General features: G+C 54.3%; 1 protein-coding gene across 1 annotated transcript; it reads left to right on the top strand.

The window, feature by feature from the left end:
• Positions 1-16556: 16556 nt before the first annotated feature.
• On the top strand, positions 16557-66990 carry PRRX2 (paired related homeobox 2). The gene is made up of 4 exons (XM_043916618.1): positions 16557-17047; positions 64064-64251; positions 65079-65257; positions 66514-66990. The coding sequence occupies exons 1-4, from the start codon at positions 16786-16788 to the stop codon at positions 66647-66649; spliced, it is 765 nt and encodes a 254-aa protein (XP_043772553.1). The 5' UTR covers positions 16557-16785; the 3' UTR covers positions 66650-66990.
• The last annotated feature ends 3117 nt before the right edge of the window (positions 66991-70107 follow it).

The raw sequence follows: 70107 nt of genomic DNA, 5'->3' as shown, positions 1-70107 counted from the left end.
CTCACATCCATACATGACCACTGGAAAAACCATAGCCTTGACTAGATAGACCCTTGTTGACAAAGTAATGTCTCTGCTTTTTAATATGTTGTCTAGGTTGGTCACAAATTTCCTTCCAGCTGAGATGTTAGTGGTGACTATTTCTAGGGGCTTGGATCAGGGAAATTTTGATCTTTGTGCTTCTGTGTATTTTCCACCTTCTTACCAAGGATTGTGTCTTACCTGAGACTCAAAATGCTAAACCAGCCAGAGGCAGGATCCAGCCCTGAACACTCTCACTCTGGGGGTTGAAGGGAAGACCATTGAGCACCAGAGCAAGGTCTGTCCACAAAAACTTCTCTCCTCCTGGGACTTCCCTGGTGGTCCAGGAACTAGGACTCTGTGCAGGGGGCCTGGGTCCGGTTCTTAGTCGGGGAACTAGACCCCACTTGAGCTAACAGTTCATGTATTGGAACTGAAGACTGGGGACCCCGCGTCCTGTGACTGGGACCCAGTGCAGCCAAATAAATAAATTAATTAAAAACATTTTTTCTCCCGACTTCACCTAGGGACATCCTTCCCAGCACACAGGTCACCTCCCCTGACTGCCCCCCCCCCCCCCCCCCCCGCCAAATGCCCTCCCCATCCTCTGGTGCCGTAGGGCCCGGATTGACTGCATGAGTGACACTTTGGTGACCTCAGCAGCCTCTGGTGGGGGGCATCCTGGGCCCATGAATCAGATTAGAAGCTCCACATGGCTTCCCTTGTGGCTCAGCTGGTAAAGAACCCTTCTGCAATGCAGGAGACCTGAGTTCAATCCCTGGCTTGGGACGATCCCCTGGAGAAGGGAAAGGCTATCCACTCCAGTATTCTTGGGAAGCATTCTTGGGCTTCCCTGGTGGCTCAGCTGGTAAAGAATCCGCAGTGTGGGTTCTGGGTTCAGTCCCTGGGTTGGGAAGATCCCCTGGAGAAGGGAACGACTACCCACTCCAGTGTTCTGGCCTGGAGAATTCCATGGACTGTATAGTCCATGGGGTCGCAAAGAGTCAGATGTGACTGAGCGACTTTCACTTCACTTCACTTCACCTCACATGGATGTCTCATCGACTGGTCAGAACACCCCAGGAAGGAAGCGGCAGCAGTATTCCTGTGTCATAGTCCGTGAGACCAAGGCCCGCAGAGAGGACTGACCAGCTCCAGGGCAGCCGGCCAGCAAGCGGCTCCCCAGGACCCGAGCCCGAGCCTGGCCCTTGGCATCTCCCTGGAAACCCACCCCTTGCCCAGCCATGGTCCCCCACATTCCCTCCTGCTCCCCTCCCCCCCCACTCCTGCTCACCCTTTTACACACTCACACATGCTCACACACAGGCGCCCTCACACACCCACACGTGCTTGTGACGCTGCATTCACACTCACAAGACATTCTCACATGCAAACACTCACTTGCTGAGACACAATCATGCACACGCATTCACACACACACACTCAGGGCAGAGGCTGCGGGAGGGCCAATGTCACGGCCCCAGCGCTGCACCCCACCCTCCCAGTGGCCCCTGTTGGCAGCCAGTTCTGTCTGTTATAAGGCCCTGGAGGGGGGAATTGGTAAAACTCCCCCCTTTCCCCTTTTATTTCTCTCTCTCTCTTTTGATTTGGCAGAGTTTGCTTAAAGTAAGATACTTGGTATTAGTTAGCCACTCAGTCGTGTCCAGCTCTGCCACCCCATGGACTGTAGCCCGCCAGGCTCCTCTGTTCACGGGATTCTCCAGACAAGAATACTGGAGTGGGTTGCCCTTTCCTTCTCCAGGGTATTTTCCGGACCCAGGGATCGAACCCGGATCGCCTGCATACAGGCAGATTCTCCACTGTCTGAGCCACCACTTGGAGAACGCAGCAGCTGCCACAAGGACTAGTCTCCCTCCTCTCCTCGGTGGGGCTGCCAGCTGCAGGCCTGGTGGTCCTGGCAGTGAGGCGCAGAGGGGCGGGCTGGGCGGACCCCCTCTGGTGCGGCCGTGGGGCCACCGCCACCACCCTGGGCTTTCTCCTGTGTGCGCCCCCCAAACTCTTCTCTGTCTCCTTTCCCCTCACCGACACCTGACCCCACCCTGACCCCCACGCAGCCCTCAGAAGCGGCCCAGCCTGCTTAGCTGCAGTCCCCACACTGAAGGGCCTGGCCCTCTGTGGGGTCAGGGGGCAGCTGAGGGACCAGGGGACCGGGAGCAGGAGTGGCCGGAAGGATCTGGGCTGGGCCAGGGAAAGACTGTCCTGTCCCCTCCCTCGTTCTGTGTCTCTCCTAGGAAGCACCCAGAATTTTCAAGACCCCGCCAACCCCCAGGGACATCTCTGCCGCCATCTTTTCCCCGCTTTTTCCCCACCGCCTGCCGCCCTCCAGGAAATCCGGCCCTGCTGGCTAGAGCCCCTGCTCCCAGGGCAGCCTCCTCCCTGGTGTGTCCCTGCCCCATCCCGCATCCAGACACTGCCAGGTGGTCCTGACGTGGGGCCTGTGAGAGCCAGTTATGGGCTGGGCTAGCCCCTGACGAAGCCCCGAGATGGGCAGTCCAGAGCCGCAGAGGGGATGTTGAGGGACCTCTCCCCTTTCTCTGCCATCCTTGTGATCCTTGTGTGCCCACGTCAGAGGCCTCACCAGACCCCCAGCCTCTTCCAGAAGAGGTGAGTCCTTAGGGATAGAAGGAGAACAGAGAAAGAAGGTACTTACAGCCTGTCTTAGCTCAGGCTGCCGTACAAAGTACCATGGGTTAGGTGGCTCCAACGACAGGCATTTATTTCTCATAGTTCTGGAGGCTGAGAAGTTCAAGATCAAGATGCTCGCAAGGTAGGTTTCATTTCGAGGCCTCTTCTTCTGGCTTGTAGGCAGCTGCCATCCTCTGTGTGCCCACATGACTGCACCTTCCTTCCATAAGGGCACTAATCCTATTGCGGGGGTTCCACCCTCATGACCTCATCTAACGCCTTCCAATGGTCATACCTCCTAACGCCATCACATTGGAGGTTAGGGCATCCATGTATGAATTTGCAGAGTGGGGAATACAAACATTCAGTCCACACAGAGCCCCTCAGGACCCCCACCTCGAGATGGGAGGAGGGTCTGGGGCCTGGGCTCCGGCCTGGCTTGTTCTCAACTTAACTGCCTCATGGGCACAAGAAAATGGTGGTTTCAAGGCTCACCTAGGTTCCTTCCTGCTCCAGAAGTCAGGGGTCCTACTGAGAAGGACACTGAACTTCACATGCGGGAACCATCCCAGGCCTCCTCTGGGCACACCCTCTCCACCTAAATGCTAGTCCGTCTGCATCTGCCTCTCCATCCCTGGCAGGCAGGTATGTGTAATCTTGGCCCAGGCCTTGCCCTCGATGAGCCTTGGTCTATCTCCTTGCCAAAATGGGTCGGAGAGGGTGCCCAGGAGGTCTGAACCTGCCCCATGCCTCGCTGGCCTGTGAGCCCAGAGTCTTGATTCCCCCAGACTCCCCATCTGACCCACACTGTCACCAGCTTGGCCTCAGTTCCTGGCAGGCTGGCCCAGAGGCGGAGCTCAGGGCAAGGACCACTCAGACCCCTCCACCCCTTGCAGCTCAGCTGAATGCGAGGCTCTGCCAAGCGAAGGCTCAGAGCCCTTGGGAGGGAGGCAGAGGGGGCACAGAGGAGGGCCCTTTGTGCTCCGGGGAAGCCCCCCACCCCACCCGGCTCCACCACCACGGGCCCTGCTTGGCAAAGCTGACGGCAGGAAGAGTCCCGTCGGCCATCCGTCAGGGAGACAGAGAGGGCCCGTGCTAGGAGGGGAGCCGGGAAATTTGATCATTAAGAAACCCTCCTGGCTGTCTGGGGGAATTTAATTAAATTGCTAGAGAGGGCTGGGAAAGAGCCACATCTGGAACCAATATGTGGGCTTTGATTTTTTTTTTCCCCCCTCCTCTCTTCTCTCTCTTTCTCTCATTCCCTGCCTCCCTCTCCCCATCTCTGGAAAGGGGAACACAGAAAAGCCTTGGAGTATTGGTTCCTCTGGGACACAGTTCCTGGCAGACGAAGATGGAGGGAAACCAAAGACAGTGAAACCGTGGAGGAGGCACAGAGACAGGAGAACTGGCTGAACACTGCGGCGGAGGCGGGGACGGGAGAGCCAGGGCAGAAGAGGCCTGGGGGCGGGGGGAGTCGTTCCCTGGGATTTGGCCTCAGGGGAGTCAGCAGTGACCAGAGGTCAAGGTCTACTTCGCAGGCCAAGAGAGTAGGTTCCAGAAAATCCCAGAAATCCACACACTCAGCCAAGGGTCCCTCCACTAGCCAGCATTTGTCAAGGCCCTGCCTGGCTTGAAATGCATTGTGGGTGAATCCTCCGGAGGTGTAGGTACAGATGAGAGAGAAGTGACTTGCCCAGGGTCCCAGAGCACACGGGTGGGGGTACAGGGGTTTGATTCCAGGCTTTTCTGGATTCTGCCCAGACGTGCTGCGGGGGTCACAGTGATTGCGATTCCTCTGCTGGGCAGCTGGTACTGGGCACAGGCTTAGGCTTTCCTGGGCAGGAGCTGACTGAGAGAGGAGGTGAGGTCAGAGGCCTTGGGGTCTATCTCTTACCCCTGTGCAGCAGGACTCTCCGGACCCCAGGCTGCAGCCCCAAGCCAGGCCACTGTGCGTGTTCACGTGCAGGGGAGTGGGTGGTCAGCTTCCCGGCCTTGACCCCAGTGACTGACCCATCTGACACTAACCTAGTCAGCCAGATGCCTGCATGTTAGAAACCCTGCCCCTGGACTCCAAGCTTGCCACCCCCACGCCCCTCAGGCCCCCGAGTCCCCTGCCAGGGCTGGGTCTCTACCCTGGGCAGACAACCTCTGGGCTAATTCTCTTCCTCCCCTAAAACCCAATACCTCGCCACCAGCCTGCACAGCCTGGGGTCCTTTCCTGGATCCCACCTTCCCACCCCCGCGCAGGATGGCCGAAGTTCAGCCCTGAGTTCAGTATCCATCTTCACGTTTCATCCGCAGGTTGTGAGCCCAGAGGGCAACCTGGTCCCCGCCATAGTCCCAGGTCCAGCCCAGAGCAGGCGCAGGGAGGGGGTGGCTCCTGTGTGTGTGGAATGGATGCCTCATGACCTTGGTGCATGCAGGGCAGTTGAAAAAGGTCATTCAAGCTCTTGGCTGGGAGGGGAAAGCGAGGCACAGCGAGAACAAAAAGGATGCTTGGAGCAGGTAAGGCTGGAGGGGTGGGGCTCCTTGGCATGTGCTGGGACTCCTGCCTGGCTGCCCCTAGACTCTGTCCCTGTCCCCTGCGAAGTGAAAAGTGGTAGTCACTCAGTCATGCCTGACTCTTTGCAACCCCATGGACTGTAGTCTGCCGGGCTCCTCTGTCCATGGGACTCTCCGGGCAGGCTTCAAGAGTCAGTTTAACACAGCTTCCTTGGGGAAGCCCTCCCCCCCGTGGAGCTCTAATCTGTTTACTTCTCTGCTGAGATTGGCTTATTGACATCTCTGCAGGACCAAGCTCTCTGGGTCACCACGCTATCCCCCGTGCTCCAGCCGACTCCCAGTACTGGAAGGCAATCAATAAAAACGTGTCGATAGAGTACTAAGCCCTGCATTCGGGTACACCAGCTTGTGAGCTGCGGCTGGGTGGGAGTGGTGGGGTGGGGTGGGGGACGTGCCAGGTCCTGCCCTCGGGCTCTGCTCTAGTTCTGTAGTTTTTGTTATTTAGTTGCTAAGTCACGTCCGATTCTTTGCGACCCGTGGACTATAGCCTGCCAGGCTCCTCTGTCCGTGGGATTTCCCAGGCAAGAATACTGGAGTGGGTTGCCACTTCCTTCTCCAGGGGATCTTCCTGACCCAGGAATCGAACCTGTGACTCCTGCATTGGCAGGTGGATTCTTTACTGCTGAGCCTCCAGGCAAGCCTGCTCTAGGTCTGGGGGAGTAATGGCGGTGGTGATGTGGCCGCTGTAATAAGTGGAGCGTGCTCTGGGGGGGCAGGCCCGGGGCACAGGCTAGGGATGACCAGCAGAGGCTTTCTGCAGCCTCGTGGTGAGCTGAGGGGTACAGATAATTCTTTTTATCCTACCATTGGACTGATAAATAAAGGAAGATTTAGGGAAACTGGGCGGGGGGGGGGGGGGCGGGGAGAGATTGGAGAGTGCCCAAGTTGGGACTGGAACTCAGCACTGTCTGGGGTGGTTTATGTCAGTTCATCCCTGCATAACCATCGAGTCATGGAGGGCAGGGAAAGAAGGTCTCCAGGTATGCTGAGCGGTGGGAGGCAGCTGGGCTGGGGTGGGATGGGAAGGTGGAGGACCAGAGGCCAAAGGGCTGCAGTGAGATCTGGGTGATCAGACGGGGTGGGGGTGGGGGCCACACGGGGCATCGGGCCAGCTGCCCTAAGGGAAGGAGCGGGAAGACCAGTGGCAAGCCCTAGCAACCAGCCTACTGGGCCGTCCACACCGCCCCGGGATCCGAAACAAACCAGGAGGGAGGCTTGGGGCCCCACTTGGAGGCCCTGACAGGGTGATGATGTACAGAGTTTTAAATAAATGGATGTCTTTGGGGCGCATTGTCTGGAGAGAGAAAAAATGGCCATGCTCTTCCCTACTCCCGCCTCCCATCCCTCCCCCCACCCCGGCCAAAGGGAAAAAAAGGAGAAAAAGAGGGGAAAAAATCCATCGCTACAGCTAAAAAGGAAATTGCATTAATACAGATTGTTTTATTTAAAAAACCTTGACCTCCACTTCAAAAAAAAGTCATTAGACATTCTCCTTCTCAAAGGCCGCCGAGTGATTACTGGGAGGCCGGTCCATTTCTCAATGACTTACTGTTCCTGGCTGCTCGAGGGAAATGTGTGAGGAATCGGGAGTAATTTAAGGCTCCCTGCAGAAAGGTGTGTAAATCTTTGCATGTCTAAAGAAACTTTACCAGACCGCTAAGTCAGAGGAAAAGAAAACTGGAAGAGCCCCCCACCCCCCCACCTCCTTTTTTTTTTTTTTTTTCCGTTTTTTGCCTTTGGAACTCTGATCTCTTTGATCGTAAAAATGGTCATATTTCACCCCCAAAATATCAGCAATCAGCGAACTGAGGAAGTGGGGGCCCATGGGGAGTTTAACCAGCGATTAGGCCCTTGGTTTAATTATTTAACGCCTGCCTGGATCGTACAGGCTGTGAACACACTCTCCTGGCGAGGGTTCAAGATCGAGTTATAAATAATAATAACTATTAGATCCCCAATTAAGCCAGTGAGCTGAATGCCCCAGCCCTGTCTTTCAGCCCCACCTTGTCCTCCGCCACCACGGCCCCCGCCCCCATGCTGAGTGCGGCCTCGAGTAGCTCCACTCGGCTCACCGCAGAGTAATCACAGCAAGATGTTGGCAGGCCCGCGAGGGAGCCAGGGCAGGGCCCGAGGGCTCCGGAAGCCTTTGTGGAGGCTGGGGGTGCCCTGGGCCTAGCTAGGCCCATGCCCCTCACCCTGCATCCTTCCCTGGATTCCTGGGGAAGCCAGGGATGGAGGGGGTGGGATGGATCACCGGCTGGAGGGGGTGCCTTTCCCCTCCAAGACTCAGATTGTCCACCTATAACAGAAAGGACTTCTCCAGCAGGGCTCAACCTGGGAGTCACGTGGGTCCCCAGAGCCTGAAGCCTACAGTTTGGAAGACGTCTTTGTTGGAACAGAGTGCCTGGCGCACCTGAGTTGAGTCTGTGATGCTCTGACTGCCGAGATTAAACAGGAGCCTCTCTTGAGTGTCCGTCCCATCGCGGCTTCGTGCTCCTCCAAAAGGCCTCAGTATTCAGCCCGTGCACGCGCGCCCAGTGACTTCAGTCATGTCTGACTCTTTGCAGCCCTACGGATCCACCAGTCCACGGGGATTCTCCAGGCAAGAATACCGGAGTAGGTTGCCACGGCCTCCTCCAGGGGACCTTCCCCACCCCGGGATCGAGCCTGCGTTTCTTATGCCTCCTGCACTGGTAGGTGGGTTCTTTACCACTAGCACCACCCAGGAAGCCCTCTGTACACAATAGGTGCTCAGTAAACCGCTGTGGCATGAGTTGCTCAGGACCATTTCCCATTGGTCCTGTGAAGCCTGTGAGCCCTGCCCCGAGGGCAGGTAGGTAAGAGGGGTTGTCGCAGGTCCAGAGTGTAAGTAACCTGGGCACCACGCCGTGCCCACCGGGAGCCCTGCATGCAGCAGTTCTTAATAGGAGCCTGTCATTTGGCCCGAGACCCAGATCCAGGCCTGTCCCAGCCCTGGGCGGGTCTTCGGGTCCCCAGAACTGCCTGAATGCCATTGTAGCGTGGCTTAGACCTAGGGCATCCTGCCAGCCAGGTGTGTCCTGGGCAGTAGAGATTCTGACCACCAGCCATCCGACCCACCATTCTCTTTCGGAATAAGCCTGCGTGGAGCCCTACTGTGCGCTGGGTCAGGGCCTGCATCACTTCTCCTTTCTCCACCTGTGCAGGCTCTGCAGACACGGCGGTGTAAAGGATAGAGCAGGCAGTTTACAGATGGGACGCCAAGGCTCAGAGAGGAAAGCACGCAGCCCAGAGTCACAGAGCAGGCCAGCCTCGTGCCCAGCCAAGTCTTCCCATTTAGGACAGGTTCTCTTTGCTCTTTTGACTTTATCAAAGCCTTCTTTCTTTTTTTAAGTCTTTATTGAATTTGTTATAATATTGCTTCTGTTTTATGTTTTGGTTTTTTGGCCACGAGGCACGTGGGCTCTTAGTTCCCCAACCAGGGATCAAACCTGCGCCCCCTGTATTGGAAAATGAAGTTTTAACCACTGGACCACCAGAAAAGTTCCCCAAAGCCTGTTGCTACACCCATCAGTGCCGTTTATTGACTATTTTCCACTTGCCAGGCTCATGCTGGGCTTTTTGCTCAACTCTTACGCAGATCACTTCATTTGATTCTCACAACAGCCCTGTGAGATAGGTCCCATTGTTACCTCCATCTTACAGGTGAGGAAACTAAAAGGCCAAGAGGTTGGGTGACCCGGTGAATGTCATGCAGCTGGAAAATGTCGAAGGCAGGGGCCACTGCATCAGAAACACTTAAACACAGGAAAATGAAAAAGTCATGTGAAAGGAGAGGAAAAGAGAAGTTAATACACTGACTTGCCTCCTGGACAGAGAATTACTGTGATTATGTCTCAACACTATCTGGGATTCCTGGAAGCCAGGGCAAAAAGGGAAACACAATGGGTTGTGCAGATCTCATTACTTGGTCTTTATTTTTTAAGGCGGGACCATAATGCTTCAAGAGAAACAAATGACTTCTTAGCCCTAAATCCTCATGGGACAACTTGTGATGGTTAGAAGCCTGACAAGCTTACCAGGAGATGGAACTCAAGCTGTCCAGTCTCCGTCCCCCTCCCCTCACAGTCGTTGGGAGGGTGCTACAAGGCGATGTGGTTCAGTACCTCTCCGGGCTTGCAGAAAGGCTCGGTGAATAACGAGCCCCCTCTATCTGGAGGACATCTCTTTCTTTGGACTTGAAGGTAGAGCAGAAACATTTTTCAAAGGGATATAGTATTTCACCCCTTGCCAAGAACTGAGAACCAGTCACTTCAGTAGGATTTCCTGGTGTGGAGGGTCCTTAGGAAGGAAACTGAGGCCAGGAAAAGGTTGGGCGGTGAGCTGAGGGAGGGCACCAGATGTTCTGCCCCGTTTAGGCTTGGCTCCGCTTCCCGCAGGGTGGACCGGGGTCTGGGGTGAGCAGGGAGCCCCGCTGTGATAGCAGCCTGACACAATATTTACAGAACCCTGTGATCTGTCACGGTCACGCCTGGTCACATCTGAGTCACATCGGCCTGCAGTGTTTACGATTCCCCAGACGTGCAGCAGTGAACACAGCTTGGCCCGCGAGCCTCTGTGTGCTATCCCTGCTAAACTGTCTCCTTCAGAAGAGGCTCTTGGGTTTGTGGCTGCAGGGGCTGATCAGGTGAACAGAAGAGCTGCAGGACGCCACGTCGTCCTTGGTCTCTGTTTCTCCATCTGTGAAATGGGCTTAGTCCTTTAGTGATTGACAGTCAAGTGTCCTACAGAGGTTGTTACAGTAAAAGAATGGCCCAATTATAGACACAGAACCATTCCATAAGAAAAATGAGTAGTGAATATAATCAGACATTTTGCAAATAAATACAAGTAGCTGTTAAAGTAATAACCTCTATGAGAAAAGAATCTGAAAAAGCGAAGACGTTCCTTTGCCAACAAAGGTCCATCTAGTCAAAGCTATGGTTTTTCCAGTAGTCATGTATGGATGTGAGAGTTGGACTATTAAGAAAGCTGAGCGCTGAAGAATGAATGCTTTTGAACTGTGATGTTGGAGAAGACTCTTGAGAATCCCTTGGATTGCCAGGAGATCAAATCAGTCAATCCTCAAGGAAATCAGTCTTGAATATTCATGGGAAGGACTGATGCTGAAGCTGAAGCTCCAATACTCTGGCTATCTGATGGGAAGAACTGACTCATTGGAGAAGACCCTTATGCTGGGAAAGATTGAGGGCAGGAGGAGAAGGGGACAACAGAAGATGAGATGGTTGGATGGCATCACTGACTCAATAGACATGAGTTTGAGCAAGCTGGGGGAATTGGTGATGGACAGGGAGGCCTAGCGTGCTGCAGTCTATGGGGTCGCAAAGAGTCAGACACGACTGAATGAACTGAACTGATATGTATAACTGAATCATATTGCTAAATACCTGATACTAACACAACAATGTAAATGAACTGTACTCCAATATAAAATAAAAATTAAATTAAAAAATTAAAAAATAAGCAGAGTAGCCATTAAATATTCCCATTCAGTGATTAATTCAAGCAGAGACATTACTCTGCTGACAAAGGTTTGTATTGTCAAGGCTATGGTCTTCCCAGTGGTCACGTACAGTTGTGAGAGCTGAACCTTAAAGAATGCAGAACACCAAAGAATTGATGCCTTCAAACTGTGGTGCTGGAGAAGACTCCTGAAACTCCCTTGGGCAGCAAGGAGATCAAACCAGCCAACCTTAAGGGAGATCAACCCTGAATATTCACTGGAAGGACTGATGCTGAAGCTGAAGCTCCAGTATTTTGGTCATCTGATGAGAACAGACAACTCATTGGAAAAGTTCCTTATGCTGGGAAAGATTAAGGGCAGAAGGAGAAGAGGGTGTCAGAGGATGAGATGGCTGGAAAGCATCACCGATGCAATGAACATGAACTTGGGCAAATTCTGGGAGATGGTGAGGGACAGACAGGGAGGCCTGGCGTGTTGCAGTCCATGGGGTCTCAAAGAGTCCGACATGACTGGGCGACTGAAAAACAACAACAACATGTATATTAAAAGAAGAAAATGCTTTTTAAAATTTAAAGTAAGTTATTACTATTATTTTATTTACTTATGGCTGTGCTCAGGCTTTCTCTAGTTGCAGCGAGCAGGGGTTACTCTCCAGCTGCGGTGCTCAGACTTCTCATTACGGTGCTTCTCTTGTTGCAGAGCCTGGGCTTCAGTAGTTGTGGCCCATGGGCTTAGTTGCCCCACAGCATGTGGAATCTTCTCGAACAAGGGATGGAACCCATGCCCCTTGAACTGGCAGACGGGTTCTTAATCACTGGACCACCAGGGAAGTCCAAGTTATTATTAATATTATCATCCTTCTTCCTGGTCTGTCGGTGGTATGACGAGAGGAGGAGTTGGGCAAGAACTCAGGCATTCACAACCGGATCCAGAGAAGATTCAAGGGCCTGTTTTCCATGCCCAGCAGAGGTCACGGGAGCAACAAGGAAACAAGTAGAGGCTGTTCAGTGGCTTCCTCAAGTTCCTGATCTGCAGCCTCAAGAAGCTGGAAGTAACACTGTTGCTGATGTGCAAAAGATCTAAGTGTGCTGAGAGTGTCCGGGTGTTTTCTTAACAGCTACAAAGCTGTCCCGGAAGAGCAGCCAGCCGGCCATCAGAGTCACCCATCCCAAGAGGAGGCTGTGCGGTAAAGAAAGAGAATAGACAGCTCTTGGGCACATTTTATTCACGTTAAATAAAACCATAAAGACTTGTCCCATCAGTAGAGAAAATAATTAAAGTAGCCCATGCTCTTCAGGGGTAGAAATTGATACAACCTTTTTGGAGGCTATGTAGCAATATTATCAAAAGTCTTAAAATCTTTGGCCAGTATCTGTGACTCAATGCCTTAGCCCTCTGCTGCTGTAACAAATGATCACAAACCTAGTGTTTTAAAACCATACAAAGGCATTATGTTAACCTTTTCAGAGAACAGATGTTGTTGTTGTTGTTCAGTGGCTACTCTTTGCATCGGACCCTTTATGACCTCATGGGCTGCACGCCCGGCTCCTCTGTCCTCCAGCATCTCCCAGAGTTTGCCCAAATCCACGTCCATGAAATCGGTGATGCCATCTAACTGTCACATCTTCTCCTTTTGCCTTCAATCTTTCTCAGAGACAGAAGTCCTGGGCTAAAATGGACGTCCTGCAGGGCTGCATTTCCTTCTGGAGGCTCCAGGGAAGAATCTATTTTCTTTTCCAAGGTCTAGAGGCTGTCTGTGTTCTTCAGTCAGTGGCTGCCTTCTTCCACCTTCAAAGCCAGCACTGCCCAGTCAAGTCTTTCACATTGCATCACTCCAGCAATGACTCTCCTGTCACTCTCTTCTACTTTATTTATTTTTAAAATTATTTTTATTTATTTTTTGGCCTTGCTGCGTGCCATGTGGGATCTTAGTTCCCTGACCAGGGAATGAACCCGCATCCCCTGCATTGGAAGCACAGAGTCTTAACCACTTGACTGCCAGGGAAGTCCCGCTCTTCTACTTTAAAGGACCTATTCAGATGATCTAAAACATTCTCCCTGTTTTAAGGTCACCTGATAGGAAAACTTAATTCCATCTGCTACCTTAGTTTTGCCTTGCCATATCCACAATTTCCAGGGATTATCATGTCAATGTCTTTGGGAGGTTGTTATCTGCCTACCACATCCAGATATCCTATTTCTAGGTATTTACGATCAAGAAAGTAACTATGGATGTATAATAATAGGGAATGATGTACAGCAATGGGGAATAATGTATCACTAGGTTTTCAGTAAAAATAATAGTGGACAAGACTAATGACATAATGTGCAAGCTATTAAAAACCACAACATAATTTGACTTTTATAATGTTTTTAACTATTCTCTCATTGATCAAGAATATAGATAAAAGCTAGAAAGATAAACTCTATTTTCAGCTCACTCCTTTTTCTTGTCTTATAGCTTCTTCTAGGTCTTCAATTCAATACTGAATAAATAGGAAGATTATCATCAATCTCATTAAACCAACTATATATATATATGTATATAAAACCTATTGTGTCTCAGAAATCTCTAGGAGTGGGATATATGTGCTTTTATTTTCTTAATTTTATTCGTGTATTCTAAAATCTCTGTAATAAACATGTCACTTCTGTAATAAGAGAAGTTAACTTTTTTTTTAAAGCATGCAAGCTTTCAAGACTGAGACAAATATGCATTTTTACTCATGCTCAGACTTGGAAGCCAGTCTCGAACAGAGGTACCAACTAAGGATCAGCTCCTCTCCGCAGAGCAGGGGCTCCCTCTGTTCCCTTCACTTCTTCTCCTCCCCCCCTGCTTAGAGCAGGGCCTGGTTCAACAACCACTCATTGAACAGAGACGTTCCAAACTGGAATCTTAGTCTCCCTTCATTGCCCACTCTGGGTTAGCATCACAGGATTTATCTAAATCACCGTGGAAGTCACTTATCTTTTAGCTGTATCCCTTTCAGGTAATGAGTTCCATCCTCCCCAGGTTAGCTGGCGTTTCCTGGGGTGCATTCCAGGCTCCCTCAGGCCTGGAGCTCTTGCTTAAGAGCTGAGCTATAGAATAGCAGTCAGTGCCACTTGCCCTACTCTGCCATCCTTGTACCACCCCAGCCACCGGCCCCAGGACTGGCTAGGGGAATCAGCAACCTGATAACAACAACATGAAGAATGCCAAATTCACAAGAATCTTTTCAAATTGGTCCCTTTATCATACAGATGACAGATCACATTCAGGGAGGACCAGCAAGTGACCTCTTCGAGGCCACACAGCTAGTAAATGGCAGTGCACAGATTCAAACTGGCGTCTCCTCAGCACTAAAGCTGGAGTTTGCCATCACTGCCTTCCATGACTTTTTGGAATAAATGTTTTTATTTTTTTTATCTTTTAAAAAATTATAATTTTTTTTTGGCTGCGCTGGGTCTTTTTTTGCTACACTTTTTCTCTAGTTGCAGCAAGCAGGGGCTGCTCTTCATTGCGGTGCGCTGGCTTCTCCTTGCAGAGGCTTCTCTTATTGCGGAACACAGGCTCTAGGGCATGTGGATTCAGCAGGGGTGATACATGAGCTTAGTGGCCACGTGGCATGTGGAATCTTCCAGGGCCAGGGATGGAACCTGTGTCCCCTGCATTGGCAAGCGGAATCTTAACCAGTGGACTTCCAGGGTAGTCCCCTAAAATTGGTAACTGTTAACGCTAATTGATTGCTCCCCAGGTATCAGGTGCCCCACATATATCAACCTACTGAATCCTCCTAAGAGTCCACTTTACAGATGCAGCAACTGAGAGGCCAGTATTAATAGGATGCCAAAGCTTACAGCTGAGAAGTGCAAGGTCTACATTTGAACCCGGATGATGTTCAGGCCCTTTCCAGCTCTGCAGGCTGACGCTGACAGTGTCCTGTGTTTTAGGCCACACGCCCAGGATTGCACTCTGGTGGAGTGCCCATAGAGCCCAAGCAGTAGGTGCATCATTAGACCCCTTCTACAAGGGAGGACTGCCCTAGTGGCTCAGACACGTAAAGCGTCTGCCTACAATGCGGGAGGCCTGGGTTCAATCCCTGGGTCGGGAAGATCCCCTGGAGAAGGAAATGGCAACCCACTCCGGTACTGTTGCTTGGAAAATCCCATGGATGGAGGAGCCTGGTAGGCTACAGTCTACAAGATCACAAAGAGTCGGACACGACAGCGATTTCACTTCAGTTCACAGGGGAGGAGGTGGGGCTCAGAGAAGGGAGGGACGTGTTTGAGGTCACACAGCAGTGCATGGTGGACTGGGCCTGGCGCCTGGTCTCCAACACTAATGCTGCTCTGAACGCTGGGCTGTGTTTTTCCCGGGATAAGCGCCCCCTACCCTTCGCTTGCTGGGTGCTCCAGCAGGGGGAGAGTTTCTTCCAGACAGTTCCTAGAGCCCAGTCACCGTCTCACCCTGCTCAGTCCCTCAGAAAGTCGTTCAACCACTCACACGTGGGCAGCGCTGGGGACCCCCGGAGCCCTTGGATCTCTTTCTCATTGGACACTCATTGGGCAACTTTCCAAAGAAGAAGAATTTGCTGTCCAGCGGTTAAGACTCTGCACTTTCAGTGCTGGGGGTGGGGATTCTATCCCTGGGAAGGGAACCAAGATCCCATGTGCTATGTGGCATGACCAATAAAATAAAATAAATTAAAAAAAAGAAGAACCTCATCTCTCATCATCTCCAGGTCCTCAACCTACCCTCGCACGTGCTCTTATGGATGACTGTGGCTAATGTGGGGGACACTTGACCTCATCTTGGAGGTGATGCCTTTCTGGGAAAAATCCAGGCTCATGCAAAACCTGGCTGCCCGTCTACAGGTTTTCAGGGGTGTGTGCAGGCTGGGTTTCCTTTGCGGCAGCCCAGAAAGGAGGTTCTGAAGGTCTTCTCCTGGTGGGCTTATTTTTCTTGCTCAAACGTTATGGCTCTGCAGTGGCGGAGTGGACAATGGAAGGCCAGGCCTCCAAGAGCAGTTTTGGGGAAAAACCAGCAGCATCTGGACGGCTTACAGTGTCGCTTCACCACCGGGGGCATCTTCTCTGTGCTTTCCTTGCAAAATAAAAACAAGAGCAGAGACCCAGGCAGGCCTCTCTCTCTCATTCTGTCACCCATCTGTCAGTCTGGCTGTCGTCTGGCTATCTATCCATCTTCCGTGTGTAAACTAGGAATTCTGGGGAGGGGAGGGAGGAACCTCCTTCCTCTTGCTTTGGTTTTCCTTGGGGAGGGCCTGGACTATCCCCGAAGTGGGCTGGGGGGGTGGGGTGCTACACCCCCAGAGGCTTGAATATGTACAGCCTCCTGGGGCAGAGAACCTGGCGCAAGGTGGCGTGAACCAGGCGGACCCAGGACTCTCATCCGTCTGGGCAGGGACGGCAGCATTAGGGTGCATGGGGGTAAAGGTGGGTTGGGAAGTTTCAGATCTTCCGTGGAATCCGTCTCCCCCAGAGTCGCTCCCCCAGTCTCCTGCGGAGGAATTTGTAAATGGAAGCGGGGCTGCTAATCCCTCCACCGTCACCTCCCCAGACACTTGTTGGGGGATTAAAAAAAAGAGAGAGACACACATAGCCAAACACTGAACTTTCCCATTCCTCCAAATGCGGGTGGGGACGCTGAAAGAAGGACACCCCTATCTTCTCCCCCCCTTTCCCGCCCCCAGCCTCCAGCCGGCCTGGCGCGGGACCCCCTCCCTCCCTCAGCCGGAGCGGTGGGGGCGGGCGAGGCGAGGAGAAGGGGGAGGAGGAGAGGCAGGGGGCGAGGTCTGCTTCAAGAAGGGGCGTGTGGCCGGAGGAGCTCGCGTCGGAGCAACTTGGGAGCGAGCGAGGCGGCAGAGAAGGGGAGGGAAGAAAGTTGGTTTCCCCCGACGTCAGCGCCGGGCGGGCCGCGGAGCCAGGAGGCGGCCGGGAGCCGGGCCGAGCGCGGGGCGGCCGGGGCGCGCTCGCTCCGACCCGCGCCTGCCACCCGCGCCTCGGACCCGCGCCCGCCACCGCCGCCGGCGACCCCGGGGCGGCCCGCGGGCATGGACAGCGCGGCCGGCCCCGCCTTCGCCCCGGATAAGCCGGCGCTAGGCCCGGGGCCGCCGCCGCCGCCGCCCGCGCTGGGGCCGGGCGACTGCGCCCAGGCGCGCAAGAACTTCACGGTCAGCCACCTCCTGGACCTGGAGGAGGTGGCGGCGGCCGGGCGGCTGGCGGCGCGCCCCGCGCCCAGGGCCGAGGCGCGGGAGGGCACGGCGCGCGAGCCGTCCGGGGGCAGCAGCGGCAGCGAGGCGGCGCCGCAGGACGGTGAGTGCGCGGGGCCGGGGCCGGGGCCGGGGCGCGCGGCCGGGCTGGGGGCCGGTGGTGCGGGGCCAGAGGCTCGTGGGCCCGAAGGGGCGAGCGCAGGACCGGCGACGGATGCGGGGGCGCTGGCTCCGCCGGACCCCGGCCCGGGAAGGAGGCGCCGCGGCGGGACCTCCGGGGGTGCGGGCGCTGGGCGCCGCCTCCCGAGCGGCTGGCGTGGTCCCAGCCGCCGCCGCCGCCGCCCTCGCTGAGGTTGTTTGTCGGCGATGGACGGGACGGGAGTTGTCGGCTGGGGGAGGCCAGATCCACCTCCTGTGGTTGGGAGCACAGGGCGCTGCGCTGCCTTGTGCCCTGCCCCGGGAGGCGCCCCTGGAGCCCCCCACTCCCAAACAGCCTGGGAGAAGTGGGTGCGATTATTGCTGGGGAAACTGAGGCTTCCGAGTGGGCGAAGAGACCTAGTCGCCCAGCTGGGTCTCCAACTCTGCCCCGTTCTCCTCTGGGACACCAACACAGCGACTGCTAGGCTTTTGTAAGAAGGGTGCCCTGGCCGGGGTATCGATGCTGCCCTCCCCCTCCAGTTTGCCCCCGCTGCTAGCAGCTCCCTAGGGGGAGCGGCCCAGCCCTGAAAAGCCAGCTAGGCCTCTCTTCCCCTGCCGAGGTTAAAGGTCATCAGGAAGGGGCTTTAAAAACAAACAACCCACCCAAGTGGCTTTTTTTTTTTTTCCCTCAAAAAGTCACAGAGGACTGCAGGGTCCTGAGCCCTTGGTAAGAAGGGGGGAGTGGCTGGAAGAGGAGAAGATGAAGATAAAGCAAAGATCCTGGCCCAGGAGGGTTTCCTGGAGGGAGTAGGGGGGCTGGAGTCGGCATAGCTCACCCCCAGGCCCTGGAAAGGAGTGTGGTCCTCTGAGACCACTGCCCGCTCTGGGGGGCAGGCAGACCTGCTGGAGACTCTGGGCCCTTTAAGAGTCACCCACTTGACTCCAGAAGCATTCCCACCTATCCCTGGGGTCCCCGACATCCTGCGCCAGCCTCCGGGGTCTCCAGGGAGGCCTGGGTGGCTGCGTACCCCAGTTTTCAGATGAAAGGAGATGCAGGAAAAGGTGAGGCGACAGCAGCCTTGTTGGAAGCCCTGTGCGGGAGCCTGGGTGTACCCGAGAGGGACGGCTGACACACACCTGACTGTCACGGTGCCGCTCAGAGGGCGCCCGCCTGGCGCCAGCCGCGTGCCATGACCTCCAAGGCCTTCCCAGTGGCGTCCGTCCACCTCTCGCCAGCCCCTCTGGCCTCTGTTCACCCACCCAGGGGATCAGGAAGCAGGCTGACCCCCTCCTGGGAGCTGGGGTATCCCTGGTGGAAAGACGGGCGGTGTCTGGTTTGGGCCAAGAGAAAAGTAGGGTACCCTTTTCTGGTGTCGGGTGGCTCCTGCCAGCCGGTGTTTGAGGTCATCGGGTCTCCCGCTGGCTCTGAGCCAGCTCCCCCGCAGGACAGATGGGAGGTCTCCGAGTTTCCCCTGAGGCATGGGGGACCCCTGGGGACTGGGGACAGAAGGAGGAGCAAATTGAAGAAAGGAAGGAAAGGAGAAGGGCGGAGTGCAGGTGGGATGGGGAGAGAAGGATGCAGGCCTGGGGTCGGTGGGGGGCGGTGGCGTTGGTCCTCAAGTCCTGGCTGCTGTGGGTGTGGGCTTCTGGCCTGGCCATGGCCATGGGGATGGACAGGAGATGTCCCTGCTTCTCCTGCTCACAGCCTAGAAGGGCTCCAAGTGGGGGGCTTTTCTGGGGGAGTCCCAGGATAGCTGGGGTCACAAGTGCTCAGCCTGGGCCCCTGGCAGCCCCCAAGCTGCCGGGCCTCCCCAGCAACCCCCCTGGGATCGTGTCTCCCCCACTGAGGGCCCGGGAGCCCTTTCTCTTCTGCACATGGGGAATTCCCAGGTACTGGGGACAGAGGACCCCCGGGTGTGGGGTCAGGTGGGACAGGGCTGAGGGTGGTGGTCAGTATGCCCCCAGAAGTGGGCATCTCCTTCCGTCACTGTGAGGGACTGGGGGCCACAGGCAGAGTCAGGGCCAGGCTCAAGGAGCCCCCTCCCCCCCCACCCCCAGACCTCAGCTCCATCGTCCCAGCCCTCAGCCCTTGGGGACATTTTCTCCAGGCCTCAACAGACAAACGGAAGCCCAACGTGGACACTACAGAGAGTTCCTGAAGCTCAAAAACCTAGCTTAAAGAATTCTCTGTTTGAGATTCCATCTTTCCTAGCTCACTTTTGGTGTTAAAACGCACTTTCTTTCATGAAACAAGGATAATGGCTGGAGATGGTTTTATTTTAATGTCCTTACTTGGCAAAATTAAAAGGAGGTAACCCTATACTCATTCCTCAGACTGAAAACAAATCTCTAGGCCATGAAACCCAAATGTTTTATGTTGAGTCAAGCAGCTCCCCAAGGCCAATTGGGCACATTCCAGCGGTGCCCGCTGCCAGGCGGCAGGGGGGCAGGGCTGGGGGCGCTCTGGGGCAGCCCCCAGGCCTGGGAGAGAGAATCCCTTGGCTTGCTCGGGGGCCCAGACCCCTGAGCAGGAAGGTGGATGGAGGAGAGGCTGGCATCCTGCCCTCCTCCCCTCCTTCCTCATTCTAGCAGGTGCCCCCTCCCACTGCGTCTGGATCCCCAACTCCTGAAGTCTCCAAAGGTGGAGGAGAAGGGACCTTTCGTCCCCATCCTGATGAGCCCAGCCTGTGTCACTGGGCCCCTTTAGTAAGCGGGCAGCCAAACCTCAGGGTGCTGGGACTCTGGTCCCCAGGCCAGCAGCCATGGGCTCTCGGCTGTGGCTTCATCCTCCAGTCCTGGACCCCGAGGGAGTCCTGGCCCCTCGCTGAGGATTTGGACACGCTTGGAAGTAGGTTTTTCTTGTGGCTTCTGGAGATGTTTCCAGATCCAAAGGCAGCAACTGACACCAGAGATATGCATGCATGCTCGGTCGCTTAGTTGGGTCCAGGCTCCTCTGTCCCTGGGATTCTCCAGGCAAGAATACTGGAGTGGGTTGCCATGCCCTCCTCCAGGGGATCTTCCCCACCCAGGGATTGAACCTGCATCTCCTGCATTGTCAGGCAAATTCTTCACCACTGTGCCACCTGGGAAGCCCATGAAGAAATGGGGTGACCCTTATTAGAAAAATAAAGGTTAATGCGGAAACCAATGAGATAGAAAATTGATGTATTTTCAACCTGTCGGGTTAGCAGTCTCAAAATTTTTTGAATAGATTTTTCAATCTTTCGTTTTCACAAAGTCATCAGTAGATCTAGCCTATTCTTGCCAGTGATTTCCCCGGACCAGGCTCCCCCTGGAACTGACCAGGAAGGTTGTGGCTTCGCCGGTGACTCAGAGCAAACTGGGGTCTCGGGTTCCTCCCAAGTCAAACGCTGAGGTCTGGGCCGGGGCGCCGAGCTATGCCAAGCACGTTAGGAAAATAAACTCTCGTTTGCTGCCTTCGCAGTGACTTATAACAAAAGAAACCACATTAATAACTGAGATTTTCCTTAAAACATTCCCTCCTGTGGGCAGGGTGGAAACAGGAATGCGGACGCACTGAAAAATAAACGAAACCCCTGGAGCCAGGCAGGGATGAAGCCCGCAACCCAGGGAGGCTGCCTGGCCCCAGTGGGGCTGTGACCTGTTTAGGAAAAGTGCCTGGACCCAGTGGGTTCCCTTCCCAGAGATTCAAGTGGGGGCTTTGGAGCCTGAGGGCACAGGCTGAGCTGGGGTGGGCTGGGGCCCCTGGGCCGGGGATTTGGGCTCCCCTCATGGACCTATTCTCTGAGTCACCTCTGTTGATGCGCGACAGGAAGCCAAGGACACGCCTGGCTTGGGTGGGCACCTCCCTTTCCCCCTTGCCAGTGGTGGCGGGCAAGGCCAAGTATCTGAGTGGGACGCCTGAAGGGACCCCTGAGTTTGAGAGATGGGCCAACTGGCCTTTAATTTTTGGATTTTTCTTGCGGTCAGATACATCTACCATGGTTTACCGTTTCAGTCGTTTCGAAGCGTCAAGTTCGATGGCGTGAAGTTCATTCACATCCTTGTACCACCATCCCCACCATCCAGCTCCAAAACTTCTTCCATCTTCCCCAGCTGAAACTTTGCCTCCCATTGAGCACTAACTCCCCATCCACCCGCCCCCAGCCCTTGGCAACCACTGTTTTCTGTCTCTATGCATTAGACCACCCTCGGGACCTCATCGGTGTGGAATCATGCAGTACCTGTCCTTCTGTTGCCTAGCTTATTTCACTTAGCATAATGTTCGCAAGATGTGTACATGACGTAGCAGGTGTTAGAATTTCTTTCCTTTTTAAAGTTAAATAGCATTCCACCATGTTGAAAATTGTCCACATTTTATTTCCCCATTCATCCATCGGTGGACACTCGGGTTGCTTCTGCCGTTGGGCTATTGTGAGTGATACTACTATGAACATGGGTGTGTGTCCCTGCTTTCAGTTCTATGGGGAGCCAGGAGTGGAATTCTATGTTGAGTGTTTTGAGAACCGCCGTACTGTTTTCCACATCTGACTTTTTAGCCAGCCTCCCTCTAACTGGCTCTGAAAGGTGGCAGCGGCAGCCTCTGAGGCCGTGGAGAAGGGGGATGGGGGTGGTACCAGGTGCCAGCCTGCGAGACGGGGCGGGGCCGGTAGGCGATAAAGACAAATGGATTTCTTCAGAACCGGCCTTTTAAAGACAGGCCTGCTTTTCTTCCTCCCCTTCCTTCCTTTCCCTCCATCCATTTCCTTCGGGGTCACGGGTGGGGAGACAGAGCGATCCGCCGTGAATGAGCCCGGGAAGAGGGCGGTCGGGACACCTGGGTCCGGCTCCTGGCTTTGGCTCGCCTCTCCGTGTGTGACCTCAGGGCCGCCCCATCCCTTCTCCAGGCCCCAACCTGAAGGATGGGAGGCAGCATCCGGGTGTCTGTGGGGCACCTCCTGTCTCTCCTCCGTGATTCGATCTGGGCTGAGAAATTGCCCTGGGATGGGCCCATCTCCCCAGGGAGGTGGTGTTTCTGAGGCCTGGGTCCTGGCTGAGCCTGGACCCCCCAGACAGGTGAGAGCCTCCCTCAGCACATGCCCAGGAGCAGGGAGACAGGAGAGCTGAGAGCTGAGAGCCCAGGGCATCCAGTCTGAGAACGGCTGGGCACGTGGTAGGAGGTGCCCAGCATCTGCATGCAGGATCTGCAGGATCTGCATCTCTGGCTTTTCGTCAGCAGGGAGGACTCTGGCTAGTTCGTGCACTGCCCCTGGTTCCAGGGTGGTCTTGCTGCTCTATTTAACAGATCATCTGAGTGGAGCTTGCGGGCCTGGCACGGGGGCGTGGGACCACCGGACACTCCCACAGGGGTCCTTCCCTGTGAACAGAAGCTCAGTAGGGCAGGAGCTTCCACTGTTCCCTTCCAGAAGACTCCAGAAAACTGACTTTGCAGCAGTAGTGGTAATGCCTGCTGGCCCCCTTGAGGCCCGGGAAGCTCCCTGGGGCTCAGTGTTGCTATCTGTGAAATGGGGATGATGGACAGTGATGTTCCTTATAGGGTGTGGGAGACCATGCCTGGAGCATAGTAGATGCTCGATAAAGGGCCTCCTTTACAGCTCATGGAGATGCTCACTGTGAGTCAAGATGGGCTAGTGGTTGCCATTCCTATTATAGGGGCGACCCAGAGAGGCACGGTGACCTGCCTGAGGTCTCCCAGCTGGGGAGGGCGGGGTGGGCTTTATTTTGTCCAGGCCTCTCTCTCCAGCACAGTGCAGTGTTTAGGCCGTAGGAGTGGGGCAGGGGAAGCCCTACCTGGTTGTTGGGGAGACTTGAGCTTTGTTTCAGGATTTACAGTGGTCAGGGAGGTCCTGAGGTCTGGCACGGAGTGGGGCGCTGGGCTGAACCTCAGCCGTGTTGGGTTTCTAAGTGGATAGAGACAGGAGGAAGGGTTCTCAATGTCTTGTCCTGGGCAGGGATGTGGGGCCAGCCTGGACAAGGCAAAACTTGGGAGGCCTTCCTGCTGTGCCAGACCCAGAGGGCAGGGGCTCATCTCAGGTGGGAGATTAGAACCTTGGGAGTGATTTAAGGAGCCAATGCTGCCCTGAACACATCCTACAAACGGAGCTTCGGTGTTGGAACCTGACCAGGGTAGTGCCCCGGGGCTAGAGGCCGTGGGAGTGGAGGGGAAGGCAGGTGCCTTTGATGGCACGTGGTGAGGGTGACTGGTTACTCACTGTTTGCTGGCCACGGGCACCCCTGTGCTTCACCCTTTATTGTCTTCCCACCAACCAGAAGTGGGTCCTTTTATTATCCCCATTTTATGGAGAGAGAAACTGAGGCTCAGAGAAGCTGAGTGGTTGCCAAGCTCACACAAATGAATACGTAATTCCGGCCCAGGCCTGTCCCCGAACCCCTGCCCTCTACTTCTCGCCGAAGCCACCCCTGGCGCCCCCAGAATGCTGGGTGCTCTGACCAGGGATGTCCACTCCCAGGCTGGTGTGGGCTGCGTTCAGGGGACCATGAGGCAGCGGGGGGAGGGGTCTTCTCCACATCCTCAGCAGTGTGGCCTGGGCCCCAGGGTGGGGGGTGGGGTGAGGTGGGTCAGGCCTGGCAGTGTGGGGACCATCTAGCTTGGCCGGGGGTTTTGGAAGGTATGAGAGTGAGTGGAAGTCCTGCCCAGAAGCATCCAGAATGGCCTCATGGACACGGGAGAGCTGTGGAGGGTCCCTGACTGAGGAACATCAATAGGACTTCTTCTGTAGTCTACCCCCAGCTCCCATATTCACCCATTCATTCACTCACTCACTGTATTCAGCAATTATTTTCTGATCACCAACTATGTGTCTCGCCTTGAGCTTCTACCAGCTGCCTAAACTTTCAGATCTCAAGCCCTAGTGAGAATTTCCAGGCACTTTGAAGAACTGGCATAGAGTGGGGCAGTTATAGAAGCTGCCAAGAGGGACTTCCCTGGCCATCCAGTGGTTAACACTCCATGCTTCCACGGTAGGGAGTACGAGTTGAATCTCTGGATGCGATGCCAGGTGGCATGGCCAAAAAATTAAAAATAAATTAAAAAAAATTTTTTAAGTGGCCAAGAAAAGCCATTTACTGACAACTGCCATCTTGTTGCCCCCATCCATTTATCCAAGCAAGAACCTCTCAGCATCTTCATCTCAGAGTCGAGAATGGTCCTCAAAACAGACTTAGTTTGGCTTAACCAAAAAGCTTGCAAGTTGCCCCTATTTTTCTCATTTTGCGGTAGGTCAGTGATAACTCTGGCTGGCATTTGGGAACCACATGGTGGCTTTCCCAGACTCACAGACACAGAGATACACACCACCCGCCCTAACACACATGACCACCACACCCAAACCCGCTCACTCACTCCCACACACATACACTGTCACACACACACACATACACACACTTGCACCCACACCCACCCTCACACCCCCATCCCGAAGGCTCCAGCCTGGCAAATGATCGGGTCCAGGCTCTTGACGGCCAGGGTGGCCGCAGGCCGCTGGTGGGCAGACCAGCAGCCAGATTGCAGCCAGATCGCGCCTGGACAGGGCCGGGGGTTAAGTGCCTCTTGCGAGGTGCTGAGTAGAAAGGCACCGTGGGAGCTTCCTGTTTAGACAGAGTCGGGGAAAGTGGTCTCAGCAGGCGCCCATGCTGAGCAGACGCAGGGGTGCCTGGTCGTTTCCAAGGGCAAGGCGGGCAGGGTGCTCCCCACCCAGAGGGAGCCGAGCTGCTGCTCGCGAGAGGCCGTGCCTCCCCAGGAGCGAGGGAATCTCCAGGTGTCCTGGGAATGGAGGTCGCTGAATATGTGACCCTGATGCTCAGGCTGGGCCCCCCACTCCTGCCAGCCAGACCCCTCACCCCGTGTCCCTTCCACATGTGGGAAGGCGCTTGCTCCCAGCTCGGCTCCGAGGGGCCCCCGTGATGACAGGACGCCGTCCACCTGGGGCCCTTTACGGCTAATGATCTCTTTTATTGCATCCTAAAAGTGAAGCCGGCTCTGGAAGACATTACCTTGGGTCCCTCTTGGTGATCCTTTCTGCTTTCTCGTGCTTGGGAGGTGCAGCCGGGACCTTCCAGTTGGGGGGCAGGGGCAGTGGGGACCTTGGAAGGATGCTGGGGCGATAGCTGCAGAGGAGTTGAGAAGCCGGCACCTGGTGGCCCGAGGATGGGTGGCGGGGGCTGCTGGGCGCGACTGTGGTCTTTGGAGAAGGTTCTGGGTTGGGAGGGGCAGGGAGGTCAGGGCAGTGAGAGCAGGACGCCCAGGGGCTACAAGACCTGGAAGCTTCCCAACGGCTTTCCCACCCAGAGCTGAGCGAGCTCCTCAAGGCGAGGGTGTGTCACCTCCTTGCGGCTGCCCAGGAGGCAGGAGGAGAAGGACAAAGAATCGGGGGCTGGGACCTGCCCGGCCCTACAACCCGGCACACTCCCTGACGCTGCGCGCCTCAGTGTCCCCAGTGAGGGGGTCGGACCTTCTGCTTGTCAACAGGTGGGCCTGGGAATCACTGCATTCGAATCACCCTGGGAGGGAGTGAAATGCATGTTCTCAGGTCCCAGCCCATGGAAGGAAACCCTCTGGAGCCCGGACCTGGCTCTGCGTTTGGCACAGTCCTAGTCATTGTGGGGGCTTCCCAGGTGGCTCGGTGGTAAAGAATCTGCCTGCCAATGCAGGAGAATCGGGTTCTATTCCTGGGTTGAGGAGGGCTTGGCAACCCACTCCAGGATTCTTGCTTGGGAAATCCCATGGACAGAGGAGCCTGGCGGGGCTACAGTCCAGGGGGTCGCAAAGAGTCAGACATGACTGAGCGATTAAACAACAGCTAGTCATTTTTATAGGCATCAAAGCATATGCACTGCTGTGCTCTCGGAAGCTCCTTCTAGGACTAACTCTGCCCCTCTGTCATCCTCCTCAGTTTGCCTGAGGGGATAATGGTCCTCTCGTGGGAGGATGGAGAGGTCCACTGGAGCCGCCAGGGAAGACTGGCATCATTTGGAAGCATCTAGAAGGGGCCAGTATGGGGGGGTGGTGTTTGCTGCTCCAAGGCCCAGCCCAGCCTCTGCATCCCCAGAGACCTGACTGCACTGGAAGCCACCCAACTGGGTCTAGGGGAGCACAGTCACTGTTGAGCATCTCCCCACACTCATCGGGTGCCCACTGGGTACCAGCCCAAGGCTCCCCAAGAGCTGGACTGAAGGGGGTGTTCCCATGGCAGAAGATCCTGTCTCTTTCCCTCGAGCATCCCGACTCCCTCTGGCTGCCAGGGTGACGGGGTGGGGGTGGGGGGAGTCAGAAGCCTCGTTGCTGAGCTGGGGGTCTCTATCACTCGTCACTGGAAAAGCCGCCTCCCATCGTCTGGCCGTCTGTCCTGCTCCTCCCTGTCCCCCCACCCTCTGCCCCTCACAATGCTGCAGGCTTTTCTCGCAGGGGTTCGCAGGGTAGGACATCCATGCCCCCAGGAGGGTGACCACCACCCCCGGCGGTTTTGTCGACTGGTCCCCGATCCCGCCTCCCCCCCTGCCTGTCCTTCCATGCCCCCCCTCCGCCCCCCACCATCAGCCTCCCCCTCCCAGCTGCCCCTCTTGCCGCGGGCGCAGCCGTTTACATGCCAGAGATGGCGTTATTAAAAATGACATTTAACCAGAGCTAGAATTACCATGCGGATGGCTGCAAACCTCGGAATCAAAGCAGGAGCCGCCGGGCGCGCCTGGCAGGGGCCTCGCGGCCTCCTCTTGCCGCCAGAGCTCCACGCGGGCCTCCCATATAAAACCCCCGCAGAACTCCGAGGTCTTGAAAGCCCGTGCACCTCCTTTCATTAGACTAACAAATAACACGTAACAGAAAACATCTGTGAACAGCAGCCCCTAATGCTCTCAAGATGGTGCCTCGGGCAGCCGGTCCAGCCAGCGGGCAGCCAGCCGTAGTCCGGGGCTCAGGCCCTAGCCACCCCCCACCCCAGGTAGGCGAGGACCCTCGGGAGTGCCTGGCACCCCTCCCCTTCCCTCCTGGGCTTCCCCACCAGCACCCCATGGTCCTGGGGGCCTCCTTCTCTGCCTCCCCATCCTCCTCCAACCCAAGCTTCAGCCCTCTCCTCTTGCAGATGAGAACCAGTAATCTAGGGATCTCTTTGCAAGGGGATAGTTGCTGCACAGGGCATCCCAGCCATCCCCTCAAGGGTCGAGGCTGGGGCTTGGCCAGCCGTGTCACCTTGGCAAATGTTATCTCTCTGAGTGTGTTTGTCAGGGGGAAGAGAATTGTGCTCCTTGTGGGGGTTTTAAGGGTTTAGGGAAGTGATGGAAGCAGAATAGCTGAGCACGTGAGAAGGTCAGAGGAGGCGTCTGCAATTCTCACAATGGTTGGGGAAATTGAGGCTCTGAGTGGTTGCGTGACCCTCCCAAGGGTTCACCATGGGCGGAGGAGCCGGGGTTTGGAGCCTCAGAGTCTGCACCCTTTTCACGACCCCATGAAGTGTGAACTGAGGATGTGGTAAGTGAGGGGGACATTCAGATGTGGATCTACCACAACCCCTGCCCTCAGGGAATGCCTGATCTGTGTAGATGGCAGAGGACGGACTCACCTTTGAGATAGTACAGGCTAGCCCTGCCCTCCCTGAGGTCAGCACCCCCTCCACAGCCCCACCTCTAACCCTGTGGGCTTGGAAGCCAGAGGCCCCTCAAGATGCAAGGTTCTCCCCACGTGGCTGGACACTTGGCCGCCTCCCCAGGACCCGAAGCACGGTTCTCACAGCTCAAACCGGGTGGGGGGGGTGTGCATCCCAGATGAGGGAGGAAAGGCCAGGAAAACATCCCAGAAATGGGAGAAAAGACAAATTGGCCCTTTGTTCCCTATTTTCCCCATGATGAGGCTACAGAAAACAGGTCTTTCCACCTTCCCCCAAAAGACTATATGTGAAACTCCATCCCTCCCAGTCCCCTTCCAAGCGATGCCTTGCTATTTGGTTCCCAGAACACTGGATGTAATCCATTAATTCACTCACTCATTCGACTGAACTGAACTGATTCATTTATTCATTACCTGCACACGTGTGTTGTTTGAGGCATCACTGGACAGGTGAATTGTCACTCAGTCGTGTCCAATTCTTTGCGACCCTATGTAGCTCAGCAAGCCAGGCTTCCCTGTCCATCACCAACTCCCAGAGCTTGCTCTAACTCACGTCCATTGAGTCAGTGATCCCATCTAACCATCTTATCCTCTGTCGTCCCCTTCTCCTCCTGCCTTCAATCTTTCTCAGCATCAGGGTCTTTTCCAGTGAGTCAGTTCTTCATGTCAGGTGGCCAAATTATTGGAATTTCAGCTTCAGCATCAGTCCTTCCAATGAATATTCAGGACTGATCTCCTTTAAGATGGACTGGTTGGACCTCCTTGCAGTCCAAGTGACTCTCAAGAGTCTTCTCAACACCATAGTTCAAAAGCATCAATTCTTTGATGCTCAGCCTTCTTTATGGCCAGCTCTCACGCCCGTACATGACTGCTGGAAGAACCACAGCTTTGACTCTGTGGACGTTTGTCAGCAAAGTGCTATCTCTGCTTTTTAACTCAGTGTCTGGGTTGGTCCTGCTTGTCCCTAGCCAGCGAGTGGAGCCCAGAGGCAGGAGCACCCTGATGCCCAGCCCTTTGCCTCTGTCTGGGCCCGAGCTCAGGACTTCACAAGCCGCCTCATGCTGGGCTCTCTCAGCAGCCTCATGAGACAGGTGTGGTATTGTCCCTGGTGGCTCAGACTGTAAAGAATTCACCTGCCATGCGGGAGACCTAGGTTCAGTCCCTGGTTGGGAAGATCCCCTGGAGAAGGGAACAGCTACCCACTCCAGTATTCTTGCCCGGAGAATCCCATGGACACAGGAGCCTGGTGGGCTACAGTCCACGGCGTCACAAAGAGTCTGAGCGACTTTCACTACAGATGAAGAAACTGAGGCTCAGGAAGGCCAAGTGACTTGCCCAAGGTCACCCAGGAAATATGCTGTGGTCCCCAGAGCCCAGGTTCGATGCCGACCACTCCATGCTGCACCCCCAGATGGCCCAAGGGCCACAGTGTCCTCTTTTTAAATGTTTAAGTATTTATTTCTGGCTGCGCTGGGTCTTCGCTGCTGCTCGGGCTTTTCTTGAGTTGCGGTGCTCGGGCTTCTCACTGTGATGACTTCTCTCGGTGCAGACCACAGACTCTAGGGCTCAGTAGTTGAGGTTTGCGGGCTCTAGAGCACAGACTCAATAGTTGTGGTGTTCGGGTCTTCATTGCTCTGCAGCATGTGGGATCTTCGCGGATCAGGGATCGAACCCATGTCTCCTGCATCGGCAGGTGAATTCTTTACCGCTGAGCCCCCAGGGAAGCCCCACAGTGTCCTCTTCCTGGAGTCAGCACAGCCCCTGCCAGGGAGGGACCGCGCCTCTGGTTCCCTTGGTTCTCACCCCAAAGCTCCACAGTGGCTGCTGCTGCTGCTGCTGCTAAGTCGCTTCAGTCGTGTCCGACTCTTAGCGACCCCATGGACTGCAGCCTACCAGGCTCCTCCGTCCGTGGGATTTTCCAGGCAAGAGTACCGGAGTGGGTTGCCATTGCCTTCTCCGCCACAGTGGCTGAGATAACTGCTTTTCTAGGGACACACCCCCTGTGCAGAGTCCGACCCATACTGCCAGGCCAGAGGGCTTCTGGGCTGTGTTGTGATGGGGGGTTGGGGGTGGCTTAGGAGGGCCCCCAGCCTTTGGGAATCTCGAGTTTCTGAGAGACATCATGTTCTAATTGGAAGGCCAGCCTCTCCTGCTGAGCCGGCTGCCCTGCCACCAAACCCCCAGGCGAGGAGAGTGTTAGAGCTCAAAGTGGGAAATCGCTGGAGACAAGAAGTAAAAATGAACTACTCTGGTTTCACAGGGAGGGGAAAAAGAAGAGGCCAAGATCTAATGCGGCTGAAAGTGGGGTTGCCGTTTAAAGAAATCTCTTGCCATTGCAGTGGATTCAAGTTGGGGGCAGATCAGAGCTCCATGGGGAGGGAATGGGGAAGGCTTCCCTCCAGCCTTCTTTCCACAAATATTTCTTGCCAGTCTGAGGGTTGGATCCTGGGGTCCCATCAGGAAACAAAGGGGTGTGATCCCTGCTGTAAAGGAGATGAGAACAGATATTGGGGTCACCTACCTGATCTGGAGGTTCAGGGAAGGCGTCCTGGAGGAAGTGGATTCTCAGAAGGGCTCGAAAGGATGAGTGATGTTAACCAGAAGAAGTTGGGAAGGGTGCTCCAGATGGAGGGAGCAGCAGATACAGAGGCTCAGAGGTGAGAAAGCAATTGGCTGTGAGGCTTCCCTGGCCATCCAGTGATGAGGACTCCATGTTTCCAGTTCAGGGTTCACAAGTTTGATCCCTGGTCGGGGAACCAAGATTCTGCATGCCGCTCAGCACACCAGAAGAGAGAGAGAAAAGGGCTGTTCCAGGAGCAGAGGAGTGGGAGGGAGCCCCAGGGAGAGGACCAATGAGCAAGGCCTGCTTCAAGATTGGCAGTTTCTATGTTAGGAGGAGTGGGAATGCTTTCTGTGCCCCTTGTGGGTATTGGGAGTGCGCAGAGCACCCTGGTGGGCCTCGCTGGGCGGGTGTCTCTTGTCATCTGGGAAGTGAATGGCTAACTTGGGAACACCTCTTGTGTCCTGGCTGCCCAGAGCCTCGTGGGCACCCTATCTCCAAAGGAGCAGACCACAAGCGCTGTCTGTCCCAGCACAGCTTCTCTCTGAGATCCAAGAACCCGCGTCAGGAAAGGGTGGGTCCAGGAGCCGTGCAGAACCTGGGGCAGGGTGTCCCCGTGCCCAGAGTGGGGCTCGCCACTCCATCAGTGGGGCAACTGCACTCGTCACAACACCAGGGCTTCAGGGATGGCAGTTTCCTTGACAAGCTGAGGAAGGTCAGCCCAGGCTGTCTGACTGCAAACCCCGCCTTCCAGGGGGAGTGGAGGGAGTGTGGGGTGCTTGTGGCTGAGTCCGGGGCTGGATGATTGGGGTTCGCTGAGTGGCCTTGGAGTGTGTCCACCTTCATCATCTCCGAGACCCCGACAGTCAGGACCATTTATTGTGCACCTGCTCTGTGCTCAGCCCTCTGTGTAAATCTTCTCATTAATTCCCCCCAGATCTTCCAGGAAGTAGGCAGTCTTATGGCCCCATTTCCCAGATGACGAAGCTGAGGCCCAGAAAGATGGGCTGTGTATGGAGGACATGGGGGCTCCAGGCCTTGGACTCTTGTCTTCAGGTGTTCCCCAAACTGCTGACCCGGAGCCCCTGGGCTGTGCTCACCCCGACCTCAGCCAGCCTTTCTTGGCTTGTTTAAAAGGGATGGATGAGAGTGGTGAGAGCGCCGGGCAGAGGGTTGCCAGACAGAAATCAGAGCTGCTCCTCTACCCAGGCAGGCAGGCCAGGATCCTGGGACAGGAACCGCCTGCCCCCATTGTTCCCATGCAGCTTGACAATGACCCAGGCATAGAGAAGTAGAGAGCTGGCCCCGATGTCCCAGTGAGTCCCCCACCTTCTCAGGGGCAGGACATGCTGCCTGGCTTAGCTGTGGGACTCCAGCTCCAACCTCACCCCCATTTCCTGGATGATCTTGGGAAAGTGCCTCATTTCTCTGAGCCTCAAATTCCTCATCTGCAAAATGTGCACAATGCCGGTACCTGGGGCCTGAGCCGTTCAGCGGAGTTGATGAAGTCAAGCAGGTAGGGGTTCACCTCTGGTCTCCAGGAGGCGTGCAGTAAACATCTATGTGTTTTCTTTCTCATACTCCTTGACATTGGGAAGAAGAAGCAGATGCCCAGTTTAGGACTGTCAATCCCCCTTTTAAAGATAGAAAAACCAAGGTGGGAGAAGTTTCCCAAGACCCCGCAGGAAGAGGAGTCGAGATCAGGAACAAAATTCTGGGTCCCAGGAGCCGACCCCAGTGGCCTTTGCTGGCTCTTTAACAATGCTTTCTAAAAGGGAGTCAAGTTATCCAATGCACACCCAGGACCACGAGCCCTCTGCCCCTGTCCAGCCCTGCCCAGTGACCTGGGGTCCCCTCACTGGGAGGATGGGGCTTTGCTGCAGACCCAGGCTGACATTCCCCCATGCAGAAAGAGCAGCTTGCTTTCTTTTCCACGGCATAAATTGTAACCATGTATAATTTCATGACAAATACCATCTATAAAACACAACACAACTATTTTTATAATGTGGCATTTGAGGTTAAAAATTCAAATTAGAGATTAATTGCAACTTCTAGAGGGTCGGTGGATAAGATGGCTTGGGGAGGAAAACTGAGATATTTAGATACGCTCCTTCGGGAATTACAGATGGGTTCTCACCACATGTCTAGAACATGCATGTGTGCGTGCACACACCCACACCCACCCACACACACACTTGCACTCAGCTGATCTCTGGCTTAACATGGTGTTTGCAATGCTGAGAAAGCTGATCTTGATGCTGGCTCCTTTTTCTGCCCAGGGCTGTGACGTCTAACCGTCCATCAGAAGCAGGTTATGTGATAATCAAGCAGCCCTGAGATTTGCGGGGGCGGATGGCAGGGGGGAAATGCACAGAGCTTGGGGCGCCAAGAAAAGAAGCAAACTAGCGGGTTAACCTCCATCGGGTGCCAGCTCTCAGCTTCTCCCTAAACCCTCCCCTTCCTCCACCCCCTAAAACCAAAACCAGATGGAAATCTAAGTGAAAAGCGGGTCTGTGGACAGGGCAGACAGCGTGGGATGGAGCCGTGATCAGAGGGGAGGGAGACAAGCCGGAAGAGCCCCATTCCATTGAGGCCATGGGCGGGGTGTGTCCCCTGTGGCACCCAGGGGCCAGATCGGAGTCCCCTGTGGAAGAATATGGGCCTCCAGAGAGTTCGGTTTGAGGACACTTCTTGGGGACTATGGGGATCGTGGCGAATGTTTTTGCTGCTTACTTCCAACTGGAACAGCAGACATTGGGAGAGGGGGCTGCCCTCTGCAACGCACACTTTCCTCTCCCGCCTTCTCTTGGGTTCTGGCAGGGGGCAGCAGCTCTAGGGGGTCAGCAGTAGCCCAGTGGTCTCCTAATGCACCCAAGGGCCCTAGGGAGAGGAGGGCCAGAGTGGGGCCAGCGAGTCAGACTGAGCCCAGTTGACTTCCTGGGCCCGGGCCTTCCCCCTTCTGAGCCTCAGTTTCTTCATCTGTCAAATGGGGATAAGGGCCAGTGAATGGTGAGGGTCCAGAGACAGGAAGCCTTGCACGTAGTCCTGGCACGTGGCCAGCTGCTGTTGTCACCGTTACTGCCATTGCTATTATTAGCAACTTGCAGGCGGTCCCAGAGAGTGAGGGTGTGGGGACCCAGCCACACCCCTGGCAGCTGCTGGTCCCCAGGGTCCCTCGTCTCCCCAGCATGCGCATGGGAACTGTCCAACCCAAACTAGCTCCATATAAGGTGACAGCTCCCTTGCTGCTCCACCCCCAGCCCCACCCTGGGGTGGACAGTGTGGGTGGGGCTTGTTTATTCCCCTCATCTTCTAGCAGGTTTGGGGTGAGATGGAGGGGGGAGCGTGCAGGCAGTGTGACCACCCTTCTGTCAGCAGCGGCTGTGTCCATCCTGGGGAACTCAGCACTCCCCCCGCCCCGTCTTGCTCACACAGGGGCCCGGGCAGGAGCAGCTCTGGGGAGGGGCTTCCGTCTCTGGCATGGAGACCTCCGAGTATGGCCTCTCTTGTTCCCCTTCTCCTCCGGCTGGGCCCGTGCCTGCCGCACCACCTATAATGTCACTTCTTTGGCCGAAGTCACTCCACCGGGAGCCTTTGCCGGGACGCCCTTCATAGCAGTAATACATCATCTCCCTAAAGAGGCCCGAGCTAACCCCAGAGTGTCCAAGCTCACCCCTCATCTTTAGAGAAGCTATCAGAGGCTCCCCGGCTCAGCATGTGTTTCTTGAGCCTATATTTTGTGCTGGCACCGCGCAGATTGCCCATCGCCCCTAGGAGCTTCTCGGTAACAGGAGACAGGCCGTTAGCTGATGCTGGCACAGTGCCTGCGTGCGTTTGCGTGTGTGCACGCGCGCGCGCGCTCAGTCACTTCAGTCATGTCCGACTTTACGACCACATGGACTCTAGCCCGCCAAGCTTCTCTGTCCATGGGCCTTCCCATCAAGAATACTGGAGTGGGTTGCTGTTTCCTTCTCCAGGGGATCTTCTTGACCCAGGGATCGAGCCCAAGTCTCCTGCGTCTCCAGCGTTGGCAGCCGGATGGATTCCACAGATCATTAATTGCTAGGTCGGTCATTCGACTAAGTTGAGAAGCACAGAGCATCTGGGGCTCAGAGACAGGAGTCACCATCCCAAGACTGCACGGCCAGCCCAGAGCCCTCTCATCCCCACGTCCCCACTGCCCAAGGCTGTGGCTAACCGGAGCCCCTCTGAACACGCTTCAAAGATCCACATCCCAATTAATCGGGAGAGGGACCCACGAGCAGCCCACGAGGCAGGAGAGGGGTTGGGAGCAGAGGAGAGAGTTCACAAGTCTAAACGCAGGTCCACAAGTCCCTCTGGTGCGGTACTCACTGCAGACTTGGGGGTGGGGATTCCCCTAGTGTGTGTGCGGGGCCCGGGCGGGGGGTGGCAATCTACTAGTTCTGCCAGGGTCCAGATCTACATGGGGCTTGGGCAGCATGCTAGTCGGGATTGGCACCTACAACGGACAGAAAGCTGGCCCAGAGTGGCTTTTGAAAAGCTAAGATAATGTGCAAAACTGAAACATCCAGGGTGGAACTTCGGGCACGACTCGATCCCGGGCTTAAACAATGGAGTAGCCAGAGTCTGTCTGAATCTTGCTGCCACATCGGGTCCCTGCCCACCTCTGAACCAATCACAGCGGCCGCAGAGGAGCTGCGTGCTGATTGGCCAGAGCTGGGCTGTGGGGGTGGGGCTTCAACCGAATCCCTTGGACGGGGAATGCAGGGAGCTTGCCTCCGGAGCAATGCTTCTGGATACAACAGAGCTGACATTCACAGGGAAGAGTTCACGAAACAGCGCTAGCCCTGCTTCATGGACTTCACATGTATTACCCACGAGAGTCTTGCTGGGCTCCCTTCCGTATCAGTGCCCCCCTCCCATTCCATCAATCACTCCGGGCCAAATACATTTCATCCACAGCCAAGGGTGAGGTGGACTTTGGGTGTCCAGCTGACATGCAGTCCTGCGCGGTCCACATGTCATTAACCATTTGTTAATTGCCCTTCTGCTCGTACTTTAGAGGCAATAAGAAATTGTATTTCAGGCGTCCCAAAGATCAGATTTTGAAAAGCACCTGGACCTCAGGCATTGTGGGCCTAAAGGCTAAACTGAGATGGGCTGTGACTCATTCATTCATTCATTCATCCATCCAGTGTTTCCTGAGCACCTGCCTTGTGGGCAACTCTATCAACACAGAGGACCCTGGAGAGGGACGGAGGGAAACAGACTGGTGTAGTCCAAGCGAGTTTAGGTCATGCTATTGAAGCATCTGGGGAGGCAGATGAGCCTTTCTGAGTAGTGAGAGGAGAATTCCTACAGGAAGTGGTGCCTAAGCTGAGAGGTGAGGACTAGATCGGGCTTCGTGGGGAAAGTATTCCAGCCAGAGCATACGGAAAGACAGGAGGTGACAGGTGAGGCTGGTGGGATGTTTGTGGTGGGACAGGGGCTCCTAAGTCTGAGTTCTAGACTCTGATCCTGTGCGTTGGCTCTTCTCCAGGTCAGGACTAGGGTGAGGGAGTGAGGTACAGAGGGTGCAAACTGTAAGGAGGTGCTGTTGGGCTCGTGTAAGCTCCAGGGGGTTGTGGGGAGGACGTATCTGAGATTGCACCTCCCTCCCTTTGGTTGCCTCCCGGGCAGGGCCAGCTCAGAAAGAGGTCCCCTGCTCATCAGGAGATTTGGAATTAGTCTTCACAATCAGCTACCCTTCCTCCACCCGGGGCTCCCTCCCCTCCTCTCTGAAAAAAAAAAAAACAAAACGAAAAAAAAACCTCCACCATACTGATTTTTTGAGTAGGGGGCCTTGGTGGGTCTGGTCAGGGGAGGGGAAAGGCTGGGCAGAATGCTAATGAAATCAGAGGTGCCCAGGTGGGGGCCCTGGTTAGGGAAGAATTAGACAAATACACCCAGCCTGCTGCAGACTCTTTTCCATATTTGATTGGTGCTGACTGAGGGACAGCCCCCTGCCGTGCAGCCCCCTGCAGAGGGGGATGGGGGGGGTAGAATGAGGGGAGCAGGTTGCTTCTTCAGTCCTGGGAGCCTGAGACGTGGGCTGCATTCAGCCTTCAGAGGTGCTTCATGGAAGGGAAGGGGCAAATAGGGGCTCCTGGTTTGGCCGGGAGCTTGGCCTATACAACCCATGCCTCTGGATAGGTGAGGCATACGGAGGGCTGAACAAGTGCTTGTCAGCCACAGAGACACTCGTGGGCCCCGTGTCTTGACCACTTTCCAGGCATCACCCCGTGGAATCTTCCCCACAATCATGAGTGGCATGCTATGCCACGTTGCTTCAGTAGTGTCTGACTCTGTAACCCCGTGGACTGTAGCCCACCAAGCTCCTCTGTCCATGGGGGATTCTCCAGGCAAGAATACTGGAGTGGGTTGCCATGCCCTCCTCCAGGGGATCTTCCCGACCCCAGGATTGAACCCGTGTCTCCTGCACTGCGGGTGGATTCTTTACCACTGAGCCACCGGGGAAGCCCAGTGACATGCTCTACAGACAGGGAAACAGCACAGAGTAGCGCAGTGACCTGCCAGGGCCACAGAATCAGCAGCCTGACTCCCTCCCCTACCCCTTCTCTTTTCCTAGTTTTTGGCAACGCTTTGCGGCATGCAGGATCTTAGTTCCCCAAGCAGGGATCGACCCCCCGCCCCCTGCAGTGGAAACGTTGTGTCTTAACCACTTGACCACTGAGAAAGTCCCTTCCAGCCTCCTTTGTTCACTGTACCTGAGTCCATGCAGTCATGATAAGAACCCACTGGGGATGGCTACTCCTATTTTATCCACATGAGATGTGGGGAGCATAAAGGTAGCAGGCCCAGGAGGTAAGAGCAAATAGACACACTCTAGCTCAGATCCCAGTTGGGCAAGCTCGGGCAGGAACACCAGTGCTCTATGCCCGTTTCTCTTTCTGTAAAGCAAGGTAGTGCCAGAACCTGCTGTGCACCGTTACTGAGGGTGGATGGAAAAGGCTTTGAGGGCTTCCCAGGCGGCACTAGTGGTAAAGAACCCGCCTGCCAATGCGGGAGACATAAGAGATGTAAGTTCTATCCCTGGGTTGGGAAGGGTCCCCTGGAGGAGGGCATGGCAACCCAATCCAGTATTCTTGCCTGGAGAATCCCATGGACAGAGGAGCCTGGTGGGCTACAGTCCGTGGGGTTGCAAAGAGCCTGACATGACTGAGCGACTAACACGTGAGGACTGGAAGGGTCTCATGATGTGAAAGGAGGTTGTCTGACCTAGGCTCCGTGGTGTGGTCGCTGAGAATGAGCTGTCCATCTCAGCATCTGTCCCTCTGTCTGGAGCTTCCTCCCCACTCCCTAAACATGTGCAATAGCACATCCATCTCACCTTTCCTCCAAGAAGCACATCAATGGACAAGGTCTATTTGATGCTGAAGGAGAAAGGCCAGGAAGGCTTCCTAGGCTCACATTTCTTCTGCTCTTTCTACTTCTCTTCAGTTTCTGGTGGCTGAAGACGGTAAAGAATCAGCCTGCAATGCAGGAGACCCAGGTTCGACCCCTCAGTCGGGAAGATGCCCTGGAGAAGGGAATGGCAACCTACTCCAGTATTCTTGCCAGGAGAATTCCATGGACAGAGGAGCCTGGCGGGCACGGTCCATGGGATCACAAAGAGTCAGACAGGACTGAGCAACTAACCCTTCAGTTATACTACGTCCAAAGAGGCACCTGGGAGCTCATAGCCTGGTAGGGCGTGAGACAGAGGACCAAATGCAGAAGCCAGTGTGAGGAGTCTGAAGCAGGCATGCACAAGAGGTTCTGGGGAGGAGGGCTTTTCAAGTGGGGTCCTGTAGGATGAGTAGGAGTCCACTGTCAGCCAATTCTCGCCATGCCACCTGTGTGACTTTGAGCCTAGCACCCCTATCTCGTTCATAGAATGGAATGGAAACCCCCTACTCTGCTGAGACTTCCCATACATTGTGAATAAGGAGGATCTCAGAGAAAAGAGCTAAAGTATACATGAGGCCAGGAATGCTCCATATTGTTGGTTCTTGAGAGGCCCCTGGCTTAGGGATATTGGTCCCATGGCACAAGGAGACACTCCTGTACCACTTTGCACACTCCCATCTCCTCTCTAAAGCCCTCCTCTTTGAAGTTTTCCTGCCATTTCCACCCCCAGCTCTTCTCTGAGCCCCCAAAGCACTCACTTCCTGAGTCAAGCTGCCGGCTCTCGTCTGAATCCTGACACTGCTCCAGCTCACTGATGACTTAGGCAAGTCCCCCTTTTCCCTGAGCCTTGGATCCTCATCTGTAAAAGAGGAGTAAATGCTTGTCTCCCAGGGTGGTGCATTTGGCCTGGTGCCCTGCATACAGGAATCGCTCCACAAATGTACACAGGATCCGTCATTATTTCCCGTTTTCCTTCCCTGTACCTGGTACTGTGCTTGGCTACCTGAGATATCACCTATGACAAGCCTGGAGGGAGATCTCCATTTGGCACATGAAAAAACTCATTTTGGGTAAGTGGCCTGCAGCTGGGACTTGACTCTAGGCCAGTCTAATAGCTAATGATCATGCACTTGGCGTTGTCAGCGTTTCTCAACCCTGACCACAACTGCATGACCTGGAGAACTGTCAGTGAGTTCGATGTCCAGACCCCACCCAAAACCTGTTGAGTCAGACTCTCCAGTCTGGAGGGGTGGGGCTTGGCATTCTTTTTTTTTTCAGTTCAGTTCAGTTCAGTTGCTCAGTCATGTCTGACTCTTTCTGACCCCATGGCCTGCAGTTTGCCAGGCATCCCTGTCCATCACCAGCTCCCGGAGCTTGCTCAAATTCTTGTCCATCGAGTCGATGATGCCATCCAACCATCTTATCCTCTGTCATCCCCTTCTCCTCCTGCCCTCAATCTTTTCCAGCATCAGGATCTTTTCCAATGAGTCAGTTCTTTGTGTCAGGTGGCCAAAGTATTGGAGCTTCAGCTTCAGCATCAGTCCTCCCAATGAATATTCAGGACTGACTTCCTTTAGTATTTTTTTGAATATTTTACTTATTTTTATTTGGCTGCCCCAGGTCTTAGTTGCAGCATGTAAGATCTTCAGTCTTTCATTGCAGCCTTCAGGATTATTTTGGTTCAGCAGGCAGAATCTAGTTCCCTGACCTGGGCTCCCTGCATTGGGAGTGCAGAGTCTTAGCCACTGGACCACCAGGGAAGTCCCATTCCTTTTTTAAAAAACTCCATCTACGCCACCCCCGAACCCAGCTAGGACTGAGGACCCCAGTTCCAGTTTCTGCTTCCATCCCTCCCACCTTACTCCCCATTTTCTGGGGGGCTGCTAGTCACTATGATGCCTAGTTTGCAGATCAAAAACAGGTTGTGCAGCATGATGCCAGCTCTGATAAAATTCCCCTGCACGTGGATAAAGATGGAAAGAAATAGGCAAAACCAAGACCACTCCCTTAGATGGGCTAGAAATCATAGTGGTGTAGCTAGTGCTGGCTCATGAGAACCAACTGTTAAATTTCCAGAATTTTGGAAGCTGGTTGTCAAATACAGATGCTTGCAAAAGTTAAAATATATAAACTTACAAATATACAAGTTATATTTAAAACTGGGCTTTCCTAGTGACTCAGACGGTAGAGAATCTGCTGCAATGCTGGAGACCTGGGTTTGATCCCTGGGTTGGGAAGATCCCCTGGAGGAGGGCATGGCAACCCACTTCTGTATTCTTGCCTGGAGAATCCCCGTGGACAGAGGAGCCTGGTGGGCTACAGTTCATAGGGTCGCAAAGCACAGCATAGCACATATTTAAAACAAAGGTAATATATACTCAAAACTTACCTCTGTCTAGTGATTTTACTACATTTTACTATTATCTAGGTATGTTCTTGGGATTATTTATATCTAGATAGTGGAAATACTATATACTGGTGTGCCCCTGCACAATTTTACCCTAATTGATGTCACAGTATAGCTAGAAATCAGCTGTGGTAGAAATATCTATACTCCAGAAATTGGCAAACACTGTAAATTAAAGGTCCCCTTTCCCAGAGAGCCAGTTGTTAAAATATTTACCAGCATGCCATAGGCTATATTTTAATTTTTTAATTTTCCTTTTTTCCCTTTTAAGTAGATTTTAAGAGGAATTTCAAGTTCACAGAAAAATTGAGCAGGAAGTTCAGAGAGTCCCCACATAGCCTTTGCCCCCATCATACATACACACCCTCCCCACTATCAACATCCCCCACCAGAAAGAAAGTGAAAGTCGCTCAGTTGTGTCCAACTCTGTTACCCCATGGCCTGGAATTCCCCAGGCCAGAATACTGGAGTTGGTAGCCTTTCCCTTCTCCAGGGGATCTTCCCAACCCAGGAATCAAACTGGGGTCTCCTGCATTGCAGGCGGATTCTTTACCAACTGAGCCACCAGGGAAGCCCTCTCCCTCCCAAAACCCCCGCCCAGAGTGGTATGTTTGTTATAGTCCATGAGCCTAAATTGAGACGTCAAGGGGGCAAGGAAGTCCAATAACAGTCACCGTTATAGTATCATGCAAAATAGTTTCATTGCCCTAAAAATCCTCTATGCTCTGCCTATTCATCCCTCCTCTTTCCCCTGCCCCCAACTCCTGGCAACATCTTATCTTTTCACTCTCTGCATAGTTTTGCCTTTTCCAGAATGTCATGTAGTTTCCAGAATCATACAATATAGAGTCTTTGGAGACTGGTTTCTTTTATTTAGCAATATGCGTTTAAACTTCCCTGGTGACTCAGACAGTAAAGAATCTGCTGCAATGCAGGAGACCTGGGTTTGATCCCTGGGTTGAGAAGATCCCCTGGAGAAGGGAGTGGCAACCCACTCCAGTATTCTTACCTGAAGAATTTCTTGCCTGGAGAATGCCATGGACAGAGGAGCCTGGCAGGCTACAGTCCATGGGGTTGCAAACAGTCAGACAGGACTGAGTGACTAACACTTTCACTCATGCATTTAGACTTCCTTCATGTCTTCTCTTAGCTTTATAGATCATTTTTTTTTAATTGTTGGATATTATCCCATCATCTGGATGGACCACTGTTTACTTATCCATTCACATATTGAGGGCATATAGCTGCCTCCAAGTTTTGGCAATTATGAATGAAGCTGCTGTAAACACCTATGTGTAGCTTTTTGTGTGGATATATGTTTTCAGCTCCTTTAGGTAAAAACCAAGAAGTATGCTTGCTGCGTTGTATGGGCACAGTTGGTTTCATTTTGTAAGAAACCACCAAACCCTTTTCTCTTAGTGAACGTATCATTTTGCATTCCCACCAGCAATGAATAAGAGTTCCCGTTTCTCTGCATCCTCACCAGCACTGAATATTGTCAGTGTTCTCGATCTGGGCTATTTTAGTAGATGTGTGATGGTGTCTCACTATTGTTTTCACTTGCATTTTCCCTAATAACACATGATGTAGAACATCTTTTCATATGGTTATTTGCCAGCTGTGTATCTTCTTTGGTGAGGTGTCCATTGAGTCCTCTGGCCAATTTTTTAATTGGGCTGTTTATAATTTAATTTTATAAAAAATTTTCTCACAATAGATAATCGTAAAAAAAAAAAAAACCGTTCTTGGGGCAAACTCTAGTAATATTTCTATGCAGGAGGTAGAATATTGTCCCTATTTGTTTTCTTCTGTTTTTATTGCCATATAGTTGACATATGGCCCTGTATAAGTTTAAGGTGTACAGCATAATGATTTGACTTACAAACATCATGAAATGATTATCACAATAAGTTTAATGAACACCCATCATCTCATATAGATGAAAAATTAAAGAAATGAAAAAATGTTTCTTGGGGATGAGAACTCAGAATTTACTCTCTCAGTTTTCATATATAACACACAGTGAGTGAGTGAGTGAGTGAAATTCGCTCAGTTGTGTCCGACTCTTTGCGACCCCATGGACTATAGAGTCCATGGAATTCTCTAGCCCAGAATACTGGAGTCGGTAGCCTTTCCCTTCTTCAGGGGACCTTCCCAACCCAGGAATCGAATCCAGGTCTTCCGCATTGTGGGCGGATTCTTTACCAGCTGAGCCACAAGGAAAGCCCAAGAATACCGGAGTGGGTAGCTTATCCCTTCTCCAGCAGATCTTCCCGACCCAGGAATCGAACTGGGGTCTCCTGCATTGCAGGCGGATTGTAAAGTGTGTTTTATCATGTTGTACATTACATCCCCTCTTGCTCCTACTTTTTAAGTGTTTAGAAGTTTAGATAATTCTTCCTGCACCACCAAGGCCCTGGACAAGGGTTTGGCTCCTGGCAACACCGGATTGCTATGCATTAATTTCCTCAAAGAGGCAGAACTAACGTGTGTGCTCAGTCACTTCAAGTGTGTGTTAGTTGATCTGTCATATTCAACTCTTTGCGACCCCACGAACTGCAGCCCGCCAGGCTCCTCTATCCATGGGATTTTCCAGGCAAGAATACTGGAGCGGGTTGCCATTTCCTTCTCCAGGGGATCATCCCGACCCAGGGATCGAACCTGTCTCCTGCATTGCAGGTGGATGCTTTACTGCTGAGCCACCAGGGAAGCCCCAGAACTAACATAGCTCTCTTCAAGTGGACTTTCATGACCTGTGTGGAACTTCCTAGGATGAACATGTCAGGGGCAAGGGGTGGTGAGATGGTGGCACCTGTGGCCCTGTTTGCTGTGTCCCTTGAGGTGGAAAGAGCCCTGAGCGGGGAGTGAAGCCCATATCCTCTCCCTGGCCCTGCCCAGAACTCTCTCTTCAAACCCAGGGTCAGGATTGGCAATTATTTGCCTCCTTGTCAGAATCCCCTTCCCAGGACTCCCCTGGTGATCCATTGGATAAGACTCCACGCTCCCAATGCAGGGGGCTTGGGTCCGATCCCTGGTCAGGGAACTAGGTCCCACATGCCGCAACTAAGAGTGCATACGTCTCAATTAAAGATTCCAAAAACCACAACTAAGACCCGGTGCAGCCATATAAATAAATAAATGTTCGGAAAAAAAAAAATAGAATCCTCTTCCTGAGCACGCGGCAGACAAAATTAATCAAGTGCTCCTCAGAATCCTCCTTAACACAGCGTTCCAACCAGCTGGTAACCAGACTGTTACTCTGAGTGACCGGGCTGGGGGTGGGCGGGGGAGGATGACACCGAGATCCAGCCCTGGTCTGAGTGCTCCCGGAGACCCTTTGCAACTCTGACTCTCTGTACAGGATGCTTCCTGGAAGGAGGTGAGCACAGACTCGTCCACGCTCAGCTAAAACCTTCCCGACAGGAGGCAGTGTGTCTCCGTGGTTAGGAGCACATGAGCTGGAGTCTGGTACATCAGGGTGTGAGTGAGTATCAGTTCTTCCGCTAATAGGCTGTGTGACCTTAGAGAAGTTACTAGACCTCTCTGATCCTGTGTCTTCCTCTGTAAGATGGGTTGATGCTACCTGCTTCCTAACGCTGCAGGTGTGAGGATTCCACAAAGTCACCACGTAAAGTGCCTGGAGGGCTCCACGGAGGGCAGCCGCTTTTAGATCATGGTGTCAGCACATGGCTGAGCAAAGGCCTCGTGGCTGGGTCAAGCCTTTGGCCTGGAAGGTCAGTGTCTCGTGGGCCTCGTGAAGATCATGAGTGAAAATCACTCAGGTGATTCTGACTTTTTGTGACCCCATGGACTATACAGTCCCTGGAATCCTCCAGGCCAGAATACTGGAGTGGATAGCTTTCCCCTTCTCCAGGGGATCTTCCCAACCCAGGGATCGAACCCAGGTCTCCTGCATTGCAGGCTGATTCTTGACCATCTGAGCCACCAGCGAAGCCCTTGTGGAGATCAGGGCTGCTCTGCAAATTCGCAGGACTCCCTCCCCCACCACCAGCCCTGGAGTGTGGACGGAGTGCCTGCAGTCAGCACCCGTTCCAGAAGTTTCTGACTTCAGGGGAGTGAGGGGTAAAGGAAGGCTAGGAGACCCAGTTCTGTGACCGGAAATCGCCACAAGCCCTCTCGAGGAGCAGAAGAAACTGCCTTTGCAGGGAGAAAGGATGAAACATGACGGAGGCCTTGCAGAATCTGCTTCCTCCAGATTCAGTCACTTGCCCCAGGTTCCACTTGAGCAGTGTGCTTCTTTGGTTTGGTTTTCACACATCTGAGCCAGTGTCCGTTAGTCCTGGCCAGTGGCCTGGCCTTCACCCCCTGTCCCCCAAGCCTGCCGGGGAAGGGGACCGTCTCACCATGATGGAGGGGAGGGAGTCAGAGCTGAGCCGGCTCAGGACCCCCAGTTTGTCTGAGCTTCCCCTTCCTGCACCATGCTGGTCTTCCCCAGACCCCTACCTCTTTCGAGGGGGAGGGCAAGGGGTGTCCCACAAGCCAGGAACATCTACTGTGGGACTTGGCTGAAACATAAAAAAAGGCTCCTTTCCCCATTGGTTTCCAGTGCCCGGGCATGTCCACAGAGACCATTACAGAACTGATTACCCTCCCTCAGCCTGGGAACTTTTAAAGTGTGGTTTTGTTCGAAACCCTAGAATTTCTGACAGCCGGAGCTAAAAAGCACCCCCGGCCGCTCCCCCCCCGCCGACACACCCCACAAGTGAATTCAGAGGGTATGAATGGGAAAGTTTTGAGCTTAACTCTTTTGCTGTCATATAAGCATCTCAGAAAAAGGCTCTTCTCCCAGTTTAAGGCTGAGTGTGGCACTTTGCCATGGCCTCCTTTTCTTATAAAGTCCCCTCGGAGAAGGGGGATGCTGAAACTTAACCTGGACACAACACAGTACTTGCCAGTGCAATTTGCAAGCACACATGCTTAGCCCTTAGGGCTAAAGGCCATGGCTAAAATAAACAAACAAAGAAATAAAACAACAAGAGAGACAAAAACCCACCTCCACTCACGCATCCACTTTAGCCCACTCAGACCTGTAACCCTGAGGGCGACTGTTAGGGGGACTGTTTTTTAAAGATCATAGCCCGCCCCCCCCCCCCAGGTTAGGAGCAGAACACCTCTTATAGCCTTGAATGATTAAAAAAAGAAAGAAAGAAAAAAAGGAGCTTCTACAACTGAGCAGTTCTCTCAGCAAGAGAGGACTTGGAGTGTACCTTCCAAGATCAGGGTTTGATGTGGGGTGCGATGGGGAATAAGCATCCACCCGAATTCCTGGGAGTTCTCTGGGAACCTCACTGCCCCCAGGTGCTTGGGTCAGAGGACCTGTCAGATAAGGGACCAGGGATGCGGGTGAGAAGAGCTTCTCCGAGAAAGGAGGGGAGGGGCGGGGCGCCCCAGATGAAGGCACGTGTTTCTGCCAACTTCGGGAGACCTTGGGTCCCAGGGATGTGGATCTGTCTGGGGGCTGGAGTCCAACAGTCCAGGTCTGCGGTTGCCTTCTCCCTGCGTGACCTTGGGCCAGTGGACCTCTGAGCCTCAGTTTCCCGGCCTGTGAAATGGGAACCGGCGTGGTAGCAGCGTACCTGTCACATAAGGTTATTATGCGGAGATATGCCGGGCCGGGCCGGGTCCCCGGGAGCCGGCGACACGCCCCCGGGCAAGCAGGAACTACCTCTGTTACTAACTGAATTTGGTTTCCCAGGATGGGGAAGGCCAGTGCTAGCTCCGACCCGGAACCTAGCGGAGGCTGGGGGAAGGGTGGGTGGGGATGGAGGCTTCGGAGGAGGAGGGAAGACCGGCGGCCGGAGGGGGGAAGGGAGGGTGGGCGCTGCGCCCCTTGCCCCCGGCCTCGCCCGCCGCGCGCCCACCCCTCCGACCGCGCCCACCTTCCCGCGCGGGCGGCCGCCTAGCTCTCGCGCTGAGCGGCTTGGCGGCGGCGGGCGCGGGCTGCGCGGGGCTGGGCGCGCCGATCTATTAACGTCTGTGTGTCTGGGCCGCGGGTCTGCGGCGAGGCAGGCGCCAGGGGCTCGCCTGGAACCAGATGTGCCCCGGCGCCGCTCTGGCCGCCACCGGCGCGGCGCGCTCGCACGCACGGGCTGGCGCGCACATGGCGGGGAGGGCCGGGCGGCGGCGGGCGCGCCCGGGCGGGCACCCCCTGGGTTCCGGGGCCGACCCCAGACCCGCGGGGGCGGAAAAGCGACCTTCCCTCCGCACCCTGCCCTCCGGCCCCCGCCTGCCGGCCAGCGCTCCGCCCAGATGGGCCAGTGGCCCCGGGATGCTGGGCTCCCGCGGGTGGGGTCCCCCGAGGGAAGGCTCCCTCTCGGAAGGCCCAGCCCTTCCACGCCCCCTACGAGGGCCAGGGGACTCTTCCCGCCTCGCCCCCCAAGTTTGTTTTCTTAAGTTTGTGCGTAAGATTTTTTTAAAGTTCTGAGTCAGAGCTTCCCCTAAGACGAGGAGTTTGGGCCGTGCCGAGAAATGCCAAAATAGGGGGAGGAGGGCAGGAAATGGGGCAAAGGAAATGTAGGGATTGGAGGCTTTTTGACGCATGGATTTGGACGGGGGCTTTTCACCCACGGGGCGGGTGGGGGTTGTGAAATACAAGGATTTCACTGAGGCCTCTCCCAGTTTGGCATCAGATCAGCGTCAACCGCACGATGGTTCTCAGCCCCGGTGGCGAGTCAGCCGCTTGCCCCACCCCCAGGCTGCGGCAGCCTCGGGGTGCTCTGCTGTGCCCTCTGGGCCTTCTCGGGGGTCCTGTGAAGTGAGCCACAGAGCTGAGCCATCAGAGCCCCCAGTTGTCGGGGCTTGGGCTCCCAGCGCCCCCCCCCGCCCCCCGCAGTGACTATTCCCAGCAGAGGAGGTTAGGAAGATGGGGGCACGGGGGAGATGTAAAGGGAACGGTTTGGTGCCGCTAGATGGAGGCGGAATGGAGGGCAGAGAGAAGGCAAAAGGGCAGGGCGGTGCTGTCAGGCTGGGCCAGCCCAGCCTTGCCGCAGAGGAGGGGGCCTCACGCAGGGCCTTTGGCTGGGGGCGGTGGGGCGGTCCCTTTAGTTTGCACCCCCCCCTCTCCGTTCTTCCTAGAAGAGTGTCTCATAGAAAACCTTTGAAGATATGTGGAAAGACTGGGTTTTCCCAGTCATTCCAGGCTTCCTTGTTCTGGAAGTGAGGAGCTAGGATGCTGAGTGGGGGGAAGGGGGTGTCAGTCCCCTTAACATTAAAACACTGAAAGAGGACTCACCGTCGTGGTCCCCAGGGGCTCAAGGTGGAGCGGGCAGAGAGCCCTGGGCAGTCAGAGTGCTCTGGCCATTCGTCAGTGCGGTGGACGCTCCAGCTCATATCGCTGTGGGGGCCAGCACGTGCCCTCTTCAGGAGGAGACAGGCCCAGAGAGGACCAGCGACAGGCTCAAGGTCACAGGGCTGCGAAGTGGAGGAGGTGGGATCCCAGCCCAGGCTGTTGGGCTCTGGAGACGAAACTTTGGGACTGATATCAAGTCTCCTCTGTGTTTGGGGGCCCAAGGGAGAGGGAGGGTGGTGGCCCCAGTTGGAGAGGGGATCGGGATAGCCAGCCCCCTGCCCCTTCAGTCCAGTCCAGCCGCCCCTTCCTGTCCAAGCAGACTCAGCGGCCGGGGGCTCCAGCCCAGGCACTTCTTTACTGCCTCTTCTACAGGAAGACGATGCCTACGTCTTGCCTTGAGCACCATACTGAAGCTTTCTTTTCGGGAGGGGATTTCTCTGGTGCGTGTTCTGGCCCTTAAATTAAAAAAAAAAAAAAAAATGAGTGGGACTTCCCTGGCAGTTAAGATTCTGTGCTTCCACTGCAAGGGGGAGCAGGTTCAGTCCCTGGTTGGGAAATGAAGATCCCACGTGCTGTGCGGTGTGGCCAAAACGTAAAAAATAAATAAATAAAAATAAATAAAGCCCGGTAAATTTGTTTCTGCAGATAGGAGGGTCTCAGTGGTTTAAAAAAAAAAAAAAAATCCGCCTGCCAGTGCAGGAGACACGGGAGATGGGGGTTCAATCCCCGGGCATCAGGAAGATCCCCTGGAGAAGGAAATGGCAACCCACTCCAGTATTGTTGCCTGAAAAATCCCATGGACAGAGGAGCCTGGGGGACTGCCGTCCATGGGGTTGAAGAAGAGTTGGACACGACTGAGCATGCACGCACACACAGGAGGGCCGGGGAAGTTGGGAAGCTTGAAACGGTTTACCCGATCTACAGTGCACAGAAGTCGTCATGTGTTTGGGTGGACAGAGAATTGGGACTACCTCCCCACTGGGACCCAAGTTCCATTCATTAGATCATACGTGTATTTGCTCCGTATTTATTGAGCACCTACTAGTGCCAGGGGCTGATGATAAAGACTTCTCAGGCACATTCAGGGCAGCCTCCCAGTGGGAGGGCACTAGCTCTTGAGGGGAAAGTAAGTGTCCTACATGCTCTTGTTTAGGAGCAAGATTTAGGGCACCCACCCCTAATCCTCTGAAAGTCTCCACTCGACAGATGCAAACATGAGGTTTGGAGAGGTTAAGGAATTTGCCAGTAGATGGCGTGGCTAACATATGGCAAGTCTGGGAATCAAACCTAGACCCAGCTGACTCCAAATAAATATACTAATGGCTAATGTGATTCAACACTTACTTTGTCCCAGACACTGTCTTAAGAACTTTACATATGGTAACTCTTTTAATCCCCACAAAAACTCTTGTTAGGGATACGTGTTCAGTTGTGTCCAATTCTTTGCGGGCCTCTGGACCGTAGCTTGCCAGGCTCCTCTGCCCATAGAATTTTCCAGGCCAGAATACTGGAGTGGGGTGTCATTTCCTCCTCCAGGGGATTTTCCTGACCCAAGGGTAAACCCGCATCTCTTGCATCTTCTGTATTGGCAGGTGGATTCTTTACCCCTAGTTCCAGGAAGCCCTATTGGAATATATTATCTCTATTTTCCAGATGGGAAAACAGAAGCAACAGGAAAGGGGTAACTTTGGACTTCCCTGGGGATGGATGGGAATGTCCCTTTTTAATGAGCTTCCCAGGGAGTCTCGAAGCAGAATGTCAGTGAACACTTCTTGAGAAATCTGGAAGATCTGGTATCAGCCCCTCCCCTGGGGGGCCACCAGGGTGGAGAGGGGGCAGGGCAGCCTCCAAGCGTCACGGCGGAGGCTTTGGAAAAGCTGCCTTCAAATGTTAGCAAGGTGGCCCTGAAAGTCATCTATGCTGTCCTTCGCTCGAAGCGTAAACTCGGGGACCCACAGAGAGAGGGACTATGGCTCACTACCACAGAGAATTTTCTAGAGTTGGGGTTGACTGTCATCCCAGGGTGTGACTAGGGCCAGTTGGAGATGTCATAGGGACTTCCCTGGAGGTCCAGTGGCTAAGACTCCAAGATCCCAATGCAGGGGGACTGGGTTCAAGCCCTGGTCAGAGAACTAGATCCCACATGCCGCAGCTAAGACTCGGCGTAGCCAAATAAATTTAAAAACAAGAGAGAGAAAGATGTCACAGATGGCCCTGGGCCCAGGCTCTGTATGCACCTTGCCGATGAGGCTGATGGGAGCCAGGACACATAGGAGGGGGTCGTCAGCTCTGAGGGCACCTGGGCCCATGAGCCTGGTGTGTGGGTGTGGGCAGAACACACAGATTTGCTCAAGTAGAGCTAAGCCACAGGAAATTGGAGTGGTCTCTGCACCCGGCCCCCAGCCTCGCCCTGACTCCCAGCAGGTTGCAAGCTTCAAGAGGCTGGGAGCTCCTAAGTGGGAGAAGAAACCCTACTGGGTCCTTGGCAGCAACTTCAGCCTGGTCTGGAAATGGTTAATGAGGGCACCTTCCACTGCCAGGTGCCAGCCACTCTGGGGGCAGACAGACCAGACATAAGCCTCCGCTTCATCACTGCTTGGCTGTGTGACCTGGGTCAGCTACTTCACCCCACTAAACCTCACTGTCTGTGATGGAGAGCAAGGCTTACTCACAGCACCATCTGCACTGGAGAAGGCAGGGCTTTGTAACACAGTGCCAGGCACACAGTAAGAGTTTAGTAAGTGGGAGCCAAAAAAGAAAGTGGAGGGGCGGGGCAGCTCTGTCCTCGCCACCAGCAGAAACACTCAAGACAGCCTGGAGCTTCTCTGAGCCGAGCCTCAAACTCACATTTTCCAGCATGCCTGGAACTCACAGATGGGTCATAAAAACCTGCAGTGATGCTTTAAAGGTCAGCCTCTCTGGGAGCACAGCACTGCCCCAGAGCCGGGGTCAGGGGAGGTCCCGCCAGCCTTGGAAGAGGGACAGATGGGCACTGCCTTTGTCTCAGCTGCTATCTCGGTGGCGGGGCGGGGCGGGGCGGGGGGGGGGGGCGGGGAGTCTGTGCAGGGGACCCCAAGGTGAAACAGGGACAAAGGGGCAGGTTCTTCTGGAGCACAAAAGCTGATTTTCCATCAAGCTGACTTTTAATTTTTTTAAAAAATGTTTTTAATTAATTTATTATTTTTGGTTGCCCCCGGTCTGCGTTGCTGTGTGGGCTTTCTCTAGTTGAACTTCCCTGGTGGCTCAGACGGTAATCTGCCCGCTGTGTGGGAGACCCAGGTTCCATCCCTGGGTGCGGAAGATCCCCTGGAGACAGAAATGGCTACCCACTCCAGTATTCTTGCCTGGAGAATTCCACGGACAGAGGAGTCTGGCGGGCTGCAGTCCATAGGGTCACAAAGAGTCAGACACGACTGAGTGACTAACAGAACACACAACTGGTTGAGGCAAGAAGGGGCTCTTGGCTTTCTGATTGCGATGGCTTCTCTTGTTGTGGAGCACAGGCTCTAGAGCATGTGGGCTCAGTAGTTGTGACTTAGTTGCCCTGAGGCATGTGGGATCTTCCTGGACCCTGGATCTTCCTGGACCAGTGTCCCCTGCATTGGCAGGCAGAATCTTACCCACTGCGCCACCAGTGAAGTCCTCAAGCTGACTTTTTAGCATACGGTCTGTGAACACGATTCAGAAAGTCTATGAACCATGCCCCGCCCCCCGCCCCAGGGTATGTGCAAACTGCTGTGTGCACCTGTGTTTTTCTGGGAAAGTGGAAGTGTTAGTCGCTCAGTCTGTCCGACTCTTTGGAGCCCCATGGACTGTAGCCCGCCAGGCTTCTCTGTCCGTGGAATCCTCCGGGCAAGAATACGGAAGTGGATAACCATTCCCTTCTCTGGAGGATCTTCCCAACCCAGGGATTGAACCCAGGTCTCCTGCATTGCAGGCAGATTCTTTACCATCTGAGCCAGCAGGGAAGGGTCCATAGAAATCCTTAGATTCCTCCAAGGGCTCATGATTGACATAGGGGAAGAACCAACGAGTCAGGGCCTAGGTTTCATTTTGAAAAAGTGCTAGTGAGGGCAGTGGGCATCTGTGTAGCCCACTGCATTTAGCATGTTCTCGGGAAAGCCCTGGACTATTCCACGTTCTCTGTACCACCTTGAGAGGGAGGTATAGACTCTCGTCCCAGTGCACAGATGGAGAGACGGAGCACCCAAGAGGGGAGCTCTCTTGACTAAGGACACACAGGGCGATGTTTTCCTCCATCGCAGATGCTCGGGGGAGGCAGTCATTGGCTCTGTGGCGGGTTTGCCCTGCCCTCTGCCAACCACACCCTGTTGCTGGGTCAAGGATGCCCGTCTGCACCCACTCCCCAGGGAACCCAGAAACAGAGAGAGCAGGAAGGAGGAAAATGCGTGTCCTCAGGGGTGGACATCAGTGGACAGGACTTGGGGTATTACTGCCTTGCTGGAAGCCCTTTGGCTAAGTCACCGACCCCCACCACCACCACCACGTGCCTCAGTTTCCCCACTGGCAACATGAGGGACTTTGACAGATAATCTGTAAGGTGCCTTCAAGTCTGAGCCCTGAGAAGACAAACGTAACAGACTTGAGATCCCAGAATTGTTTGCAGCTTTGTTTCAGAATCAGGTTACACAGAGTCGGACTGCCTCTGCGCCTGGCCCCCAGGCTTTGCCCCGACTCCCAGCAGGTGCTGGCCATGGGCTTCAAGAGGCCCGGGAACTCGAGCTGGGAGAGGGAACCCCACACTGAGCCCTGAGCAGCAACTTCACCCTGGTCTGGAAATGGTTAATGAGCTTTCCTCCAGATACCAGCCCCTTATTAAAATGTAGGTTTTACAATAAATCTGGCGTTTGGCCACCAACCTTAGATTAAAACCAGACGCTAACCCCCTTCTCAGATCAAATTTTGAGCAAAGGGCTGGTCTTCTTCCTCCTGATGGACTCCCTAACCCTCAATCCCCTATGCACCCCCATTCCAACCACGTGCCCCCAATTTATGGAGCTCTGTTTGGGGATCTTGAAAGCAGAGAAGGCTGGGCTGAATTTCTGGTTCCTGGGGCCCTGAGATGGGAGGTGATCAGGCCCCGGACCCAGAGGTTTTGGGGACACCAGGGGAGGTTCCAGGGACCCCAGAGCCTTTGAGATTGCCAGCTATGTCTGGCTTCTGACCTCCCACCCTTCTCTGTGCCTGAGAATAGGATGCAAATGCTCTGTCTGGTAGCTTCATCCCTTCTCCCCGATTGGGCCCAGTCATCCCATTTGTCAAAGTCCCCTGGGACTCTGAAGATGTTTTGGTCCCACCCATCTGCCTCCGGCAGCCCCCACACGAAAGCATTCTGTCCCCAGAACCCCTCCCTGTGGCTGCTGTCTTTCTAAGCATTTCTGCAAAGACCCTGACCTGGTGGCTTTGGGGCTTCCCATGCAGGATTGAGCCCCCACCCCACTCGCTATCACTGTCTTCCCTGGGTCCGCCCACCCCGCCCCCCAAGCATACAGGAGTCTTCTTTCCTTGCTATTCTCAGCCAATCCCCGTATTTCTCTCTGCCTTCTCCCGTTTTTCTGTGTTCTTGTATAACAACTTTTTGAAACATAATTCATGTACCATACAACTCACCCATTTAAAGCACACAATCCAGTGATTTTTAGTTTATTCAGTTGTGCAGCCATCACCACAATCGATTTGAGAACATTTTCATCACCCAGAAAGCAACCTTGCACACTTTAGTTCTTACCCCACCCCAATCCCCATCTCCACTAGCCGCGCCCCGCCCCCAACACCCTGGCAAACACTAATCTACTTCCTGTCTCTATAGATTTGCCTATTTGGGGCAGTTCATATGAGTGGAATCTTACATTATGCGCCCTTCTGCCAATGGCACCATCTTCTTTCATTCAACATAATGGTGCTGGTGGTAAAGAATCCACCTGCCAATACAGGAGATGCAAGAGATACAAGTTCAGTGGAGTAGGAAATGGCAGCCTGCTCCAGTATTCTTGCCTGGAGAATTCCATGGAGAGAAGAGCCTGGTGGGCTACAGTCCACAGGTTTGCAAAGAGTTGGACAGGACTGAGTGACCGAGCACACACAGAATATTTTCCACGGTCGTTTGCTTGTGGCATGGGGCAGTACTTCATTCCTTTTGAAAATCGAATAATATTCCTTTGTATGGATATTGGTGTACACATCAGTGGATGGGCCTTTTGGGTTGTTTCCACTTTGGGGGCTACTATGAGTAATACTGCTATGAACATTCATTCATATCCAGGTTTTTGTGTGGAGATATGTTTTCATTTCTCTTGAGTAATAACTGAGAGTGGAATCACTGGGTCATATGCTGACTCTATTTTTAACACTTTGAGGAACTGCCAGGCTGTTTTCCAGAGCAGCTGCATCACTTTACACTCCTATCAGCTGTGGCTGGAAGTTCTGATTCCACTGCCTTCTTGCCACCACTTGTTACTGTTTCTTTTGATTCTAGCCATCCTAGTGGGTATGGAGTGCTATCTCGTTGTGAATTTTGCTTTGCTTCGCCATCAGTTTCCCTGATGGCTAATGATGTTGAGCATCTCTTCATGTGCTTATTGGTTATTTGTATATCTTACTTGAAGAAATGTCTATTCAGATCATTTGTTCACTTTTATTTATTTTTGTAAAATATTTATATATTTATTTGGCTGCACCGGGTCTTAGTTGTGGCATGTGAACTCTTGGTTACAGCGTGTGGGATCTAGTTCCTTGACTGGGGGTGGAGCCTGGGCCCCCTGAATTGGGAGCGTGAAGTCTTAGCCACTGGACAACCAGGGAAGTTCCCATTTGCTCATTTTTTAATTGGATTGTTTGTCTTTTTGTTGTTGAGTTACAAGAGTTATTTTTTTTTTATTTATTTTTTTTAAGAGTTCTTAACATCTTCTAAATACAGGTCTCTTACCAAATATATGATTTGTAAGTAGTTTTCCTATCCTGTGAGTTGCCTTTTAACTCTCTTGATGGTGTTCACAAAAGTTTTTGATTTGAAGAGGTCTGGTTTCTCTTCTGTCCTTTAATTCCTTGTGCTTTTGGTGTCATATCTAAGAAACCATTGTCTGGCCCTTTTGAAGGTGAAAGGAAGTGGCTTTGGAACTTGACACTTCTCATCGTTTTTTGGAATGAGTCCTTCCCTCATTTATATAATCATTCATTCAGAAATGTTTCTAAAACCAAACTACTTGCCCAGTGCTGGGGATACAGCAGTGACAAGGCAAACCCATCCCCTGCCTTCCTAGAGCTTAGAATGAAATGAAAGAGACAGGCGTGAAGCAGGTAACGAAAACAGAAGAATGACTTAATTACAGATGTGTGGGAGAGAGAGAGAGGGCCCAGAAGCCTGTACCAAGGAGATGTGTCTGGTGTGGGAGCTGAAAAAGACCCCAAGGATGGGCACCTAGTCTGAAATTAAAGGCAGGGATGCATTTGCCAGGCAAGAGGGGTGCAGGGCTCCAGGCAGAGGGAACAGCATGTGCAAAGGCCCCGAGGTGACGGGAGTTCATGCTGTCCAGTAAGGCAAGTTCCCCCGGCACACTTGCCCCTCCACTAGGGCTTCTTGGGGCATCCGGTGGCCTGATGGAAGTGTGTGCAGCATGCCATGTCCTTAGTGCATGTACAGAAGAGGTTCTAGACTCTAGGGAGACCCAGATGCATTGCAGCTGCCTCCAGGACTCTGCTGATATTTTGAGAGGACATGCGGGGGCCTCCCAAGCCTCCTCCAGACTCCAGGGTCAGCCCCAGCCTGGCTGAGCCCTCCTTGTAGATACACTGGTTACTGTGCAGGCCGGGAAGGCCTAGGGGTGCAGCAGTCCCAGACGGGGGTGGCCTGTGACCCCTGGCTTCTCAGCTGTCTGAGGCCTGTGAGGCCACAGGGACATGGATAGGTCTCCAGGGCACCTCGCTTCCCCCTTAAGACCCAGTGTGTCTTCCTTCCTCACTTTCTCTTTCTTCAGACTGGTAGGTATAAAAGTGGATCAGCAGCTTGGGGTTTTGTTCAGAATTATTGAGATGAAACATCCTTGGAGGGCTGGCTGGGCAGTGGCTGTTGGTGGCTGACTCCCCAGCCCACCGCCCCAAGCCCCTGCCCCCTGCCCTGTGACATGTGCTGTCATGACTCAGCCCTGGCCAGGCCTCTGTAGCTCCGCAAGGAAGATCCTGGACCCTGGAGACAGCCCAGGACAGGAGCAGACTCTGAAGTCTTCCCACACATTTCCAGTGCCGCCCCATTCATTTGTTCATCTCTTCATTTGTTCATTCACTTAACATTCAACAAATATTTGTGCAGAGTTTGCCTTGGGTGGCTTTCCTGCTGGCTCAGATGGTAAGAAATTTGCAATGTGGGAGACCCAGGTTTGATCCCTGGGCCAGGAACATCTTCTGGAGAAGGAAATGGCTACCCACTCCAGTATTCTTGCTTGGAGAATTCCGTGGACAGAGGAGTCTGGTGGGCTACAGTCCATGGGGTCACAAAAAGTCAGACACAACTGAGCGACTAACACTTCCTACCTTGAATCAGGCCCTGTGATGGGTCCCAGGGAGTCAGAAAGTAGTTGTTTCAGTCCCTGCCAGACAAATGACCCTACATTTACCCTACAGCATGACAGAGCTGTGATGGGGGCGGGGTGTCTGGGATGGCTTCCTGGAGGAAGTGGCATTCTGCTGAGAGCTGAAGGTGAGCAGGGAGGCAGAGAGAAATGGCAAGTCCAGGAACGGAATGGGCAGGAGTCCACAGGGAGAGGATGTGCCTGTCCAGTGTAAATACTGGCCTCAGAGAACACTAACCTGGGACATCTCTGAAACCACTGGGGCCCCTGTCCTGGCGCTGCCCACCTGAGGGGCCTGGGGGGCCCCATCCAGTAGATAGAACCAGAAACCCCTCCAGAGGAAGGCCCCACCCCTCTGTCAAGGTCACTGTCAGTTTGCTCAGGGCTGGACTGGGGGCTGGGGCTATCTCTTCCCTCCCTTCTTGCTGCCGAGAGGCTACCAGGGGTCTAGTAAGAAAAAGAATGGGTCTGGGGTTTGCAGCGGGAAAGCTCTCACTTGCTATGTGACCCTGGGTAGGTCCCAGCCCCTCTCTGGGCCCCCCTTCCGTCTTCTCTGTGAGGCAGTGACATCCCGCCCCCCTTCTCGAGGTTTCTGGGGGCCTCCAGGGAGTAATGCTGGAAAGTTCGCCTCGGTGATCTCACTGACTGCTCCCATTTGTGCCTTAGGCTTGGTCCCTGCGTGTGCCGGACAGAGGCCGGCCGGTCCAAGCGTGAAAGTGGCTCTTGGCTCCTTGCTTGAGATTCTGGGGCGGGGTGGGGCTGGCCTCCTGGGGAAGCCCCTGGAAGCCCAGGTTTCCTTCTCCAGAGGGCTCCAGGGTCCACGCTTCTCCTTCTGCCTCCCTCCTGCCCATCCTTCCTTTCTTCCTTCCAATATGAGTGGTGCGTGTAGTGCCCTGCCCAACCCTGGCTCTGCCCTCTCAGGCGCCACAGGCTGGGCACCCCCTTGCCCCTTCTCAAAGCTACCCTGCCCTGCATACCGCTCCCAGCTGCCCCCGGCCTGTGTGCTGGGGACTGCAGCACAGACCGCAGCTTTAGAGATGCTCCTGTTGCCTTCAACCCCCTCTTCTTGGCTGACCATTCACCCTAAGCCCCTGGAGAGACCCCCACCCCGCCCAGGATCCCTCTACATGAGGACCTGGGGGTACTCATCAGGCCAGCTGCCCATGCCAAGGTGGTAAGAAGCCTGGGCTCTGGACCAATCTGCAGATTTAAGTCCCTGCCCCAGCCTTTACTGGCCACATGGCTTTGACAGGTTGTTTAAACCCCCTGTGCCTCAGTTTCCCCTTCTGTAAAAATCAGGCCAAGAGCACCCAGGTCAGATGCTTATGAGGGTTCAGTGAAGTGGTTCCTGTTACCTCCATTTCTCAGGGGAATTCCTGGGGCTGGGATGGAATAAAGGCTTCACCCATGGCCACTCTGCTGGTGAGCCAGTCCCAACCTGCAGTCCTAAACCCCGGCCTCCTTCACCACCTCTGTTCCCTGTTACTTCTTATCTGATTTTCTCCCACGGCTCTCCTGGTGGCCCTGGAATCAGGGATGCTTCCTGGAAGGCAGGTAAGGATACAGATTCCAGAATTCCCATCTGAGCCCCACTCCTAGGGGTCTTTCAAAGGAACCCAGCTCTCTACCAAGAAACCTGGGTGTTTGGGGGCACAGCCTCCATGCACCACCCCCCACCTCCACTTCCTTCCCCAGACTCTTCTGGCTGTAAGTATTTCTGCAGCCTCGAAACTCCTTTGACCAAGGCCCAGTGTTAATTTGTTAAATCCACATCGAGGTCCTGGGGACCCGTTGTTTATTTTTGTGAACGTGTTGGCAGAGATCACATTTGGGGTGGGGGAGGCCACTTATTCGGTCGGAATAAATGCTAATTAATAAAAGCTATTTATTTGAGTTGGAGCTCGCCGTGGCCCCAGGGTCAGGCACAAACTGACTATTTGAAGGAAAAACAAACAGAGAGTGTCTCTCAACAGCTTGAGAAAGGCAGAAACGAAGAGGCCGGGTTTATTTGTCTTAGGAAGAATTTGCAGTTAATTCCCTCCAGACTATTTAGACCCTTAAATTACATGGAATAAGGAAAACCATGGGTGCAGGGGAAGGAGCCAGGAACACTTGATCATTTGGCTGAGAGCAGAGTTTTTAAATGTCTTTGGCCTGAAGTCAGCCAAGTAAATGGTATGTGTGAAATAATTTAATGGCAGAAAATGGTGCAGCAGTCACTTTTTCTCACTGTAATGTAATGAGAGAGACAGCGTGGCCCGTCTCCCCTATCTGAGTCCGTTTATCTTTCCCCGGACTCAGCCCCTCACGGTAGCCCCTAAAGAGCCCAGGTCAATGGAGGTGGTTTCAGGCTTTATTTTCAATCCCAGAACTTTGACTGAACAAAAGGAAACTTCAGGCACAGCCCTGATTGGAACAGACCTGGCCCCAGTGCTCACTGGCCCGAGGCTTCAAGAGTATTTATTTATTTTCCAAATGCTTGAAGCTCAAGCGTGGAACCCCCAGAGGACACACGCCCACCACATCCACTTCTCAGGGGGCGATTCAGGAATTCGTGGCAACGAACATCCGGCACATCCGCTGGGAAGCAAAATGCAGCCCGAGAGTGAGCCCTGGCTGAGGCCAAAGCTGTGGGTTCGAGTCCTGGGTCACCTCCAAGACGCCTCCTAAATCTTCCACATCCTCAACGGCCTCTCCTCAGCCTCTGCCCGCAGCTGGGATTGGAAGCAGCTTTCTGCTGGGGGCTGGGCTGAAGGAGAAAGATCCTTGTTTTTGAGGGGTTGGGGGGGGAAGTGGGTAAGGGCAGGAACTTCCCTGGAGGCCCAGTGATTAAGACTCTGCGCTTCCAATGCAGGGGGCGCAGGTTCGATCCCTGGTCTGAGAATGAAGATCCCACGTGGTGTGCAGCACAGCCAAAAACCATGTTAAGCGCAGTGAGCATTGACTGCGCTCCTGGCATTCCGTTAAACTCAGCTCCTCCGGGAACTTGTGTGACCCTGGGCAAGCCGCAGTCCTGCAGGACTCCCAGAAGTGAGGTCTTCCCCCCTGGGGGGCTAGGATGGAGTCTCGAGGACATTTCCACAGTGGTGAGATGACATGATCCAGGACGTCTCCCAGAGCTGGGACCGAGAGTGTGACCCCCAGCACTGGCATCACCTCCCCTGGGAACCAGGAAGATGAGGGAAGATGACCCAGCAGAGACAAACTCACACCCCGGGCTGCCTGAGTCTCCCCACGGGCACGTCCCAGCTGTGTGATCTTGGGTCAACCTCTCAGAGCCTCAGTTTCCCAGTGTGTGAAATGGGATAACACCTCACAGGGCAGATGCTGGGGTCCAGTGGATGGGAGTGTATGCAACACTGGATGCTGTTCCTGCCCAAACCCACTTTTGCTGAGCGCATTCCACCGCAGCTGCCCTGATGGACAGAAGTGACTCCAGACCAGCTGGGGTGAGGGGTGTGAGTCGGGTTGCCCGGAGCAGAGGGTGTAGATCCCTTGCCTGAGGGTTTCGGCTCCAAGGCTCCAGCAGTTTAGCCAAAGAGCAGAGTTGTTTCTTCCGGCACCCCCTTGTCGGGGGCCAAGGCTGCAAAATGGTTTTCATTTCAACACCCTCCGTTTTGAATTGCTCAGAAATTTCCCGAAAAAGTCTCCTTTTTTGGCTGAAAGGCCTCCTGCTTTGGGTCTGTGCCCAAGCAGCATTGCCTAAACGGGAGGTGGAAATCGGCTCACGATGGCTGGTGTTTCAGACGCTTCCGTCCGCTCTCTGGGGTCTTGATCACACAGGTTTTCAGCGCTCGACCCTTGATATTTCGGTGTAAGGTTTCTTCCCGCTCGAGGGGGTGAGGGGTAGGGGTGGAGAGACATTCACAGCCACCAGACACTCTCATCCATCTTCACCTTTTCTTGGAGGAAAGGGGTGAGGAGTGAAGATTGAAGCGGGTCCAGGAGACGAGGCCAGCTTGCTCTGTGTTCCCTGCCACCGCCTACCCCATTCCCACATGTGTCCTGTGTTTTTAGTACTTCCCAAAGGGGAAAAGTACTGGACTTCAATTCCTGGTCCTCCCTCCAAACCAGGGCCTCTCTCCCTCGGCGCTATGCACATGGTGAACCAAAGAATTCCCTGATCCAGGGTCTGTTCTGGGCACTGAAGTTTACTTAGCAGCAGTCCCAGTCTCTACCTCCATCCTAGGAGCACCATCTGCCTCAGTCCTGACCATCAAAAATGTCTCCAGACATTGCCAGATGTCCCCTGGAGGCTAAATTGCCCTCAATTGGGAACCACCGGTCCAAACCCAGTAAGGTCATCTTTTCCCGGGAAACCCTGCCTGATTCCTGCTTGACAACTCCCCCCCCACCACCCCCACCCCATGCAGCCATTCCCGGACTCATGAAACAGTTTGCCCTCCAATCCAATCAGTTGGTTGATCAAGAGTCAGTAAACTCTGCGAACGTGGGAGCGTTCAAAAGCCAGGATTGAATGGTATCTGTGGCCGGGCCTGGAATGTTCTAGATGCTAAGCTGAACAACTCAGCATCGTGTGAAGAACGTAGGATGTGATCAAACCAGTCTGTCCTAAAGGAAATCAATTCTGAATATACACGGGAGGGACTGATGCTGAAGCTGAAGCTCCAATACCTCGGCCACCTGATGCGAAAAGCTGACTCATTGGAAAAGACCCTGATGCTGGGAAAGATTGAGGGCAGGAGGAGAAGGGGACGACAGAGGGCCAGATGGTTGGGTGGCATCACTGACTCAATGGATGTGAATTTGAGCAAGCTCCTGGAGATGGTAAAGGATAGACAGAGAAGCCTGGCATACTGCAGTCCATGGGGTCACAGAATTGGACACAACTGAGTGACTGAACAACAACATAAAGGGAATATGTAACTGGGGAAGCTAAAGTGCAAGGTGTGTCCCCAAATCCAGAAGGTTATCCACACCCTCTGTTGACCCAACTGGGAGCAAAACTGGCCTTCCTGTCCACTGCTGCTGGGAACCCTGGATGGGCGCCTTGGCTATAGCTAGCATTTTACTCATTGGCCCAACAATCCCAATTCTAGGAATCTGTCCCAAATATTCACTGGCAAAAATAGAAAATCATGTTTGCACGAGGTTATTCACGGTGGTATTCTTCTGAGTTGCAAAAGATTGGAAACACACCACCTGCCAATCGATAGGGCTCTGGTTTTAGTTGAAGAAACCATAGTTTAGGGGTTTCCCTGGTGGTCCAGTGGTGAAGACTCTGCACTCCCAATGCAGAGGGGGCCTGGGTTCGATTCTGGGTCTGGAAACTAGATCCCGCGTGCCACAATGGAAAAATCTTGCATAGCCGAATAAGTAGATAAATGAAATATTTTTAAAAACATAGTACGTTTGCACAACTGAGTGGTAGGGGGCCGCATGCAGGACTTTCTGGACTGGGTGGAGAAATCCCTGGGAGGTATTGCTCAGTGGGGACAAAGAGAGGGGCCCAGCAGTCCGTAGTCTGCTAGCTTCCAATAGAAGAGCGGGAGAAAATACTAGACTTGAAAAAAAAATTGCAAAAAGCAATGCTGAAAGGACAAAGCAAAGACGAATTTTAAAATATGGTTCTGACAGGTGGAAGGTGGGATAGTGAAAGTGGTAAAGTCGCTCAAAGTCAACCACTAAAAAGAACAAAATAGGGTCATTTGTAGAGTCATGCTTATAAATTATTTTAAAATGACACGTAGTAATTCTGTAAAGCTTGGGGAGCAGAGTCGGGAACAGGGAGTCGTTAAATTTTGCTTTGTCCCTCCCTGTGTTGTTTGACAACAGATGACGGTTACTGTTACTGTGACAACTGTTTCGGTTCTTTTCGACCCCATGGAATAGTCCATGGAATTCTGCAGGCCAGAATACTGGAGTGGGTAGCCGTTCTCTTCTCCAGGGGATCTTCCCAACCCAGGGATCGACTCCAGGTCTCCTGCATTGCGGGCAGATTCTTTACCAGCTGAGCCACCAGGGAAGGAGGGAACAAAAGGAAAAGTACAGATCAGTGCATATGATGCAAATAAAGAAGGCTGGTTCGCTGGCCTGGGTTGGAGCGGTCTCAGGAGTATAGTAAATAGGAAGAGGCATGTGGCGGCACCAGTGTGTTCAGCGTGATCTCATACTTGTAAGCTTTTTAAATTTTATTTTGTTGGAGTATAATTGCTTTGCAAAATTGTATTCGTTTCTGCTGTAGGATGAAGTGAATCAGCTACAAGTATCCATATATCCCCTCCCTCTTGGACCCCCTCCTCCCCAGCCACACCCATCCCACCCCTTAGAGCATCACAGAGCACTGAGCTGAGTCTCCTGTGCTTCATAGCAGGTGCCCACTAGATATCTGTTTTACACATGGTAGTGTATATATGGCCCCTGGAGGAGGGCTCGGCAACCCACTCTAGTATTCTTGCCTGGAGAATCCCCAGGAACAGAGGCGGCTGGTGAGCTACAGTCCATGGGGTCGCAAAGGGTCGGACATGACTGGGCAAACCTCCCAGCTCCTCCCTCCCTTCCTTCCTGCCCCGTGTCCACATCTGTTCTCTACGTCTCTATTCCTGCCCTGGAAACATGTTCATCTGTAACACTTTTCTAGATTCCACATATGTGCATTAATACATGATATTTGCTTTTCTCTTTCTGACTTATTCAGCCTGTATGACCGACCGTAGGTCCACCCACATCTCTATAAATGACCCTATTTCGTTCCTTGACACATGTACCCTGATATTCATTGCAGCACTATTTACAATGGCCAGGACATGGCAACAACCAAAATGTTCAACGACAAATGAATGGAGAAAGAAGATGTGGTACGTGAACACAATGGAATATTACTCAGTCACTAAAAGGCATGAAATAGGGTCATTTGTAGAGTCATGCTTGTAAATCACTTTAAATTCACATTTGTAATTTTGTAAAGCTTGGGGAGTAGAGTCAAGAGAAGGGAGTCATTACTTTTACTTTGTCCTTTTCTGTGTTGTCTGAATCTGTCACTGTGACAGTGATGTTACTTGGTTATTAGAATATACTTTGCTTTAACATGAAATCTCCAAATTCTTTAATTTGATGAAGTATCCTTCTTTTTTAAAAAGTACAGTGGATTTACAATGTGTTAATTTCTGGTGAACAGCAAGGTGATTCAGTTATACCTGTACATATTCTTCTTCATATTTTTTCCCATTATGCTTAATTATAGGATATTGAATATTGTTCCCTGTGCTATACAGTAGGAGCTTGTTGCTTATCCATGAAATGCACATTTTTAATAAGAAAATAAGACACACAAGGAAGTACTGAATCACACAGTGTTGGTTCTAAGTGCCCAGTGAATGCAATGGAGGAGAGAGAATTCCGTGTGCACTCAGGTGATCAGGGAGGGCTCCCTGGAAGAGTGAGCAATGAGCTGGGCTCTTTAGGATGAAGGGTCAGCAGTTTAACCCCTGGGTAAAATTGAAATGTGGAAACAGCAGGTGAACGCCCCCTGGTCCTCTGTAGATGGGGCATGAGGAGGCGAATAGCACCTGCCTCAGTTTTTGTGAGCATCCAGTGGTCTGTGAGTGTTAAAAAGCCTACCTGTGTGCAGTGGACTCTCAGAACTGTGACTTTCACTGCGCCTTTGTATATATTACTATAATTCAACAACAAATACCCATGGCGGTTGACCATATCCCAGAGTCTGAGCCAGCTTCTGAGGACGGGTAGATGCCTCTGGCCCTCCCTGCCCAGGTCAGTTGTCCCCTCATGGCAGCAAGTGCGCCCCCTGGCTCCCCAGGAGGGGGACCCTGGCCTCTTTGGTTCGCATTTATATCCCCAGGGCCTTAGCCCTGTGCCTGCCACTTCGGAGGTGCTCAGTATGTGTGTTGTAGAATGAATGGATGGATGGATGAAGAAATTGACAAAGGAGTGAATTAAAGGGTCCTGCTCTCAGGGCTGGACCATCCACCCGCAGTGGGAAGACACAGGTTAAAGCGCTCGGTGCACGTTGCTGAGCTGGTGCCTGAGTCACGACCGCGTGGGCGCCTGCGGGCGCAGGGGCGGCCCGGCCTGGCCTCGCGCTGACCCCTGGGTCCCTCCGCAGGTGAGTGCCCCAGTCCCGGGCGCAGTAGCGCCGCCAAGAGGAAGAAGAAGCAGCGGCGGAACCGCACCACGTTCAACAGCAGCCAGCTGCAGGCGCTGGAGCGCGTGTTCGAGCGCACGCACTACCCCGACGCCTTCGTGCGGGAGGAGCTGGCCCGGCGGGTCAACCTCAGCGAGGCGCGCGTCCAGGTGAGCGCTGCGCGCCCGTGGGCTCCTCGCAGGAGCGTGTGCAGCCACCACACACCCAGGGTTAAGGGCCTGCCGAGGCGTGCGGGGGCGTCTGAGGCCCGGAGGGCTGAGGGTCCGATCCAAGCCCTGCCACTGGTCCGCTGTGTGAGCTTGAGCAAGTTACTTAACCTCTCTGTGCCATAGGCGGTGGTGGAGGTTTAGTCGCTAAGTCGTGTCCGACTCTTGCGACCCCATGGACTGCAGCCCGCCAGGCTTCTCTGTCCATGGGATTCTCCAGGCAAGAATACTGGAGTGGGTTTCCAATCCTTCTCCAGGGGATCTTCCCAGCCCAGGAATCGAACCCAACCGGGGTCTCCTGCACTGCAGGCAGATGAGCTAAAAGGGAAGCCCGTAGGGTGGCTTCCCTGTAAAATGAGGGTCGTGTGGGTCTATTTCAGAGCATTCTCATGAGAAAGAAGAGTTATTTTTGTAGCTTAGCTCGGTGTCTGGCGCTGAGGGTTTTGATAAATAAAAGTCGTTTTAAAGTGTCCAGAGCTTGCTCCGTGCCAGCCCTGAGCGGAGTGCCCAGCGGTATACCTCTCTTCACTACAACCTCCCAGCAGCTAAATGCTCATTGGTTCATGCCTTCATTCCCCCACGTGCACGTTCTCCAACACACACTGACCCAGCGGCCGGCACTATATCACCCCCCGTTTTACAGATGGGAAAACTGAGGCTCCGGGAGGTGAAGCCGCCAGTGTAGGGTGGGTGACAGAGCAGGCACACAGTGGGTCCAAAAGGACTCGGGTGTCCCTGGCAGCCCGCTCACGGCTCCTTCCCACCCCCAGGTCTGGTTTCAGAACCGCCGGGCCAAGTTCCGCAGAAACGAGCGGGCCATGCTGGCCAACCGCTCGGCCTCGCTGCTCAAGTCCTACAGTCAGGAGGCCGCCATCGAGCAGCCGGTGGCTCCCCGGCCCACCACGCTGAGCCCGGACTATCTCTCCTGGACGGCCTCGTCCCCCTACAGGTGAGAGTGGGAACTGCTCCGGATCGGGGTTGGGGGGCAGGCAGCGGCCCGGAGACCTCGGGTGTTTTAGGATCCAGATTCCTTCGAGGCTCTGGAGAGAACTGTGAAAGGGGCCCAGGCCCTCTGTGGACTGGGGGTGTGGGGGCAGGCGTGTGACTGTGTGCATGGAGGAGGTTGTAAGAGTGTGTGCGTGTGTGCGTGCGCGTGCACACGTGTACTTGTAAATGTGTGCACTGGCAAGATGAGACCTGTCTGGAGGGAGTGGAGAATCCCTGTCACCCTGAGGGAGCTGAACAGCTGCCAATTTCTGGGACGTCCCTGGTGGTGCAGTGGCTAAGTCTCTGCACTCTCGATGCCTGGGGCCTGGGTTCCAACCCTGGTCAGGGAACTAGATCCCACAACTTTAGCGGAACTGTAACAGCCACAACTAAAAGAGCCCGCCTGCCACAACAAAGACCCAGTGCAGCCAAATAAATTACTAAATAAATATTTTTTAAAAATGAAAAAGAAAGAAAAAAGCCTGCAGCTTTCTAGGCTGGCCCGAGCGCCTCAGCACCTCTTGTCGGTCATCCCAGAGAGAGGCTGGGAGGGGCCTCGAGGACGGTTCCCAGTCGCGGGGACCTGGCTGGGACCCAGAGGCGAGGTCTGGGGCAATTTTGTCCTGGTTAAAGCCAGGAAGAGGTGGCAGGGCAGGATGGGAAAGGGAGGGGGTGCTGGGGAGTTGGGGTTTTGCACCCCACAACTCCTGGGGGTGCCGTCCACCCCTTAGTCTGTGTGAGCAGCTCAGCTGGAGCCCTGGTCTCAGGAGATCCAGTGGGTCAGCTCATGGGATCTGAGTCCTGGAGATGCTAGACCCACAGCCCTCCCACCCCCTCCCTGCCCTCTCCTTAGCTGGGGCAGGAGAACCATCAAGAGGTATCCTTCCATACAGGTGTGTGTTCATCCCACCCCCATCCTGCTGTGTGTCAGGCACCAGGCGGGCGCTGGGTGGGTGGACGGGATGCAGGAAGCTCCTGGTCCAGCGAGGAATGACCCCAAACCTGCAGGGGCGGCTCCAGGTCCCAGCGCCGACCATGGGCCCTTCTGCCTCCACTCTAAATCTTGCGGCCGCAGGTCACCTCCAGCCCCTGGGGAAGGCTGCCCACGAGCTGAGGAGGGGAGGCAGGAGGACCAGAGGCTGGGGCCCAGGACGGACAGCCAGGGGTGGTCAGCTCCGGGCAGCACCAACATGTCCTTGGGTCTTGTGTCACCCCCAGCACGGTGCCGCCCTACAGCCCTGGAGGCTCAGGCCCCACGACCCCGGGGGTCAACATGGCCAACAGCATCGCCAGTCTCCGTCTCAAGGCCAAGGAGTTCAGCCTGCATCACAGCCAGGTGCCCACCGTGAACTGACAGCCGGCTCCGCCAGGATCCCAGTGCCTCCCTGGTCTGATGACAACAGAAAAGAGGGCAGACACGCGGGAAAGTGACCTTCTCCTGCCCCCTGTCTCCGGGACAGGCTGGCTGGGCTCTCCTGGCCCTTCTCTGCAGCCCAGACTCCTGGGCCCAAGAGGCTGCTGAGACACCTGGAGCCTGGCTCAGCCCCTCATTCCCGGCCGCTGGAGACTTCGGCCCCTGATCCTTGGAGGGGCTGGGCCAGAAGGTGGAATAGCAGCTCACCGAGGACCTCACTTACTTGGTGTATGAAAGCCAAAAAGCTGTTGTCTGTAAGAAATAAAAAAAAGAAGAAATTGTTTAAGCCCCCAAAGGTTGCGGGGAGGGCGGACAGGACAGCAAACCAATGAGGGGCCACTTTGGGGGACCAGCTGCACTCATCTGGCTCCCTCGTTCTGAAAAAGTCCCCCATCACCCTGCAGACCCCAGGGGCGGGGAGGGGGGTTGGAGGACAGAGACCTGCCCTGGAGCCCCTGACACCCAGGTGTTTGGGAGAAACCCTGCTGCGTGACTCTGGGCAGGATCCCAGCCCTCTCTGGGCAGGGGGTATCTCCCCTACCCTATGGCAGGGGCAGCGTGGGTGTGGGGGGCAAAGGCTGGAATTAAAGCCCTTGCTGCTGGACATGCAGGAGATGTGGGTCCCCCTGGGCCTTTGGCTGTGGAGGGGCCTGGGCAAATGGCCCAGACAGTGGGCTTGCAGAGTGGAGGCCCCAGGTGGGCTCACAGGACAGAGTGGTCCTAACAGCCAAGACCACCAGAGCCCTTCTCCCAAGTTCTCCAGGATGCCCTTTCGCAGATGGTTACTGGGGGTGACAGAGGACATGAGTGCCGGCAGCCACTTAGGAGTCCGCAGAAAATTGTGTAGTGAGGGGAGTGGTCTGAAGCCAGCCCTTTCCATCTGGCCCCAGGCCACCCCTCCTGATGGGCATAGCCTCCAGGGAGGTTAAGAGGTCATTTCTGCAACCAGCCCCCAGGAAGTGAGACCACACTTCCCAGGGGAATTCCTTGGGGGTCCAGTGGTTAGAGCTTCCCAGGTGGCGCTAGTGGTAAGGTTCTCTCCCACCTTGCAATGCAGGAGACATAAGAGACATGGGTTTGATCCCTGGGTGGGGAAGGTCCCCTGGAAGCAGGCATGGCAACCCACCTCCACTATTCTAAGAGTAGGACATGACTGAAGTGACTTAGCATGCACGCCCGCCAGTGGTTAGAACCAAGTGCTTTTACTGCCGTCTCCCAGGTTCAATCCCTGACTGGGGAACCAGATCCTACAAGCCACGTGGCATGGCCAAAAAAAGAAAAACAAAAACACACTTCCCGACCCCGAGATGACCCAGAGGTGCTCAGCCCCTCATCACACTGCTGGACTCCACAAGTGGACCCCTCTTCTCCAGTCTGCCCTGCCCACAGGGTATCAAAGCACCCCCAAAGGGCCAGCATCCTCGCCACAGGCTGCATCTTCCACGTGACCTTGAACAGGTCAAAGCCACATGGCAATCCTAACATAAGAAACAGTTTTTGTTTTTGTTTTAGAAGGTGTGACCATCCCCAAGTGAGGTGGGGACCTTCCCCATCTCCCCCAAGTCACCCCCAGAGATTCTTCCCCATCTTCCACTGGGAATTCCACCATGAAAACACAGTTCCTGTGGGGCGGGTGTCACCCTCTTCAGAAGTGCCAGTGGCCACCGGGACCATCGCCGTGTGACCGTGACGGGAGGTTGGGGCTCTGGTCACTGGAGGGGGGGCACCAATGAGGGGAGGCACTGGCTCTGGCTGAAGGCGTGGGGAGGGTCATTCTGCTGATGTCTGCAGCTGGCTCTGCCCAGCTGGCTACAGGGGCCAGAGCAAGGAGAGACCAGTGCCCTGACCATGTGTGTGTGATGGGGGACAGGGATGGGAGACAGGGATGGGGGGTGAGGGGGCGACAGTCAGAGCTGTGTCTTCTTGCTCAGTTTGGCCTCTGCCTTGGGCAAGTGATTTCTGTGTCTCCATTTGCCATTCATAAACTGAACAAATATGAAACTCTTGAAGTGTGCAGGGCCCTGAGCAAATAGCAGAGAACTGACATGGGGTCCCTGGCTACAGAGGCCATCTCAATCACAGGGAGCCCCAAGTCTCGTCTAAGGCATCCAGGCAGGCTTCCCGGAAGAGGTGTCCTGGAAAGATGAAGAGGGGAGGGAGAACAGTGTTTCTGGCTAGGGGAACAGCATGTGTAAAGGCCCTGCGGTAGGCCAGAAGCAGTCTCTCTGGGCCAGTGGGGGACGGTTCTGGGTCCAGATCTCATGCAGGATGAAGACGGACAGAAGCAGGGACCAGTTCACGTGGGGTTTGTGTGGCCAGATCTGAAGTGCAGATGTCATCCTGGCAGGAGTCATGGAGGAGATTTGCTTCGTGGAGGGACCCCCCTCCTCACCTTGGACTCTGTGTGGAGGCAGAGAGACCCCTGCAGAGGCTGTCCAGGCAGGAGGGCAGCAGCCTGGACCAGATAGGACAGAGTGGGCGATCCAGGAGGCGTCCTGGACCCAGCAGAGACAGAGGTTGATGACTAGCTGTTGGACTCGGGAGGCCAGGGGGCCAGGATGTGGTTTAAACACAGGGATGCGCCCGGGAGGAAGAGACCCTGGAAACAGGACTCACCTGGTAGAGGTGGCGGGAAGAAGCCGGCCACCTTCTTCCTCCACCTGCCGGCCACTGAAGGGCTCATCAGTGCCCTTCCCCCTGGACGAGCACCGGGGCCATCCTGGTCTGAGCAAGGTCCTCCCTCACGAGGAGCTTACTGCTCCCCCGCCCGCCCTGGGGATTTGCACCAGCCAAGGGCCAGTGCACAGGGTCCAGAGCTGTGCCCTCATGGGCAACTAAGAAAAATGGTCTCTTTCCTCCCAGAAGCACTGGACTGGTCATGAGCGAGTGGACAAGCCCGCCCAGGTCCCGGGCAGCGCTCCGGAGTTCAGACAGAGGCACATCTGGTCTTTCTATTTTCAGTCCAAAGGGAGCGGCCGTGAAGCATCGCCAGGTTGGGGCTGCAGGCAGCAGAGATGGGCTGCCACCGGGCGGGGGGCTCCCAGCAGGCAGGGGGCTCCCACTAGGGCCTGGAAAGGCGGGTCCTGAGACCAGGTTCAGAGAGAGAGCCGTGGGCCCGGTTCCCACAGAGGCGCTGGCCCTGCCATCAGGCCGCAAGGATGTCAATGTCACTTCCTCCCCAGCACTCTAGAAAAAACAAACCGGCTTAATCGTTTACACATGCAGCTCTGGGGAGCTGAGGGAGGGAGCACCGGGGCCCTGCTTGTGAAAGAAAATATATTCCAACATTGCTGTCGCTATTGTAGCCCTAATTACAGGGCTCGTGTGGGCAGCCCCCTGGGCAACCATCCAGGGATATAATTTTTCCATGAGGATAAGGTACCCGAGGCCCCCGTCCC

Source organism: Cervus elaphus, chromosome 11 (genome assembly GCF_910594005.1).
Source record: "Cervus elaphus chromosome 11, mCerEla1.1, whole genome shotgun sequence".
Taxonomy (NCBI): domain Eukaryota; kingdom Metazoa; phylum Chordata; class Mammalia; order Artiodactyla; family Cervidae; genus Cervus; species Cervus elaphus.
The sequence above is the reverse complement of the archived record's forward strand: the minus strand, read 5'-3'. Positions and strand labels throughout refer to the sequence as shown.

Coding starts and splice junctions, on each gene's coding strand:
- PRRX2 (XM_043916618.1), top strand. CDS start 16,786: ATGGACAGCGCGGCCGGCCCCGCCTTCGCCCCGGATAAGCCGGCGCTA. Junction 17,048..64,063: donor CGAGGCGGCGCCGCAGGACG/GTGAGTGCGCGG, acceptor GTCCCTCCGCAG/GTGAGTGCCCCAGTCCCGGG. Junction 65,258..66,513: donor ACGGCCTCGTCCCCCTACAG/GTGAGAGTGGGA, acceptor TGTCACCCCCAG/CACGGTGCCGCCCTACAGCC.